This window comes from Solanum dulcamara, chromosome 8 (genome assembly GCF_947179165.1).
Source record: "Solanum dulcamara chromosome 8, daSolDulc1.2, whole genome shotgun sequence".
Taxonomy (NCBI): domain Eukaryota; kingdom Viridiplantae; phylum Streptophyta; class Magnoliopsida; order Solanales; family Solanaceae; genus Solanum; species Solanum dulcamara.
The window spans coordinates 67,273,377-67,345,465 of record NC_077244.1 but is presented as its reverse complement, the minus strand read 5'-3'; the positions used below and the strand labels follow the sequence as shown (position 1 = coordinate 67,345,465).

The window sequence follows — 72,089 nt, the reverse complement described above, 5'->3', positions numbered from 1 at the left end:
ATATATATATATATATCTTAAAATAATTATTTACTTTAAAGTTAATAGACTATTTGTTGAGATGATCATAAAGAAGTCATTCTGTGGAACAGTTGTCATTTTGTTATAACAGAATGATCGCTAATTGGCTAGGTGGTTAGCAAGTTAGTTAATTAGCTGTTGTATACATAGCAGTCATTAGAATAGATATTCTCGTTCTGTAATTACCCTCTTCTATCAATACAAAGAAGCAGTTATTTACTCTTTGTGTTAACTTCGATAATGACCTAAAAGATCTTATATCCATTCATCAATGGTGGATTTTAACATGGTATCAGAGCAGAAGTTAGGTTGATCGGAGTCCTTAATCACAGAGTTCATCTTTGTGTTGAAGTTGTGTTGTTCGATTTCTTCTTCTTCTTCTATCAAAGGCTTTTTCTTTTAAAGCTTTCAAGGATTAGCAATGGTAGAACTGGAGGTTCCAAATCCTATGCATCCTCCGTGTTTTCTACCAACAGACAATCCTGAAAATGTGATAATCTCTATTTAGCTCAGCGGATCAGAGAATTACTCGATTTGGAGCAGGGCAATGAAAATTGCATTGCGAGCTAAGAGAAAATTAAGCTTCCTTGATGAATCGTGCAAGAAGAGTCTGTATAAGGATGATTTAGCAGAAGAATGGGAACGTGTGAATGCAACAATTCTAACATGGATCATGAATATTGTGTCAAAGAAATTGGTGAATGGCACAGTCTATGCAAGTGATGCTCATGCTGTGTGGATAGATCAATAGGAGCGCTTTGATAAGGTGAATGGATCGAGGATCTACAACCTTCATAGAGAAATAGCTACAATCCCTCAAGGTACTTCAGATATCTTTGCTTATCATTCACGATTGCATCTATTATGGGATGAATATTATTCACTAGTTCCAATAATATGTGAATGTGGTGGATCAAAAGATTTTAAGATGCATCTAGAACAACAAAAACTCTTCCAATTCATGAAGGGGTTAAATGAGTCTTACAGTGCTATTATGATTCAAATTTTACTTATGGCACCATCTCCTTCTGTTAGCCAAGCTCATGTTATGCTTGTGCATGAAGAGAGACAAAGAAAAATCTGTGAATCTAGTTCATACACCAGAAATGAGTTGAATGAAAATACAATCCTAATGAGTATTCATAATAATCAGTCAAAAGAAAAAAAGTTTAACAATAACAATAATTATGGTAATACATATGGTTATAGTAGTAGCTATAACAATAATCTATTTTGTGATATCTGCAAAAGGAAAGGCCACAGTCAAGGTATGTGCTATAGAGTGATAGGTTATCCACCAAATTACAAGGGTTAGAAGAAATCATTAATCAAACTTGGTATATAATGTCACGGGAGATAACACTTGAGATAAATCAACAAGGCAAGAAAATATGTCTATACATGATTATATTGGTGAAACGGAATATGTTCAACATAAAAGAGTTTCTGCAGGAGCTTTTAGTAATTATGAGAATGCCTATAGACAGTAATATCATCAAAGAGCTAACCCTACCCATATAGATTGAGGAAGTGAAAATACACAAAGATCACAACATTATTCAAGAGCTGAATCTGATGCTTATGATAGATAGGGAAACAGAGGTCAAAATTACTTCACTGATAAGTAATACAGTCAGATAATGCATATGCTTGATAAAGGCAAGAGATTAGAGTAGGGAGGAAGTATGGCAGGTAATGCTACTGATTAGTTTAATTCTATGAAATTTATAGAGACTCATGGATAATTGACAGTGGAGCAACATATCATATGACCAATAACTTGCATTTACTGCATAGTTTGAATAATATGCATGATTCTATGAAGAGTAATGTGCACTTACCGAATGGTAAGACTGTACCAATTAATTATCAAGGAAGATGCAACATTACATGTGGCTATACTATAGGAAATGTGTTATGTGTGCCTGACTTCAGGTATAATTTGCTGTCAGTGTCTAAGATAATCAAAGAATTGCAGTCCACACCAGTTGAGCCACCTACAGCCTCTTCACATGTTGTTCATCCCACTAACTCTCCTATTTCTGATCCTACTGCGCCACTAGCTCCAACACCCATCGTGTCTCACCCTCAGTTGAGAAAATCTACTAGAGGTACCAAGCCACCTAATTGGCTTTAAAACTGTTCACCCAGCCAAGGGAAATAAGTATGTTCTTATCCTATGTCCAAGTATTTGAGCTTCTCAGCTTTTTTTTTCCTAACTATCTATCTTTCCTAACAGTTGTCTTCTCTTATGTAGAACCTGCCTCTTATGAAGAGGCATTTAAGGATCCTAGATGGATTTTTGCTATGCAATCAGAGATTGATGCTTTAATTCATAACCATACATGGGAAGTTGTTACTGTTTCCAAAGGTAAGATACCTATTAGCTATAGATGGGAGTACAAGATAAAGTATAAGTCTAATAGTGAAGTTGAGAGGTTCAAGGCTAGGCTTGTTTCTAAGGGGTATAGCAAAAAAAAAGGCTTAGATTACCAAGAGACTTTTTTCTCAGTGGTTAAGATGGTTACTGTGAGGGCTGTGATAGCTTTAGCAGCTATGAACCAGTGGCCTCTATTCCAAATGGATGTTTATAATGCCTTCCGCCAAGGTGATCTTGAGGAAGAAGTGTACATGCAATTTCTTCTAGGATTTGGTAGCCTAGGGGGAGGGGGGAATCAGGGGTGCAGACTACTCAAATTCCTTTATGGTCTCAAGTAAGCATCTCGACAGTGAAATTTGAAGCTCACAAATGCCTTATTATCAGCTGGTTTCATGCAGAGTCAACATCATCACTCTTTATTTATTTTAAAAAAGCATGCTAAATAGGTGATCATTCTTGTTTATGTTGATGATTTGCTGATTACTGGAGCTGACAAGGAACTTATACAAGAAGCAAAAGATGTGTTACATACAACTTTTAAGATCAAGGAACTTGGATCACTGAAGTATTTTTTGGGAATAGAGGTATGCAGATCTAAGAAAGGTAGTCTATTGTGCCAAAGGAAGTACACCCTAAAACTCATAGCTGAGTTAGGTATGAGTGGCTACAAACCAACACTTACACCTCTTGAACAGAACAAAAAGATCACAAGCTTAGAATATTTTTTTATTGTGGTCTGCAGGAAGATCCACCATTGCAAGATGTAAAAGGCTATCAAAGGTTGATAGGGAAGTTGCTCTATTTGACATTGACTAGGCCTGACGTTGCAGTATTAAAAATCTGAGCCAATTCATGCAGGGACCTAAGAAGTCTCATTTAGAGGCAACTTATAGAGTGGTCAGATATGTTAAGAGTGAACTAGACCTTGGAATTCTGATGCATACAAAGGGCAAAGCTGTTTTGACAATATTTTGTGATGCTGATTAGGCAAGTTGTCTAAACTCAAGAAAGTTTGCAACTGGTTACATTGTGAAATTTGGACATTCCTTAATATCATGGAAGTCCAAGAAATAGAACACAGTAGCTAGTAGTTCAGCAGAATCAAAATATAGAAGCATGACTCTAAAAATGTCTGAATTGATCTGGTTGTTTGGATTGTTCAAGTGTTTAGGAGTTGAAATTCCTACACCAATTCAGTTGTTTACAGATAGTAAGTCAGCCATGAAAATAGCCAACAATCCCGTGTTCCATGAGAGAACAAAACACATAGAAATTGATTGTCATTTTATAAGAGAAAAGGTGCAACAAGGTTTGATACATCCAAAATATGTTCCAACAATTGAACAAGAGGTAGATTTGTTGACAAAGGGACTTGGAAGCCATCAACACTACCATCTACTGTCCAAGCTAAGAGTGCTAAATGTTTTTTCACCACTTAGCTTGAAGGGGGGTGTTAAGAGGATCATGGCTGATGAGTTGTGTACAACTGTCATTTTGTTGTACAGTTGTCATTCTGTTATAACAGTATGATCACTAGTTGGCTAGGTGGTTAGTAAGTTAGTTAATTAGTTGCTCTATAAATAATAGCCATTAGAGTAGATATTCTCATTCTGTAATCATTCTCTTCTATCAATACAAAGATGCAGTTATTTACTCTCTGTGTTAGCTTTGATAATGACCTAAAAGATCTCATATCCATTCATCAATGGTGGATTTTAACACTATTTTTAGCTGGATTTATATTTCTAACATTAAATAAATTGTGCATAATATTTAACTAAAAAAAATCTAATTTACTTTTAATAATAAATAAAAATAATTTAATAAACTATATTTTATAAGTAGAGTTGATCATCTAAACAACAAAGCCACTATATCTACTATACCTAATTATAATTTTAAAATATCACGTCACATAAATATATTCATAATTTTTATAACAAATCTTTTTTCTCTCTCTCGCTGGCCTCCCTCGTTCTCTCTTCCTTTCTTGCCCTAGTGTGAATTTTTTTTCTAGATCACCCTTTCTCTCTCTCTCTCGTCTTTCCTTGCACTATAATTATTATTTTTTCAATTTTTTACTGCAAAATTGTTATGTACGAAAGTTGCTATCTGTTAGTCGGATTCAATCTTTTATTTCATCGTTGTTAGCTGGGAGCCTCCAGTTTTTCAAAAATGGAGAAAAGAAATACATTAGAAAAGAGAAAGAAGAAGATAGTGTATCAACATTGGTTATATTTTTTTATGTTATTTGTACCAGTAATCGATTTATGAATGAGTGCTTTTTGAGTAGTCGGTCTATATCAATTGTATTTTTATATCTTCAAGGACAGCTTCTAAATCTTTTCTACTTCTTCGATTGTGCTTAAGCAATCCAAACATTGTATAATAGATACAATTATAAAACAACATGTAGCAAAGATGCACTCTATAGATATGTGATGGTATTTAAATTGAAATTGTGATACATAGATACAAATCTTAGATTTAAAATCGTGAAACACAAATACGTATATACATATATCAGATACAATGTATGACACTAAAACTTGAAATTGTGAGAAATAGATACAAGACTTAAATTTGAAGCTCTGAAACACAAATACACATATAAAGTTAAAAATTGAAACATAGATATGCAAATACACATACGTAATAAGCATCCTCTAAACATGTGTATCTTATATATGTCTGATACTAAATGATATATGTGATAAAACAGATGCACGTTGGATAAAAAGAAGTATAAAGTACATATACACAAATTCACTTGTGTATCAAATCTTAGATGATGCTTAAAATTTAAATTATAAAACACAAATATATAGAGGAAGAGGGATGAGAGAATGGAAGAGTCGAGCAAGAGAGGAGATAGATGAGTGAAAAGAAAGATTGTCACTAAATTTAAGCAACTTTTATTGAGGTTGTATCTCAACGAATGAGATATATTACATCCTAAATAAAATTAATGCTAGTAAGTGTTGAAGTCCAACCAGACTACGCTACGGAGGGCGCTCTTTTCTTTTTTTTTGACTTTTTTCAAAGAAAAATAACTATTAAAAATCGATTTATAAGTGGTGTTTTTCAAAGCAATTTATAAAGAAATTACAATAGTAAAAGTTAAAACAAAAATATCAAATGGAGAAAGTGTTATATGGCATTCAAACAAATAGGGTTGTACAAAGCAAATCGATAAACCGCATTAAATTGACAAATCGAACTAAATCAGAAAAAAAATTGACTAGTGGTTTGGTTTAATTTGGTTTGGTGTTTGAAAAAAAAACCCGACCATTATAGGGTTGGTTTGGTTTTAATTAAAAAAAGTCAAACCGAACTCAAACCAACCCGATTATAGATATACTACTTTTAAATTATGTTATACATAAAAATATTTATTAAAATATAATTTATAAATATTTTTTTAAAATTTTTTAAAATTTTTGTTTTCTTTCTTACATTTAGATTTAGATTTGAGAAGCTCATCTAAATAATATAAAAAAAAAAAGCTCATCTTATAAAGTTATATTATAAAGTTAAAACTTCAAACAGTGTTCTGCCTCCATCTTATATGTTGATATTTTGTACTAGAACTCTTTTTAAGAAGCACTGCTATGTGCTTTTTATTAAATACTATAAAAACCCAAAAAAACCCAAAAATCCAAAAAAACCGAGAAAAATTGATATAAAAAAATCCGACTTTTATTGGTTTTGTTTGGTTTATAGATTTAATAACCCGACAAAAATGATTTGATTTAATTTATAAAAAATTCGAACCAACCCGATTCATATACACCCCTACAAACAAAGAATAATAGTAACAACAAAATAATATGCCAATTAAAGTAATTCTTTTAATATTAATCAAATGACAAAAACCTACGAGAATAAAAAAAATCAGATCTCTCGTGTCATATTCAGATAACAAAAATCATATATTGACACGTGTGTAAGCTGATGGTCCTTGTCATCAGCTCTAGATAACAGCCTGTGACACAATCGTTAATTTGTTCTGGAAAATTTCCACTCTGGTTCTTTTTCGTCATTTTAAGCTGGCTTATTTAGCCATTTTATAATCTTTTTAAAATTATTCTAATTACTCTTTGGCCCAATAAACAATTACTCCTTTTATGCTAATAGAATGTGACATTTTTGTTTATCAGTACTAGAATAAAGTATATTACTCAACAAATAAATAAAAAGGCAAAGTACAAATATTTTTTTAAAATGAATTTAAAGACAAAACATTACAAATACATCATGTCAATAATTATCGGAGGAGATCGGGTTTATGCTTAATGCACAAAATAAAATAAAAAATACATGAGATTTTTGTATTTTTTTTTTTAAAAAATCAAATTATAAATGGTCATAAGATACTACAACAATAACAAAAATTCAATGTGATTCCACAAGTTAAATCTGAAAAGAATGATATATACGTAACATTTACTTCCCATTTTTTGTTGGATAGAGAAATTATTCTAGATAGATTTTCGACTTAGAAAAAATGTTTTGCAAAATATAATTGAAAATACAAGAGTAAAAAAATATTACAAAGAACTATCGAAAAAAAAAGAAGAAAAATATCGACAACAAATAATAAAATACTCTCTCACAGAAAAAAAAAAAAAAGATCTCCCAACTACCTACTAATTAACTTTTCACCCTAATCCTCGACCTACATGCTCTCTTATATAGAATCATATTATCGGTGAGTTGAAAGTTATTCATGACGTATTTAATTACCTTCTAATTCTTCCTCTATTTACCTCTATCTCTATTTAGACTTATCATTATCAACCTCCCATACTTTCTCAGTGAGATATGCATCCACCACAAATATTTTTTTTTATTTGAGAGTTTGGTTACGAAATTATTAAAAATAGAAAACCAAAGTACAACAATATGACAAAACACAAGTTTTTTAACAATAGTATTGGAAGCGTTACAAATTAAGTTTAAAAATAACAAAACATTTCGACGGACAACTAATAAGTAGTGTTGTTAAAACATTTCAATTTTAGCAAAGAACATTTTCTAAAATTCTTTAACCCACGAATTTAAGTATCCCACTTTCACGTGTTTACTAAATTCAACAAGTGATTGATATTTCATGATTACTACAATTGATATAAGTATCAAATGCGGATAAATTTTAGGCATTTCATAGTTGGCTGTTTTTTTTTTTTTTTTAATTATTGTTAATTGTTTGGTGATGAAATTTTGGCGTGATAGCGGGGACCCATTTTTGTCGACATCCGTTGGGAAAGCAGCTTTTGTACCGTTGTAACGGTTTAGTGTTTGTACCTCAAAAACGTTGCTCTGAAACAAATGTAAAGTTTCGATAGATTTGATTAATTCAACTTCGATCTATTTTGATTCCCTTGCTGCACATTTGACCATTTCAAACACAATTATTACTGTTAAGAACGTAACGCATCGATTATAAGATTAATTCATATTAATTAATGATGCTCCATCTCTATTATTCTATGTGATGATAGTATATTTGATTGAAATGAGAAGAAAAAAAAATTTAAAAATGGTCAATTATATAAATCGAGTTAGGACGTGAATGAGTAGAAAAGGAAATAATTAGACTACAAAAGTTTATCGACGTGACAAAAAATAAGTGATTGTGAAAGTAATAAGCCTCTAAATGCCCCCAAGCAAGGAGATTTTCGGGGTAATCGTTGCGTGTCCTTCTCATGCTCTGTGACAATGGCAGTACCCCGACTCAAAGGGGTAGTCTTCGTCGGGTATCCTGTTCTGAACAAATTTATTCTGAGCTTCAGTGAGCTTAGAACCTTCTTGTGAGAGTAAGAACCAGAGGAAACATGAAGGCTCAACAAAGAAGATAGAAGAAGAAGCAGAAGCGAGAAGAGAGAGAAGAGAGAGAAGAAGAGGAAAAAATGAAAATATCTTTACATTCTTGTATTGGTATATTTGCACATTGTGTATTATGAGTGTATGTATCCATATACTTATACACTCAATTAACAACCAAACAACAATCCACCAATCAGTTATAACCACCTCAACTAACTAACTGTCTAATTGGCTTTTTTAACAGATCTTGGCCAAATGACCAAACAGTCCCTGGCTTGCTTAACCTCTAACACTCCCCTTCAAGCTAGGTGGGGTAAAAATGTTCAACACCCCTAGCTTGGAAAGAAGATATTCATGCTGAGCTTTAGACAACCCTTTAGTTAGTATATCTGCTGGTTGTTCTTGAGTTGGAAGATAGTGTACTTCAAGTAGGCCTTGTTGCAGCTTCTCTCTAATGAAGTGACAGTCTATTTCTATATGCTTTGTTCTTTCATGATACACTGGATTGGCAGCAATCTGGATTGCAGCTTTGCTATCACTATACACCTGCACTGGCAACTCTACTTCAGCTATCACTTCTTTCAACAATCCTAGCAACCAGGCTAACTCTGACACAGTTGAGGCCATGCTTCTGTATTCAGATTCAGCTGAGCTTCTTGACACTGTGGACTGATTCTTGGCCTTCCATGATATCAGTGACTCTCCAACTTTTATCATGTATCTAGTGACTGATTTTCTGGTTAGGGGGCAAGCAGCCCAATCTGCATCACAATAAGCACTAACCTGGTTGTCTGAGTGGCTTGAGAGTAGTATGCCCTGTCCAGGTTGTCTCTTTAGATACCTGACTACTCTTAGTGCAGCATCTATGTGGGACTTTTTTGGTTGATTCATGAATTGACTCAATGTCTGAGTGCTAAAGGCTATGTCTGGCCTTGTCATGTTGAGATATAGTAGCTTACCTATAAGCCTTTGATATGCTGATTGATTTGTCAGGGGATCATCTGATTCTTCTTGACTCTTGTTCACATCATCATACTGTTTGGATGTCAACTTGACATTTACATCCATTGGAGTGCTTGCTGGTTTGGCTGCTGTCATTCCCATTCCTGATATGAGTTCAAGTGTATACTTCCTCTAGTGCATAAGTATTCCTTCCGCAGATCTTGTAAATTCAATTCCAAGGAAATAATTGAGCTCCCCTAAGTCTTTCATTTTGAAAGCCTTTTGTAGAGCTTCCTTGGTTTCTTCTATTAGCTTCAAGCTGCTGCCAGTGATCAGCATGTCATCTACATACACAAGTACTATTGCAATTCCTTCTGATGACTTGTTAATAAACAAGGAGTAGTCATATTGGCTCTGTGTAAACTTCATTTTCAGGAGGGTTTCAGTGAGTTTTTGATTCCACTGTCTTGGGGCTTGTTTGAGGCCATACAAAGAATTTGTCAGTCTGCACACATTCTCCCCTTGACTGACAAAACCTGGAGGAAGCTGCATATATATTTCATCTGTTAAATCTCCATGCAAGAAGGCATTAAAGACATCCATCTGATGGATGTGCCAGTGTTGGGCTGCAGCAATAGACAGAACAGTTCTCACAGTTACCATTTTAACCACTGGAGAAAAGGTTTCTGTGTAATCAATGCCTTCCTGCTGGCTATACCCCTTTGCAACTAGTCTGGCTTTGAATCTGTCTATCTCCCCTGTGGATTTATACTTGACTTTATATACCCACCTGCACCCAATAGCTCTCTTGCCAGCAGGTAGAGGTGTAACCTCCCAGGTATGATTACTCTCCAGAGCCTGAATCTTTGCTTGCATGGCCTCAATCCATCTTGGATTTTTTATTGCTTCAGCATTGGTGGAAGGTTCAGTCACAGTGGATATAGTTGCAATGTAGCATTGATTAGAGGGGGACAGATGAGAATAAGTGACATAATTAGAGATAGGATAAGGAACATCTTTAAGTGTATTAAAGGAGACAAAATCCTTCAGCCAAGCAGGAGGATTGTTTGGGTCTTGTAGACTGTCTAGTAGGTGGTGGAATCACTGCAACAGGAGGCACCTCAGGAACAATCAGATCATCCTGCAGCTGCACTTCAGGGAAGGGCTGAGTGGCCTCAATATGCTCAACATCTACAGATATATAAGTCTGATCATCACCTGGTGATATTGCAGCCTGGTCAGAACCTGGTGAGATCACATGATCAAGTGTAGAGAGCACTGATCCTTGCAGGGTGTCCAGAAACAGCTGCTGATAAGATGACCTGTTATCTGTGGCAAATGGGAAAATATCTTCTCTAAAGAGAACATCCCTACTCACAAAGAATGACCTGTTAGACAAATCAAATAAGATGTATCCTTTATGCACTTCAGAGTATTCCATGTGGACAGCAGACCTTGATCTAGACATAGGTTTGTCATGTTCAGTAAGATTTTTTGCAAAGACCAAGCAGCCAATTGTCCTCAAGTGAGACAATCCTGGTTTGGCACCATAGAGTCTTTCATAAGGGGATTTGAATCCAAGAACACTGCTAGGAAGTCTGTTAATAAGATAAGTGGCAGCCAGTACACAGTGACCCCAGAACTTAATGAGAATTTTACCTTGAAATCTTAGTGCTCTTGTTACTTCAAGTAAATGTCTATGTTTCCTTTCAGCAACACCATTTTGTTGAGGGGTGTAAGGGCAGGATTTTTGATGTATGATACCTAATTCTTTAAACAGGTCAACACAAACTGAGTTAACAAACTCTGTACCATTATCAGTCCTTATAGCTTTGACAGTTTTCCCAAACTGATTCTTAACATACTTCAGAAACAATGGAAGTGACACACAAATATCTGATTTCTGTTTAAGCAAGAATAACCAAGTCATCCTTGAGAAATCATCAACTACTGTAAGAAAATATTTGTTGCCATCAAAGGTAGCTGTTTTGTAAGGACCCCAAAGGTCAACATTGTTACATTCCGTATTTTTGCATTTTGGATTATTCGTAAGCTAACGATTATAAATTCAAGGACTTTTAATTTTGAATTTTAAAAGGACATGATTTGTTGTAGATGCCAAGTTATATGAATAATTTATGTGTAGTAAAATACATCTCAAGAAGGACCCTTAAGCCAAATCAAAATAGAAGCCATCAAATATGTTTTTCTTAAAGTCACGTTTCGGGTAAGCTGACTTTGGAAGGCCATAACCTCTTTATAATTTGGGAATTTGGGAAAACTCTCAAAATGAAAGTTGTAGGTAATTGAAATATCTTTCCAACCATAGGTCGTGGGACAAAATGTGATATCGGAGTAATAAGATATAGACATTTTAAGTCTGACAGGCCAAACTAAATAGTGAATTCGGCCCAACCCAATTCTAATTCGGGTCAGGCCCAATACCCACGAAATTAATCTAATTCTTATCTCTTCCTTCATACTTTAGACTAAGAAAATATTCAGAAAAATTTCCAGAGAGAGAGAAAGGGGAAGTTCTTGAGAGAAAAACCAAATCCGACCAAAATTAAAGCCCCGAATCTCAAAGCTCTTGAAGAGAAAATTGTTGTACGTTGCATTGGCTTCAATTTGAGCTAGATATCATCCAATAAGGAGAAGATTTTATGTGGTGCTGCAAATTTAAGGTAATATTAAAGTCTCATTTTCATTGTTAAAAAGTTTAGTTAGAGTTTTAACGGATTAGAACGGAGAAAATAGTGTTATAAACTAGTTTGGTGATTTGTTGAGATTTATAGGTTAAAGGATTGTTTTAGGTAGATTAAATGGATGAAATTAGCTTAGTGATGATGTATAATAATGGTTGATATTGTTTTGATGTTGTTGATGAGTTGTTGTTCTTGAATTTGGAGGAAAAAGGTGTATGAAGATTGTGAATGTTCAAACCCGTTTTTGGAATTGAGTAGCTGGTAGTAATTCGGGAATATCTCATTGTGTAGACCTTCGATTTTAGATATTAAACATGTTTTGGAAATATAATACAAGTACCTACAACTCTTATGTTTATGTCTTAGTCTATATCTGCTGTTATTATGTCAAAAACTGAGAATGAATCATAAGACAAATTCTGTCCAGATTCTGGATTGAAAAATCCTTCATGTATAGCTGTTCGTATTTTGATGATATCTCTTTGTAGAAAATGATTTTTGAGTTGATTTTTTTTGAATTGGAAACTTAAGACAGAGATCTAAATGTTTCATGAAGGTCATAACGTCCAGTTTTGCCGTTTGTATTTTCAAAATTTAGATACAACGTGAGATATTTGACTTTCCGAATTTACTGCTTTGGTAACATGAGTCGGGTGGAAATATTCTAGGCTTATTGTCATTAATAAATCTTATTTTGTGTCAATATTTTGGATTGTTGATGTTGATTGGTGATTATATGGCTGGTTTGAAAGTGGGAAAAGTGAGTGGTATAGGGGAGGTACTGTCCAATTTTTTTTAGAAATAACCTACTAACGATAGACTACGTTTTTCTTGTCCATAGCTTAACCATAGTGCTTAACATTTTAATATAGGTTGAGACAATATTGGACAGCATATACGTATAAACGCTAAAGGTATGTAAAGTTAACATTTTCTTCTTTTGACATGATCCATATGAAACGAACGAATGACGTATGCTTAAATTCCAAAGAAACTCTTATTCGTAGATATACTCGGATGGCTACCGTTCTTGATTTTCAAAATTTATATTGTTATGTCTTGACTCATGTGTATGATTCCAGCCATCCTAGTTGGTATAACTCATGTTGTGGTATAATTCATAATTTTAGTATAATCCATAATTGGTGTGATTCATAATTACTATTGTCTTGGTTTTCAAATGATGGACTGTTTTGCTTATTCTATTAAGTCTCCGATAATGATTAAATTTCACAAGGTTGCTAATGATACCTTATTCGTGCATATTGTTATGGTATTATTCACCGAGTCCTACGATAGGCCGGGTATGTTATCATGTATGGATTCCACTACATTATTCACCGAGTCCCTTACTAGAGGGCCGAGTACGTGATATGATAATATGATATTATGATGATATGACGATATGATTATGGCATCGAGTCCCATAATAGGCCGGGTACGGTATCAGTGTACACTACTCTATTCACCGAGTCCCTTGCTAGAGGGTCGGGTATGGTATATATATACATATAACGATATATTGATATAATTATGACACCGAGTTCCCTAACGGGCCGGGTATGATATATGATGATGATATGCATGTATTCATTTCATAAGACACAGGTACAGTGATTAGCTCCTGAATCTTTATTGCAGATGTGATCTCTTTTACGGTATTTTATGCTTTATATACTCGGTACATAGTTCGTACTGACCTCCTTTCTTCGGGGGGCTGCATTTCATGCCCGCAGGTACATATACTCATTTTGGAGAGCCGCCAACTTAGGATTCTACTCAACGAGTTTGAAGTGCTCCATTATATCGGAGCCCAAACTTTGGGTACTAATCCTTATAATGTATATATTTGTGTATTTAGGGGTACGACGGGGCCCTGTCCCGTCATATGCTATTGTTAATCCTCTTAGAGGTCTGTAGACATATGAGTGGGTTGTATATAGATGTTGTCCGGTGTACTAGTATGACTTATGTTTTTAGACGTTTACATTCAGAATGGAAGCCTTGTCGGCTTACATATTATGTTATCTTATTTTTGACAATTAAGACTCTCCAAGAAATAGGTGATTTTGGTATATATATAAGTAACAGTTTGAGACGACGTGCTACCCATATAAATCTTATATCATGTTTAATTGTCGATTGACTATAGATAATAGGTGTGTATATGCGGGTCCAATTCGGACACTAGTCACGGGGTTAGATCGTGACAAACATGTAACAAAGCAAAACAGTCACTACTTTTGATACTACTAGAAGGAATTATAGTCCTGGTTTGCTTAGCCATTGGACAAACAAGACATTGAGAAATTTGACACATAGTGTGTTTAGTCATAGTAAACATTTTAGCAAGCACTGTTGAAGAGACATGTCCAAGCCTTTGATGCCATAACTCCACTTCTGCAGTTGAATCCTTGTCTGTGAGATGAGTTGAATTAACAACAAGAGCAGACTCTTTACTGGTGCCTTGAGATAATTGTCTCCACAACAGATATAAGCCCCCTTCTTCTTTACCAACCTCCTTCACCTTCCCAGTGTAAAGCTCCTGGAAAACACAAAAATGAAAGGAAGAAGGACACTGAGCATCCTAATTCCTTTGTTAGTTTGCTGACTGACATCAGATTATATTTGAACTCTGGAATGTGAAACACATTAGTGATAAGACTTTTAGTTGATAGGCTACATGAACCAATGTGTGTTACTTGTGTAGTACTACCATTTGGTAAGGACACCTCCTTAGGAATATCTAGCTTTAACATAGACTCATTTTCCAGCATATTCAAATTTGATACCATATGGTTTGTTGCACCTGTGTCTATAATCCAGACATCACTATTTTCAGTGACAAACAGGTCTTTACCTGCAGTATTTGCCTTATTGTCATCAGATGTAGTAACTCTTGCTTGTGACTGTTGACTTAGCATTTTTAAAATTTGATCATACTGCTCTTTTGTGAATGTGCAGCCTTAGAGTAATTATTTGACATCCTTTTCAGCTTGTCTAGTAGTGATGGCAGATTGATACTCCACAGATGTGCTGGCCTCAACTGATTTGTCATGCACATTGGTGTTCAAACCATAAGAGAAATTAGCATGAGATGGATGCTGACTGGAACTGGAGGCACTTTGTATCTTCCTCTTTGACTTAAAGTCTGGTGGATATCCAACAACTTTGTAACAGTATTCCTTAGTGTGACCTCTACACTTGCAAAAGTCACATACGAACAGTGTATTTTTCTTGAACTTATGATTTGCACCTGAGTTAATCACACCTCTAGAATACATTGCTGCTGACTCTAAGATGGATGCATTTAGGCCTAAGGTATTGATGCCTGTAATAACAGACTTTTGACTTTCATCTCATACTACCATGGCATAGGCCTGATTAACAGTTGGTAGTGGATCTATCATGAGTATCTGGCTCCTAGTCTGATGATACAAATCATTTAGCCCCATTAAGAATTGATATAACTTTTGTCTGTTCATGTGAACAACAAAGCCTCTGGATTTCTCACAGTTACAACAAGGTGAAGGTACTAGCACCTCAAATTTATCCCACAGAGCTTTTAGCTTTGTGTAATATACAGAAACTGAAGTTGTCCCCTGCTGCAGAGTTGTGATTTCTTTGTGTAGACTGTAAGTCCTTGAACCATCTACTCTATCAAATCTCTCTTGTAGGTCACTCCACACATCCATTGCGCTTGAAGCAAACGCAATTCCACTCAGTAGACTTTTTGACACTGAGTTCATCAGCCACGATAAAACGATAGCATTTACCCTCTCCCATTGACTCCACAGTTCCTCGCCATACATCTCTTTTCTGCATGTGCCATCAACTAGCCCTAATTTGTTCTTTCCTAGTAGAGCTAGTTTGACCGACCGATTCCATAAAGTGTAGTTCTCCACACCAATCAATTGAAACGAAATAATACTAATTCCACTTATATCTGTAGGGCTTAAGAACAGTGGATGGTTGTAATCAATACCTTGCCCAGACATGGACTGATTCAGCTGGACTCGTTGACCTAGGGTTTCTTCACCCGTCATTTTCAACCTTTCTTCCTGTTTTTTGTAGTTGTATGAATGATCTTAACTTCGATCTGTAGATCGACCAAAGATTTTGATGAATCTATGAATCTAACTGATTCTTTGACTCCGAAAATTGAACACCTACCACAATGAACCACTGTGATACTTGCTCTGATACCATGAACAAATTTATTCTGAGCTTCAGTGAGCTTAGAACCTTCTTGTGAGAGTAAGAACCAGAGGAAACATGAAGGCTCAACAAAGAAGATAGAAGAAGAAGCAGAAGCGAGAAGAGAGAGAAGAGAGAGAAGAAGAGGAAAAAATGAAAATATCTTTACATTCTTGTATTGGTATATTTGCACATTGTGTATTATGAGTGTATGTATCCATATACTTATACACTCAATTAACAACCAAACAACAATCCACCAATCAGTTATAACCACCTCAACTAACTAACTGCCTAATTAGCTTTTTTAACAGATCTTGGCCAAATGACCAAACAGTCCCTAGCTTGCTTAACCTCTAACATGTTCCGATAAAAATATCTTTATTATTAAGATTTAAGGATGAATTGAAAATGATTGGATTAAAATATTTCTTAATTAATATCAAGGAGTTTAATTCTTTTCCGGACCAATTAAACAAATTGTATCATATAAAATAGAATGACCATATGCAATATCTTAACATAGTTAATATCGAGGAGCTTAGTAACATTTATAATTATCGTTAATTTAAAGTTTTAAACCATATTAGGCTGTCAAAATAGAAAGCTTTAATTTGCATCACATGTGTTCCCCAAATCCATTAATTAAGAACTAATTCATAACTTATAATTTACAAGATAATAAGAACTGAATCAAAAGATAAATAATACAGTAAGAAAAATAGTATTAGTATCTTACGTGCCTTTGTTGTTGTAAAACAAAGCAAAAAAAATGTCATTAAAATGTATAAACTTTTGTCTTACTATACCAAATCAAGATCTATAAATTAAACCAACAATATTTACTTTTGATTGAGTGACGATTTTGGAACTAAGCCTAAGGACACAATTAAAATTGTCCTTAGCGTAATTAATTGGTTCCCACTTTTGCTAGCTAATGTCCTTAAGAATGTGCACCTACTAGATTGTTTTTGTTGGATATGTCGATAGTGATTTGTTTTTTTAGGATATAGTGTTTGTAATATATGAGATTGACAAATCCAATTACTTATTTCCTCAACTCTTACCTATTTTCACTATAAACACTTCTGTATATGAATTTATTTTGCTTAATTACATTTCGGTATGAATTTAAATTATATATATTTGACAGTGTAAAAGAAAGTTACGCTATTAGAGTAATTTGACGTGTTATAATATGTTATAACTGCTGCTTGTTTTTTCCCGAGCTACGAAACAACATTTTCCATAGACAATTAGCTTTGGTTAGACTCTTAAATTAATCATTCTGAATTTAATAATAAGACCATTATTAATCAGCAATAGACTTTTGATTATTAATAAATTACTCTAGCAACTAAACATACAATAATAATAACAACAACAACATACCAATTAGTGTAATCCACAAGTGGAGTTTAGGTTTATTTCTATTTTGTGCAGTAAAGTTATTTTGATTGACCTCGATTTAAATAAAGTATATTAAAATCAAGTAAAATATTATTAATCAATATGGATGTGCTGAATTCAACCAAGATTATCCTCTATGTTATTCAAATTTATTGTATGATTGCTGAGTTTTACCATAACGTTTAGGTAAAGTTCTTAAATTAATTTGATGAGAATTTTCTTTTAACATTAAAAGCAACTGTCTGCACGAGTTTTTGGCTAAAATCATCCCTAAATTATGAACTAAATAAAAACATCCCTATACTATTTCAAAGATTGCAAGATCCATCCTCTGTTAATTGCGATCAAGAAACTAACGACACCAACTAAAAAAAAAAACGTATCAGGTCCGTGGCTTTTTTCATCCCAGTCCCGATTGTCTTTCACCTCCAGTATCCAACAAGTAGGAGGCTTTAAAAACTTACCTTTTTAGTTCTAGAACAACCTAAACTTTTTTGACGAAATTTTTAATCATATGCTGTCATTTGCAAATTTTCTCTTCTTGTTCTTATAGTGCTTTAATTGTTTAATGTATTTGATTTATGTTTTTGTCATTTTTTGTTACTCTGAGAGAAATTATTTTGTTTCCTAAGAACAATTAGAAGTAATCAAGATTTTCTAAGTCAGTGTTAAATCTGTAGAATCTATTAGGGAATCTCCATCCGCATCTGAATTGGCTAAATCTAGTATAGTGGGTCTTGTTCCGATTATGTCCATTACATGTTTGTTGAAATGTCAGAAAGATTTGCAATTTTTCTTATTTTCTTTTCTGATTGTGGGTTTGGATAGTTTCAATGTTGCACTCATTTAACAATACATAAAGAAGTATCTAGATGCTAGATAGATTAAAATAAAATCAAAGTAGGATTAATCTAGAGAGGCACCATTCTCATCTGCATTGGTATCATAATATTTTAAATATTATATCGGTTCTAAATTCTGAATTCGCATAATTTTTTATTTGAAGTTGAGAGAAAGATGAAGTATTGATTTTTTTTATACTTTCTGGGAGTGGTACCGTAAACCTAGGACTAATAACAGTTATCATTCTTTAGTGTTAGGGTGAATTTGGTATTCTCTAATGTTCAGATCAAAAGAAATTGCAAGTTTTTGAAGCCTTATTTAGGGGTAAAGCCACGTGCTTGGATTTTTTGTTTTTGTGCCGTGAGATTTTTAACAGAGACGGATGGAAGGAGAAATCTCGTAATTTTTTAAATAGTACAGGGATAATTTTTGTTCAGTGAAATAATACAAGGATGTATCTTATGTTTAGGCCATAGTTTAAGAATGATTCTAGCCCAAAACTCGTCTGCACCTACAAAGTCACCAATTAGTAAACACGAGCATGAGTAGATGCTGTATAAGTTATGATATTTTTAATTTCTACACTAAAATGTGTTAATAATTTCCATCTACTATAAAAGCAATGTTTTTCTATTTGCATTGCAACCTAGGACCATTTTGCACACATCTATCAATTTTCTAGCTAGGGTTGCAATAATAGTAGCTTTCTATATGACTTTAAGAGGAAATTAAAATTGACATATGAAATTGGCAACAAAGAAATAAAAAGGAGCACAGAACATTAATTTAGTGGTTAAGGGTAGGAACTTGACACCTATCGTTTTCCTCTAATTGTTTACTCTTCTGGTCCACATTATATGATATTTTAGCTTTTATGTTTAATTTAAAATAATTAATTTATTACATAATTAAAATGTAGTTTTTATATGAACATAATCCGTCAGGAGTTGGGTGTCGAGGTAGTTGGGAGTTAGGGTTGGGGTCGGGTCTAAGTTCGAGTACCATGTTAGGGTCGGGGTCTTGGGTCAGATCCCGAATCGGGCTTGGGTCTACTTCTTGGCTCTAGCTAGTTTGAGTCCAAGATCGGAGCCAAGAGTCAAATTCTGAATCAAGTTGAGGTCGAGTGTCAGGTTCCAAGGTGATATCATGAATATAAAGTGAAGGATACAGACCAAGAATCGAACAACTATTTGTTATGCCAATTGCTAGTGCATCTAAGGTTCCGACGCCCTGGTCAGCTAGAGAGGCATAGCCTAATATGTAATAAGATTCCAATAGATTTCATTCAAAAATGATACCTCCATGGGAATCAACAAGAAAATGAGTAATTGTTAAGCTTCCATTTGGTGAGTAAACCAAAAGGAATGAAAAGACCTTTCTCGGTCAGCACATTATATATGCTCCGCCCAATAAATGAGTGTTGTTGCAATCGGTGAATCACAAGATCCGTGGATCAGTAATTAAATAATTTACCACATAATAATTTGTTGACTTTGTGAAAATTCAAAATTAGAGAAATTTACAATGCATATATTAATTAGTTAAAAGTTAAATATATTTAACCAGAGATTTCAAGAACTAACTAAAATCGAGAATATTTCCTTATGTGTTAACCCTGGATCGAATATTTGTCATTGTACTTTGGATTAACTTGACATACCAATAATTTTGTCTACTACAACTAAAACAATAAACTTCTTGGAATTAAGGAATAGGCCCACTTATAATTTTTGGTACAATAACCCCACTTGTATGGGTAACGGAGAGCACAAAGAATTATTGGACTGCTAACAAGTCCCCAAAAGAAATTTTCAAACTCACTATGATAACATCTTTGGATAGAAACTTTCTTTAAATTGTCTGGCAAAATATTGTTCCTTTTAATTTTGTAACGTTATATTTGAATCATGCTAAATAATTCAATTTCGAAAGTGACTGAAATTTTGAATGAAGGGTTTACTCGAATTGTTCCATCACAACGTATATGTTGTTTTTTTTCCCAAAACAATTTATGTTACTATTTTTTTTTAGATATAAAGACAAATTCTATTATTTTTTTAGGTCATTGAGACGTTCCATCCAAATTCTAGGCATCTAGCTATTATTTTTTTCAAAATAGGAAAGCTTTCGTATAGTAGAGTATCTTTTAAAATTATTGGTGTTTAAAGTTGAACTAAGATATATACTACTTTCTCCTGTGATCTATCCACTTTAATTGTCGTGCTTATTAATGAAATTAGCCAATTCAGAATAGTTGTCATTTTACCCTTAATAAACGTAAAGAAAGATTAATATAATGAAAAGAGAATAATATTGAATTGAAATCAAAGCGTAAATAAAGATAATTTAATTAAATTACTTTTATCGTTAATATTTTCTTAAAAACATATAAAAAAAATATGACAAGTCAAATATTTCGAAGGGATGATGTGTCAAGGAACGAAAGAGGGAATTGAAACAAAATCGACTTTGTTTCTATCAACAAATTAAACAATAAATTTAGTTCATAGAATTAAGTGGTTGAGAACCTTTTGTTCCAAGGACCAGCTAATCAAATCATTAAACCACAACCACAGTGCTCAATGTTTGGCCATGTGTTATGTTCAAAATGAAATTAACAATCACACAAAAAACTATATACAGACCACACCCTTGCTGGCAAAATTAGAAAGATAAGTTCATCTTTTTCATAAAAGAATAATACTCCGGGTATCAAATTATCTATCGTGATTTCTTAAAATGCTTATCTTAAATTATTTGTTATTTTAGAAGTTTACGTAATTTTTTTCTCTCTCTCTTTTATTCTTAGTAATAATTGTTTTAAAAAAATACAAACACCTTAATAGAGTAAATATTTAATGAAGAAAGATTATATCTTAAGACATAAATGAGGATAAAATAGTAAAAAAATCCTTTTATTTAATTTTTTCTTAAGTGATGTGTAAAAGATAAACACGACAGATAATTTGAGACAAAAATAGTATGCATATGAAAATTATTTTTCTTTCTTTATATTTTGCAATATATATGAGAAAGTTGTAAATAAACAAATATATGTCAATTATTTTTTATTATTATTTTAAATTAGAACAATTTGTAATGATTTGAGTGTTAGGAATGAGTTCATGAGAGGGCCTATAAATTATAAATGTTTCCACTAGCACTTATTTGGTGGGCAAGATTAGTATGAATTCTCTGCTATAATGAGTTCACAATCTGTCATGTCAAATATACAAAAAAAATTTATCAACTAGTACTTACCTTTTATGTCATTTCAAATATTATGAACATATTTTCAATTATATTTTCAGGTCCATGGGTAACTGAATTCAATTTTTATGACATGAATTAGCCAACTTGCCTTCAAATGATAATATTGTTTCTATCGCCACCGCTTAGTTAGGAAAATATAACATCTAATAGTTAAGATGTCTTTTAATATATAAAATGGTGATACATCATGTAGAAAAAAAAAATTGATGATTAAAGTGTGAAACTTGCAAAAAAATAATAATTCAGATGTGTTTTTGACCATTATCTCTTTTCTTTTCTATTAGTTTTGCATTATTTTGCATGTGAAATCATAATTTTGTATGTTTTGATATATAAGTTCAGCCTTTTTTTAGACTTGAAGATAAGCTAGTCCTCGACTTTAGACGTGTATGTCTGAAATTTTAAATTTAGATAAGTGATTTTCAACTTTAGTCGTATAGGTTTGAATTTGACTTTTAATTGGCTAAATATTTAAATACTTTATAGCAATGGCTATATCTTAAATAGCGTCCTCCCTATGCACCTGCCCCCATTTGGGCCTAATATTGGGCCATGTTTGATCCGTTCAATTAGCCCCCAAAAGTGGAATTGAAATGTTTTTTGTATCACATAAACACAACTTTGTTGATTGCCTAAGAGAAAAATTTGTCATGATCACAAGAACCAAACTTCTAAAATCTGTTTGGCCAAACTTATAAAATTAATTTATTTTAAAAAGTATTTTTTAAAAAAATATTTTTCAAAATCTTAATCAAGCACCTCGTTTTTTAAGAATAAGCACTTGTTAAAAAAAAACAATACACCTTTGAAAAAATATACACTTAATCAAATAGACTATTAGTGAAAATGAGAAAAATAGGCTAGTCTCCTTTTTCTTTTTTGAAATATTATAACGAAATTTAGTTGGATAATACTACAATCTGTATCATAACCTTCTCTACACATCACTAATTTTCTCTTATTTATGTACAAATTCTCAAACAAAGGAACCATTCTTCGAAAAAGACAACGAAATGAACGGATAAGGAATAATCATCTCCAATATATATATATATCCGCATTCAAGAAAAAGGTTAAAATTTGCCTCTAAAGGATCGATATTACCTTTGTGTAATACTATTCATATATGCCTTTTTGTATAACCATGTAGATCTTTAAAATTTGATATTGAAATGCTCTTCGATTAGAATATTTGACTTTTGTATTTCACATTATTTTATTAATTTCATTTTTTTTGTTGAAATAGATAGATAGATATATATAAGAGAAATTGTTTATTTAAATTTTTGTGTTTACCTCTAATATATTATTTTGATATATGATTAAGTCAAGTTAATATATTATATATGTTTCATATTTAATCAAACAGAATCCGTGTCACGATTAACAAACAAATGCAATGATTGTTACATTTTATTTATTTATTACTAATGTTGTATAAATTAAATTGAAGCAGTGCAAACGGAAGAAGAAAAAAAAGAGCCTACACGTCAAAATTAGTATAAATAAATATTTATTTTACAATACTAACCAGTAACCGACCATACTTTCGTTTACTTTTAGAGGCTCATGAGTCATGACTTTAGCCAAGTAGGTGATTATGAATTTCAGTTTTTGTTTTCAATACTCTAATTTAGACTTGAATCATTATTTTCTATTACTAACTAATACGTTGGCTATATATTTAGGTAAATCATACAGCTCAATAAAATTATTTTCTCGATTAATATGATTTATGATTCACTCGACGATCAATTAGAATCGGATGCCAATTACGTACGTCTCACTAGCTAATATCCCTATGGTTGATGGAAAGATATAAAGAAACTTCTCCATGTGTTTGGTACTTTGGTTAATAATAATATACAAGTCTAATTTATTCTTGAAAAGCTAGCAATAATGCCTGTTTTAAGAAAGGAGAATAGGTAGAGTACACGTTAACTAACAAACTTGTAAGTGAAGAGTCAAAAGTACATATATAAAACTAATACTCCACATTACACAATGTTATTTATTTAGTACTCGTTGACTTGTTCCCAACGGCTGCCGGATCAAAATCTACTAAACAAATTTGGGAAAATTATATGGATAAACAAATATATACTAGTTAATTAGCTAATATAGTTATAGTTTGAACTAATTATGCCTCGCGATAAATATTTAGTTGTAATTACAGTTTAAGTTTTATATAATTCGCGCGATTATACAGTTGAGTTTTGTATAATTCGAGCGATTTATACAAATGCTGTGCGCGAATAGAATTGTATAGCGAAATATACAAACGCTACAAATTGTATAGAGAATTATACAAACGTTGTGCATGAATTGTATAGTGAAATATACAAACGTTATACAAAAAATACGAATTATATAGCGAATTATACAAACGTATACAAAAGCTACGCGAATTATATAAATGATGCTATAACTATAGCTACGAATTGTAATTAATAAACTATAGCTATGAAGCATAATTAAGGTATTTTTGAGTGGCTATATGCGAAAATTTCCCTATAAATATTCCTTCCGTCTCAAATTAATTGTTATATTCTCTAGAGTTAATTTAATTAATTTAAGAAGCAAAATGGAATTAGATTTAGAGCCTATTTGGTATTGTTGTTGGAAAGCTAAAAACACTTATTTTGAGAAAAAAATATTTTCTTTTGAAAAATTAAGGTATTTGGCAAATCGGTAAAATTATTTTTAAATGAAAGCATGTTTTTCTTCTGTTGGAAGAAGTTAAAAATTTCTTCTTATTATTAAAAAAAGGAGAAGCGAAAGCAGAACATTTTTTTTCCAAAAACAATATATCCCTTCCATATATACGTATTTACTAAGACATCTCATATCTCATAAGTTTGGTTAAATTTAATTTAAGAATTTTATTTTATATAATAAAATTTTTATTTTATTTTGCGTTTATATATTATTATTATTATTTTATGTTTGATACTTTTACTTATATTTAAATCATCATGTTAATATTATATCAATATTTAATTTTTTTATTTATCTATGTACAATATTAATTAATAAATTGACTATGTACATTTTAATTTAGTATAAATAAAAATCTGATTAATTTTTTTTTATAATAAATATTTAAATAGTTTCTATCTATAAAATAATCTTAATATTAAAAGTTCATGGATACTTGCCTATAAGCAATTTGATTCTTAAAAGCATTTTTTAAAATAAAAAAATAACCAAACACATTCTGCTTATCAAAAACACATTTTAAATGAATTATTCAAATACAAATTATTATTATTTTCAAAAGAAATTTTTTGAAAATCTATTTTAAAAAAGTAATTTTAGTAATAAGCAATTTTTAGCAGCAATATCAAACAAGCTCTTAGTCAATGTTATATAATTAATTTATATATTCAAAAATATACAAAAAATACTAACAACCTTTTTTATGCCAATTTGATAAAATATTTTAAAATATTGAAAAAATTAACATAGTTTAACTCTTAAAAAAAAATGGGGATGGTGGGACGGAGGAGTGGTGATTTGTATTAAATCAAATAAGCTTAGGACATATGGCCTCAAGTGTTTGGTTCAATTGATTTTTTTCAAGGGAATATGCCTTTCGTTTTTAAAAGATTTTTTTTTTTTATGATTTTTTTTTTTTAAGAGATACGAATATCTTTCTGATGCATAAAATAATGGAGGGAAAGGAACAAAAAATCGAAGGGAAGGTGGGAAAAACCTAAAAGGCTTCCCTTGCTATAAACTAAGTACTAAAAACGCTTCCCTTTTTTTTTTAATGACAAAGAGATTTTTGATTGTTATCGTTTAAGAACGTAGAGGGTAAGTTTTGCTCTAATGTAATAACTCACATAAGAGTGTTAAACTGCATTAGACAAATTTGGTATAACGAGTTTGACTGAAAAAACTTGCAAGGAATTTTGAACCTGAGACTCCAATTCATATTTAAGAGATTCCTCGCTCAATCAGCTCGGCATTCTTTATGGGAAAAAAAATCTTCTCCCTAGGTACAAACTAGTTGCTATAATTGAACGCAAAAAGTTAAATCATAGTTATTTTCCTGTAATAGTTGAGCTAAGCTAAGGGAATGAATTGTCGAAATTTAGTTTATTATCAGTGATAATTTATCAATAAAGAAATTGTTTTTCTTATACTGAGAGTGAGAATTAACTTCATTAATATACAGAGTTACTGTTGCTCTTCGTTATCTTATATATGTACTTATTTTCTTCGAATTAAAGTGTAAAACGGCTCTACGTACAATTTAACTCATAAATAAAGAAATTAAAACTTCTTAACTTACAAATATTTGAAAATAACATTTCATCTTTTAAAGATTTGAAGAACTACTTGTAAAAATACCATGCCCATTAGTCATTATTATTCAAGTGACTATATCTCTGTGACATTTAGTACTCCTATAAAGAACTGAATCAGAATCAAGCCAAATCACAAGAAAGATGACAGAAATAATGAATTTGGAATAAAACCCTTCATTTTTGCTCATCTAGTTTAAAAAATCAAGACATAATTTATCACTTAATTCATAATTTGCCCTTATTATTAACTATATTCATTTTTCAATATATTGATTCACCAAAATAATGAATTTATAGTATATTCAAAAGGCGATGTAGTAAAATTATCATTCTATTTATTTTCTCTTAAGGGTGTCAAGTTAATACTGAATAAGTAAATATGAACGGAGTATATAATTCTACTCTATCTTAAGTGAGCATTTGGCCCCAAGTAGTTTTTGGGAAAAATTTAAAAAATATTTGAAAACTTGTGTTTGTCCATACAATTTGTCATTACTTGGCAAATATATTTGGCAAAATCCCAAGTTCCCAAGTTCTAAAAAAACTAAAAGTTGGGAACTTGGAAAGTTTTAAAAATTTAAAAATAACCCAAAACTTTTATATTTTATAAAAACACCAATCATTTATTAATTTCAGCTAAATATTTATCTACCAACTTACTCCATTAATATGATCAATCAATACCATTAATCTCTCTTAAATTGAACTTATCTATAAAAATGTCCACCGACCCTCTTTAATGAAACTTCTCTCAATGAGCTAACAATCATATTTCTATTTAAGGAGTGCATCATTTGCAAGATTACAGGGGAAGTGAAAGAGAGCTTAAGAATGACAAAGAGTTATTTAACTATAGACATGCCTCTTTGTGTAATGTAATTGAAAGAACATTTGGTGCGTCAAAAAGTAGATTTAGAATACTACGACAAGACATGAATAACTATGACTTAGACATGCATGTGAAAATAGTAGTTGCTTGTGCCGTATTACACAATTTTTTGCATGAAAATCAAAGTAGTGATGGAATATTCACTGAATATGAAAGTGATGATATGATCGTTAATGAAAATGATGAACAATCGACTGAGAGTAACAATATTGCTTCGTCTTTTCAGTCATCTGATCTAGAAATAAAAGCTTGCCGAGAAGAGATTATTCGTAACATGTGGGAAGATTTTATAAAAGAATAGTTTGCTATTACCTCTTCCAGAAAAGAATAGTTTGAGTGACAAGATTGGGAGAAAAGAATAATTTATTCTTAATTCGATTAATTTATTGTTCTTGCCTATATTATTATTTTGTTGTTGTTGATTGTTATTAATTGTGTTATAAGATATTTTTTTAACGGAACATGTTCATTATAAAATGATAATATAAACTTATGAGTATTTTTAATAATTTTTAGAACTTACAGGTACAAAAATAATATTTTTTGAAATTTCAGCAAAACTTGAAAAAATTTATGGTCAAACGCATGATAAAACTTCACCAAAATTTCTTCCAAGAATAACTTGCCAAAAATATTTGGAAACTTGGGCAACGGCACCTAAAGAAAGAGCTTAGTTCGCAGCAATAACTGATGAAGAGAAATATGCAAGATAAAAAGTAAAAAATTGGCTCTTTTGTGGCTCATTTTCTTAATTGTAGGCCTAGTTAACTTGTTTACTAACTAAATGATTGTCCACCCGCCAACACTCTTTCAATACATTTAAAAACTTGAAGTCTTATTGTAAGCAGACGCAAGTATTTTTTTTTTTTAATCATTCTGCACATCACTAGTACTATAAATATATTTCCAATGCCATGCAAATATAAAACAACCTAATATATTCAGTAATTGTTCATTCACAATTAACTTAATCTAATGGCTTTGATCTCAAGCTTGTGCATCTTTGTTTTGGTAACACATTTTGCCACCCCAATTTTGTGCCATGAAAGACCTCATCAAGCTGCCCTTTTCGTATTCGGCGATTCAGTTTTTGATCCTGGAAATAATAATTACATCAACACCATTCCTAGCTTCCAAGCAAATTATTTGCCGTATGGAGAATCATTCTTCAAGTACCCTACTGGAAGGCCCTCCAATGGACGCCTCATTCCTGATTTTATAGGTAAATTTATTCGCGTTTTGGTCAATTCCTTGAAAAGTATTTAATTGTGGGAGGTAGTAAATGTCAGTATATACGCAAATTAACCTGAACACCTCATTTAATTTATTTTGCTATATGGAGAAACATGAGATGATGAGACTTTTAGATTATTTTTTTTGGTTGTATTTGCAGCTGAATATGCTAATTTGCCATTAATTCCACCATATTTTCAAATTGGGATGGAACATTTCATTCATGGGGTGAATTTCGCTTCAGCCGGTTCTGGTTGTTTGGCTGAAAGCAATCGTGGCTTTGTAAGTGACGATATTTCCCTTGACTAATTATAGTTAGATCAATATTTCTTTTTTAATGTTGATTTCCATTTGACAGATTATAGATCTTAAAACACAGATGAAAAATTTCAGAAATGTGACACAACTGTTGAAGAAGAAAGTGGGGGAAACAGAGTCCAAACAGATCCTCTCCAATGCTGTATATATTTTTAGCACTGGCAGTAATGATTTATTCACTTTAATAGCAAATTCGACTTTTCCATATTCCGATACAGAATATCTACAGATGATTATGGGCAATTTGACTTCTGTTTTAAAGGTAATCAACTTAATTCGATTAAGTTATCACTAGTAGTTTTTATCTATTGAAGAAATAAATCAGATATTGTTACTTCCATTTTCTACGTTGAGTTTTGGCTAGAGAGTAGTTAGACCTAGACGTGTCAAATGGACAAGTTAGGCTAATTTTTCCTAATTTTTTTTAAAGAGATAAGCGTCAAAAACACACCTAAACTATCACATTTTTTTAAGTTGTATACCTAAATAGTTTAGGTATGAAATTCAAAAAAGATAATAGTTCAGGTGTGTTTTTTACACTTATTTCTTTTTTTAAATGAATGCAACAGAGAATTTACGAGGAAGGAGGGAGAAAGTTTGTGATGTTTAATTTGGGTCCCTTAGGTTGTATCCCTTCTATGAGGTTTTTCAACCTTCAAATAGGAGTTACAAATGGAAGTTGCATGGAGGAGGCCACAAACTTAGCAAAATTGTTTAATTCAGCTCTCCCAGAAATGTTCGAACAACTAGAGAAGCAACTGCCTGGATTTAAGTATACAATCTTCAACTTCTTCAAAGTATTTACAGATAGCATTGATAATCCAACAAAATATGGTATGTTCTATCTCTTCAAATTCAAAATCAAGTATTTTTATGTTCCATTAGATATTTTGCACAGTTGATTCATGTAATCTACTGTAAGTACTCATTTATCTACTCATTTATCTTTAACCATAGGTATCAGGTTCGAGCATTGGATATGAATGTTGATGCAATGTGCATAACAAAATGAAATTACACAAACTACATATGTAGAGAAAACAGAGAGTAGTATGTTTAGTTGTTATATAAAGAATGTTTCAATTTACTTGTGATTTTGTTTTGTTTAGGTTTTAAGATATCAGAGACTGCTTGTTGTGGAACGGGTCCATTTCGAGGAATTTTTAGTTGTGGAGGGAAGAGGCAGGTAAAAGAGTACGAGTTATGTGAAAATGTGAAAGATTACTTGTTTTTCGACTCTAGTCATCCCACTGAGCTGGCCTACCAACAATACACCAAATTACTGTGGAATGGAACTCCAGATATTGTAGCACCTTACAACCTAAAATCCTTTTTTGAACTTTCAACATAACCTCATGGTGGAATTGTATTGTTATGTAAAACTTGATGTTAAGGAGCTTGATATCTACTGTTTTTTCTGATCTCCTGTTTGATTTATTTAAAAATAGCCAGTCCTTAGTTGGAACATGCAATGTACATTTTCAGTTGCATATGCAATTGGACAAAGATTTGTCTGTTCGATTAGGGATTTGACAGTGAGATAAAATAAAATTTTCATTCTTTTTCTGTTGAGTTACTTTTATTTGGATGGTTGTAGTGTCCGGAATGAGAAATTATTAAGGTAATTTGACATGAATGTTTTATTAAGATGTTCATTTTTGTAAGGAGTAACTCAACTTATATATATATGCTTAAAGCCAAAAATTTGAAACCAAATCGACCCAATCTGAACTTATTAAGATTAAATTTTAATTTTAATTTCTTCAATCCAAAAATAAAAAATTCAAATCGAAGTTCTCATATCCAATCCAAACTGCCTGAACGCCTACCCCTACCTGCGAATTCCCTCTTATACAAACGTTTTAAATAAAAAATGGGACAGTTTCTGAAGCTTGAGCAATTATTGTCAATAAAAAAATGACCTTTTGTTAGTACATTTGTGCATTTTAATATTGTTTTATTGTTAATTTGGCTCATATTAAGTGCTGCATATTGAAGTATCTTTTTTTAAAAAACCTCAGCATAATTCGCCGCCGTTATAATCTTTGCCACAATCTTTGTCCTTTAAGTGAGCACTTGTGCGCATCGGGTAAATCCCCACTTTGTGATAGCCTACAAACCACACAGAAAATGTAAACTGCATTAAGTAAACCCTATGCGACACACTCGATTCAGAAGACATTAAAGAAAAATCAATCCCCAGTTATCCGTGTGGATGACCATCCTCCAAGCTACTCTTCATATTGCCTCAAACCTAGTGTACCATGAAAGAACTAAACATATTGAAGTTGACTGTCACTTTATTTGTGAGAAGATTCAAGAAAACTTGATTTCTACTAGCTACATGAGGACAGGAGGACAACTAGTAAATTTTCTTACAAAGGTGGTGAATGAAATTCGAGTTGATTACCTTTGCGATAAGTTGAGCATGATTAATATCTATGCTCCAACTTGAGGAAAAGTGTTACAAAATATATATATATAGACATCATTTTTAGTAATATACGTCGACATAATTAGCTAGCAGATAGAATTATAGAAATTCCTCTTTATTTTCTTTCATAAATTAGCATCTAATATATTGTATTTATATCTTGCTTACCAAATATACACCGAATTGATGTGGAATGGAACTCCAGATGTCGTAGCACCTCACAATTCCTCTATTGGAACAATAAACAATATTGTGAAACATGATGTTAAAGAGCTTGATCTCTAGTAATTTTTCTGTCCTTGTTGTATGTAACACCCCAATTTATTTTTAAGAATTTATTTATTTATTTGTTTTAAGTTATGTTTTTTTTGGATGATCTGACTTCAGGAGAACATAACCCTATCAAAATTGAAAATTTGGGAAAACTCATAAAATGAAAGTTGTAGATAATTGAAATACCTTTCCAACCATAGGTCATGGGCTTATATATGACATCGGAATAAAAAGTTATGGTCATTGTAAGGCTGAAAGGTCAAGATGGATAGAAAATTTGGCCCAACCCGATTTCAAATCGGGTCAGCCCATATTTCTTACCATGTAAGAGATAAGTTCAGCCTTATCTCTTTCATTTCATTCTTTATACTTCCAGAACACCATAGACATATAGAGAGATAGAGAGAGAGAGAATTAAAAGCCATTTTTGACCCAAATTCGAGTCCCGATTTCCGAAGCTCGTGAAGAGAAAAACGTTGCACGTTGTGTTGTCTTCATTTTGAGCTAAAAATCAGAGAAGAAGGAGTGTATTAAGGTGGTTGACTTATACTTCAAGGTAAGATTTAGTTGTTGTTTTTCCTTATTATCAAGCTTGTTTAGAGATTTAACGGATTAGAAGGGAGAAAATAGTGTTATAAACTTGTTTGTTGCTTTGTTGGAATTTATGGATTAGGAGATGTTTTGGTTGGATTAAATGGATGGAATTAGTTAAGTTATGAAGTAGAATGATTGTTTATATTATTGTTGATGTTCTTGATAAGTTGTTGTTGTCGAAATTGGGGGAATAAACTTTGGTTGCAAACCCGTTTTTGGTTGGGACTGCTGTTAGTAATTGTAGTATAACTCCTTGTGTAAAACTTAGTTTTGAGTGATTCAAGATGTTTTGGAAAGATATTTCATAGGGCTATAACTTTTATTTAGGATCCAAAATCCAGTTTTGCTTTTATTGACTCGAAAAAGGGTGATGAAGTACAGGGGAGGTGCTGCCCAGATTTTGGTCTAAAAATCCTACATGGACTGCTGTGGGTATTTTGAGCATATCTTGTTGTACATAATTTCTGTAGGGGTGATTCAAAGTTGTATATGACCCTAAGACATATAGCTATAACTTTCTTTGAGGACACAAAGCCTAATTATCCCATTTACCCCTTCGAAACTGAGCAGCAATACAAGACAATAGTGCTGCCCAGAATTTCCGTTTTGATACTTTGGGTTGATTTTCAGTGATTTTATGTTTAGTTTCGATATGCTGGAACTTTTAAACTTAAGTAGATGTTTGATTGTGTATTTAAGGTGTATATTCTCTTATACAAGCTAAGAGGAATTGTTTGACGAAGTGGATTTTGGTTGATCTATGACATAGAGAAATTGAACTCCGCGAGTGGTGGTAGAACTTGTTGTATGCTAAAACGCCAAGGTTCGTGTATAAACTTGAACTTGAAATATTTTATTTTTCAGAAATTTAAAGTATTTTATTGGGTTGTTTCCTTACTCCTTGTTTTGTATTTTGGTATGACTATTATCTCAAGTATTGCAAAACTTTCGTTGAATCGCCCACTTGTACGAATTGCTTGATCATTTTGCATTCTTGTTGGGAATTTGTCCTTCTTGTTACGGTGACTTGTCATCGATATTGGCATGCCTCTCGATTCAGATCTTGCCCATCTTGACTTTGGATTTGCATTTCGTCTTGACGATGGATTTTCGTCCATTTTTGAGTACGAGTAAAAAGCCACTTTCAACATGGTCTTTGATCTTCTTGATATTGGGTGACGACCCTTCTTGATATGGACACTTCTTGATTTTGGGGCTTCGGTCCATCTTGATATTGATTGTGCTTAGTGTGAAGGCATGACGTACATATGGGGTGAAATTGATTATTTGACTACTCTTTTGAATTGAATTATAAGCATTCTTGGTACTTAAGCCTTTGAATATTAGTATTGGTATTTTGAAACTCTCTAAGATTTGTATTTGATACTTGATATACTTGTTCACTTGGACTTAATGCTACCTTATTGAACCGCTTATGATGAAAAGGGAAATTTAGAATTTTTAATGGCTCTAAGTCCAAAGGTTATACACCACTAAGCTTTATGCTTAGCGATAGTTGTTTCCTATCGTAGGTGATATGCGAGGCGGGATATGAAGATGGCCATGTGGAGTAGACTTTTTGGGAGCTCTTTTGAAGATCACATATGCATATACATCTAGTTTTTGTATATTATTTTGGGGACTTGTACATGATACATGTGTGGCACTTATTTACGAAAATTTGAAGGCTTGTAACTTAAACCAAGTGACTAATTTTGTTATTTTAGAGTGTGTTTTTAACTCAAGTAATGCAATGTACTAGGTTATATTTTGACTTGTTATTATGCACGAAGGAAGATAATATTTTTATGATAATTACTTATTTGAAGTTTTGTGTATTTTATGGACCTACAGTATTGTTGAATTGAAAATCATTTTTTTTAAATAAAACTCATATATCTTATTTCAATAAGTTTTTTTTTAGGGTAAAATAATAGAAATAATTAGTTTTTGTTTCGTAAGTGGTATTCTCCTAAAAGGGGATGCTACATTGTATACTACACTACATGAAAAATAATGGTCCAGGTAAAAAAAAGAAAAGAAGGGGAAACATTATTGCACATCGTCATAGCATCAAAACAATACTCTCTCTTTCATATCATATGAATATCTTATTAAAAATAGGGCAAAAGGCCTAATTTATCCTTGAACTTTATGATATGGAGCTGATATATCCTTCGTTTAAAAACTAACCCATATATACTGCTGCCGTTATTAAAATGACACACATATATCCCTACCGTTACAAATTAAAAATAGCTCACATATACCCCTTTCATCTTAAGAAAGTGAAAAAAATATTTTTTTGATTTTTAATTTTAAAAAAATTCATGTATGGGTATATATCTTTTTTGAGAAAGTAAAAAAATTAAAAATTAAAATTTATATATCCATACATGTAAAACAAAAAAAAATTAGCAAAGTTTAGGGGTATATATAATCTTTTTCACACATAATTTTTTTTTGACTTCTTTAATTATTATTATTTGAGTTTCTAATTCTTATTTTATTTTTATTTTGTCATTCTTTGGTGTAAATATAAGAGAAATAAAAAAAGTGTGAATGGAAAAAAGAGAAAAAAATTTAAAACTATTTTGCAGCTATATTGTAATTTAAAACTATTTTTTTTGATGCTATATTGTAATTTAGTTTTTGTATCTATAAAAAAAAATTGGGGCATGTATAATAAATTTTACAATAAAAGTAGTGAGAAAAATAAATTTGACCATCTAAATAATAAATTCAAATTAGTCGTTGAATCAAAAAAATAAATTATGTGTGAGAAAGATCAAATATACCCCTATATGTATTTTTTTTTAAATAAAAAACTTTAAAAAATAATTTTTTCACTTCCGTTAGAAGAAAAAGATATATGTATGGGTATATATATTTTTTCAAAAATAATTTATTTGTGAAAAAGATTATATATATAGGTTAGTAAAAAATATATTTCTAATTTAGTAAAAAATAATTTGTAACGGTGGGGTATATATGTATCATTTCAATAACGGCAGGGGTATATATGAGTTAGTTTTTAAACGGAGGGTATATCAACTCCATATCATAAAATTCAGGGGTAAATCAGACCCTTTGCCCTTAAAAATATTTGTCTCATATTACTTGATCACTAACTAAATCAGGATAGAATTAATTAAATTTTTCGTATTTTACCCCTACAATTAACATGCTTTGAAAGTTTAAATAAATTTTGAAGATCCAAAGATTTTCTTTTTCAAGAGGCTAATTAATATGAGCAAAGAGGAAAATAATAAAGTTGATCAATATATTAATAATTTCTTAATCACCGTGTAAAATAGAAAGTGCACATCTAATATGAGACGGAGGGAGTATTTATTAGGAAAAATGGTCATATATGTCCCTCAAATTTGTGAAAATGTCTAAATATACCCTTCGTTTGAACTTTGAAGTTTGGATCATCCATGCCCTCGTCGTCTTACTTTTGGCATATATATATACTCTTGTAAACGTTAGTTGCTTTGTTGGAAATAACCAGCCCCTTTTCCATTTTAAAAAAAATAATAATTAAAATTGTGACATGACATTTATATTAAATATTGAATTCACCTTTTTTAATATTCAAAAATATCCGATCCACAAATTATATCCAACCCAAAAATCATTCCTTTCAACCCATTATCAAAGCCCTAATCGGGTCATCGACTGTGCTACGACCATTATCAACTATGTCTCAATATTTTGGGTCGAATATAATTTACGGGTCGAATATTAAACAGGATGAATTTAATATTTAATATAAATATTATGTGACAATTAAAAGGGGTGTGGCAATTTCAATTGCTATTTAAAAAAAAGGAAAAAAACTGGTTATTTCTAGTAAAGTAACTAATGTTTACAGGAATATATATAAAAATTAGACGACGAGAATATGATTAAGCTAAATTTCAAATAAGGATATATTTAGACGTTTTTGCAAAATTTCAGAGCATATATGCCCTTTTTCCTTATTTACTTTTTATTCATTTTGTCTCCATGTGAATGGATTTGTCTCTATCTTCTCTCTTTCTTATTCTAGCTGCTGACAAAACGCCAGGCAATTCCTTTGAAAAATCTAGAAAGATATACTATAAAAATGACATATTCCCCAAACTTTTTTTTAAACTATGAATGGGACAGTCCCCGACTCAATTATAGTTTGAAATGAAATATTAAAGTATTATTATCAAATCATTAAAAACATATTAAAAAAAATATAAAATATTTTTATTACCCACTCCACTATTTTTTCTCACCATACTCCTCCTTCCCCCTTCAATTTTTTTTTTAATTTTTATTTTCTATATTTCTTTTATAAAAAAATTTTAAAAAAATTCTTACTTCATCTTCCCCATCCTCTTCAAATAATAATTTAGATATTATTTTTATATATTTTTTTTAAAAAAAAAATTCTATCACGCCACATCTAACCCTCCGTTTCTATTTTTTTTTCTCATTTTGTATTAGATACATATACATGAGTGAGAAAAATATTTTAATTTTTTTAAAAAATAACTTTTTAAAAAACTAATTTCGTTTATTTTTAAAAAATAATTTTGTTTTTTTAAAAATAATTTCTTTTTTTAGGATAGAAATAATTTAATTTTATTTTTTAACTAATATTAATAGTTTATTTAATTTTTATCAATATAAAATATTTTAACCATCAGGCAAAAAAAATTCAAAAAATAGAGAGAGTAGAGAGTGTGTATTATACACCACTGAGATATATTTTTCAAACTCAAAAGTAATAATTTAGACATGAAATTTACGCTCTCAATAATTTAAATTTGAAACTCAAAAAAAAATAAAAAATATTTTTTACACTTACCTCATTATAAAAAGTTAGACATTTTGTTTGAGGACTAAAAGAAAAAGTGTGGTACAAAGGGAGTACAAGATATAATTAGTTTTTCTTCAAGTTTGTTCAACTACTCCAATGGTTTTGAACTCAAGCTTGTTTAGATTCTTCATATTCATTTTGGTAGCTTGTTTTACTCACCCAATTTTGTGTATTAGCAGCCATGGAAGAACTCAAGCTGCCCTCTTCGTGTTCGGTGATTCACTGTTCGATCCTGGAAATAATAATTACATCAACACTACTACTGAGTACCAAGCAAATTGGTGTCCATATGGAGAATCATTCTTCAACTACCCTACTGGCAGATTCTCTGATGGACGTCTCATCCCTGATTTTATAGGTAAATTTTACGGCCTTTGGACAATTATTTGAGAAGTGTTCGGAATAGGGGCAGAGCTAGAGTTTTAGTCTCAGGACAATATTTATTTAGTATTTCTATTGAAAGAATCCACTAACTTGCTTGTTTGCATGAACCTATTTTAAATAATTTATAAGTTGAAAATTATTTATAAATTTTTATAAAAATAGGTGCATCCAACTTATATTTTTATTACTTATAAACTATTTTTAACTTGTAAGCAGTAAATTTATTCAAATAAATTCAATTATTTATTGATATTTATTTTAAGCACTAAATACTTTAAATTGATCGGCTAAACACTAAAAAAAAAAAAAAAAATTAAAAATAGCTCATAAGTAACTTATCCAAAGGTTCTCAGTAAACTGCCTTTTATAGTATCCAGAACCCATAAACTCGAAATTTTTGATCTGCCTATAGTTTTGAGGAAGATTTTTGAAGATTCTCCGAGTGTTTTAATCGAAAATAACTTAGGAGTATTTGATCAACTATGTTATGCAAAAAAAGAAATTAAGTGACTTTCCATAAATGGAAAAGGGAGATCCCCTCTTCAGATAGATTCTATAGTAATCTTAAAAACTTCGATTGCAATGGGCCTTCAAGAATTATTTTGCTATAGAGGCATGCGAATTTGATTCTTTTGTTGTATTTGCAGCTGAATATGCTAATTTGCCGTTGATTCCTTCGTATTTTGAAATTGGCAAGCAACATTTTGTTCATGGTGTAAACTTTGCATCAGGCGGTGCTGGTTGTTTGGTCGAAACTCATCGTGGTTTTGTAAGTGACGTTTCCTTTGAATTAGTTTAATGTAATACATGTTTGAATTCGATTGTTAAATCTATATAGAGTGGAAGTTTTTGATATAACTGATAATAGATACTCCCTATGTTTTAATTTGTTTGTTTGGTTTTGATTTGACACAAAATTTGAGAAAGTTAAAATACTTTTGAATCTTATGTCTTAAACTAAAGATACGTAGAATATATTAAAATGTCCTTTACTTTTGTAGTTTTAAACATGTTAGGTAGAAAGTTAAAATTAAAGAATTGACAAAAAAAGAGAAATTTTTTTAGATATGACAAACTTTTTAAGCATAATTACTCTATATGGGTATAGTTTTCCTAATTACCTATAATGACAAATATAAATTTTTCCATTATACAAATGTTGTAGCGAATTATACAATCGCTATATCCACAAATTATTTGTATACCGAAATATAAAACACTGGTATACATATGTATTTGTATATCTGATAAGCAAGATTGAGAGAGAGGAGGAGAGAGGCAAGCGAGATCGAGAGATGGAGGCAAGAGGCGAGCGAGAGGCAAATTGTATATGTATATCTGTCGAATTGTATATGTATATTTGTTAAAAAAATTGTATATATATAACCGGTATACATATTTATTTGTATATCTGGTAAGCGAGATTGAGAAAAAGGAGAAGAGAGGTGAGCGAGATCGAGAGAGGGAGGAGAGAGGCGAGCGAGATCGAGATAGGGAGATTGTATATGTATATCTATCGAATTGTATATATATATATTTGTTAGAAAAATTGTATAATGGTAACTAATATATATATATATATTGTATATCTGGCAGCGAGATTTGCCATACCAAGTAAATATGTTTGCTGCAAGTCGTAATTATTTTAAACTATACTCATACCGCGTAATATAGTAGTAAGGTTTGTCATACCACATAATTCCCCCCCCCCCCCCCCCCCAAAAAAAAAAATGGAATGAGACATTCTTTTTCAAACAGACCAAAAAGAAAAGCATGACAAACAAATTGAAACGGGGATTAACTAGTTTGATGGGAAGATTGTATTACCAAGACTTGTTTATGTATATCTGAAGTATTGATTCCATTTGACAGGTTATAGATCTTAAAACACAGTTGAAATATTTCAAAAAAGTCGTAAAAATGTTGAAGAAGAAGGTGGGGGCAACAGAGTCCAAACAGATCCTCTCCAATGCTGTATATATTTTTAGCACTGGTGGTAATGATTACTTGGCTCCTTTGTCAACAAATTCTTCGTATCCTAAGAGAGAATATCTACAGATGATTATGGGCAATTTGACATCTGTTCTGAAGGTAATGAACTTATTGATTCAAACTAATTTTCTTGTATTTCTTTGGAGTTAGTTTAACCATTTTTATCTATTTAAGACTTGTAGTATTTGCTTCACTAAATGATGTTTGGAGTTTCATGCATTTTGTGTTTAATACATTGAGGAGTATGTATCTTAGACTTGTAATAATATCTGACGAGTTATGAGCGTTTTCATTTTCTCGCCCATTTTGAAAAGAGTATATATTAATGCAAATCATATATTGGTACTCTTTTTCTGTTAAATAATGACAAATTAAAACTTCAGTGTATAAATTCTTCTGTTTGTCGAATTTGAGTATGTTTTTAATTCATGTTCTACGTTGAGTTTTGGCTAGAGAGTAGCTAGACTAATTCTTTGTACTTTCTTAAACTAATGCAACAGGGAATTTACAAGGAAGGAGGGAAAAAATTTGCGATGCTTAATATGGTTCCAATAGGTCGTCTCCCTAATATTATAGCTCTTAATGGCAATTCCGTAGAGAAGATCACAAACTTGGTGAAAATGCATAATTCAGTTCTTCCAGAAATACTCAAACGGTTGGAGAAGCAATTGCCTGGATTTAAGTATACATTATTCAACTTGTTCAAAGTATTTTCAGAAAGCCTTGATAATCCAACAAAATATGGTAATGTTTTATCTCATCAAACTCAACGTCTAGTCTCATTATGTTCGAGCACTGTTGATTTATGTTAACATAGCTAATATGGCAATAAGTACTATAGGTGGTTTTTTTATCTATCTTTTCCATCCTGTGCATGAACTGTGTCTAAAAATGTATGTTCCTGTTCACGGAATAGAACGTAGGGGTTAAATCTTAAGAGTTAAAGAGTAATAAGATTAATCACATGTTGGTGCAATGCTCGTATCATAATGCAAATATATTGACAATGTAAAGAAAATATGAAGTAAAATGTTTAATTATCATGTAAAGAATGTTTCCATAGTCTTAATTTACTTACACTTTTGCTTTGTATAGGCTTTAAGACATCAATGAAGGCTTGTTGTGGGGCTGGTCCATTTCGAGGGATTTATAGTTGTGGAGGGAAGAGGCAGGTAAAAGAGTACGAGTTATGTAAAAATGTGAAAGATAACTTGTTTTTCGACTCTTTTCATCCCTCTGAGCTGGCCTACAAACAATATGCTGAAGTACTGTGGAATGGAACTCCAAACGTCGTTGCACCGTACAACCTTAAATCCTTCTTTGAACTTTCAACATAACCTGATGGTGGCATTGCTGAAACTGTCTTATTATTTCATATTAAAGGAAATAAGAAGAAAAGAATGTGAAACTTGATGCTAAAATATCAAGATCTCTACTTCTTTTTCTCCTCTTTTGTGTTCGAATTCTGAAGAGTATTATCTTCAGATTTGATGATATGACTTCATATACAAGACCTTATGATTGAATAAAGTTGAAAAATTAGTTAGAATCATGCAATGTATATTTCAATTATATATATGTCATTGAGATGGATTGGTAAAAGAATGTCCTTTTGATTAAGGAAGTCATATTGAGATTAATAAAACTTCCCCTCTTTGTCTGTATCTCTCTCTTTGTTCTTCTAGTCATCTTTGTTTCTCTGCAGTCAGCCTTTGCACCTGCATGATTGGACTTTGAAATGAGGAATGTGACTAGAGATGGTAATCATAATCAGTCCGTTTTGCTCTCGGCCTTCCGGTCAAAAAAATGTCGATGAAGATGTGTAGGTGCACTATTCCGTGGTAGGAATTGTAACTTCCCATAAGTTTCCCATTTGTCACTCAACGAAGGAACCTTGCTTATTTCTTTTTAGAGGATCAACGAATTGAATGATGTTTCTGTTACTATTTTTGCCTCGCAGAAACAAAGCCTATCGCCATGCCAACCATCAAATACGAGATTTGGCCCTTCTCAAAGATTTGATGGAATAGCTTAACCCACCCAAGAGCGCTTATGTCAAAGATTTTTGTTCACCCAAGAGCGCTTATGTGGACCAACCACTGATCTCTTGGTTGAGGTTGTGTGACTGCCTTTCAATCGAACACAGTTGAGGAAGTCGATCACGTATGCTACAGCCTACAGGTGTAGGAGGAATTCTGGTCAGGAAAAGCTAAGGTACCACTTAAGCATAGCATGATGGCACTTAAGCTTTGATGCAAGAACCTTTTCTCCTGTTCAGTGGACAAACAAATATCATCTTCTTGGCGAAGGGTTTCTCTGTTATTTTTTTGGCGTTGCAATTAATTTGACATGTTTTCTAGTGTAATATTTGATCTAACTCTGGTAACAGATGTTTTTATTCTAATGAATCAAGTATTATACTGAAATTTAAATTGGAGTTCCACATTGGTGTATTTTACTAGAATAAGTAGTTTTCAAAGTTGAGTTTATGGTGCACTTGGGTGTTCAATTAATTCAATCACCAAAGATATTCCATGTGACAAGTTGTAACAACATTGCTCTTGTTCAAATGGTGTTGCAAGCACCAAATTATTTCAAGATGATAGAATTCTGAAATTACAATCACAACACTCGGAAACATCCGCATACACTTAGTTTTCGAACAATTATATGATCAACAAACAACTGCATAACTGATAACTCTATCTCACAATAGTGACACAAACACCTCAGCCTGCAGTGCATGTATATCTATTGCTTCTACCAGCACAAGGTGTTCTTCGACAAGAATATCACTACACTACAGCACAGACAAGTACAACACCTTTGTTTTACACTGTTGCACCATTGACTTCTCCATGCTAAAGGTATCCTACACAAGTACATCATACATCTTAGAGAGAACTTGACTTATTGTATATATAATATCTTGAAAAATACAAGTACGCTGTGAATGCGATGGTACTTAGAATAGCAAGAACCCAATAGAAGTAATCCAGATGTGCCCGATTCAAGTTGTCCGAAAACCAACTGGTCTGACCATCTTTCCCAGTGATGTTCTCAGTAACAGAGATAAGGAAACTGCTCAAGAAGCTCCCTATGCCAAAAATGCTGAGGTAGAGAGAAAGACCTATACTTTTCAAGTCGACTGGCACCTGATCGTAGAAGAACTCCTGCAGACCAACCATGGTGAATACATCGGAAATACCAAAGAGTATATACTGTGGTATTAACCAACAAATGCTCATGGGAACTGTTTCCTTTGGCATGTCGACCAGCCCATATTCTAAAGCAGTTTGGAGACGTTTCTTCTCAATTATGGCAGCAATCACCATTGAAAGTATAGACAAGAAAATGCCAGTTCCAATTCTTTGGAGCATTGTTATGCCTGTTGGTTTCCCAGTTATGGCTCTTGTAACAGGAACCAAAATACGGTCATATATAGGAATAAAAACAACAACAGAGAGGCTAATGAAAGATTGTAATGATGCAGCTGGTACTTCAAAATTTGAACCAAGAGATCTGTCCAAAGTTGCACCTTGCTTGGTGAATAAAGTGAATGACTGTGAAAACACAATAGCATATACCAAACATGTTGTCCATATTGGAATCAACCTAAGAATAGCCTTAGTCTCCTCAACCTCACTGATGCTACAAATTTTACCATTTTCCTTGGAACCATTGGGTGCAAGCAACGCTTTGTTGAGGAACCTGTGTTTAATAATGATATATATCAATAAAATGAGATGTCTTTTAATACACTTGATTAAAAAACAAACTTTTTTATGCAACAACAGCATCATACCCAGTGAAATCCCACAAGTGGGATATGGAAGGGTGGTGTGTACTCAACCTTAACCTTACGTGAAGGTAGAGAGGAGAATGGCTTATACAGAAATATTTTATTTAAATGGCTAACACTATCCCATGAATAATAAATCGGAGTGTCCTTACATGCATTGGGCTTTTACATTCAATAGCAAGCTGATTATTATGCAGTTGTTAACTCTTTAAAGCCAATTCCTATATCCTTTTAACTCTTAACGAATCAAACCCCAGAAGAGTCCATTCCAGAAACACTTCTGGTGTACTAACCTATTGCAGAACTGTTGTATTTTTCCTTTAAATTATCAGAAGCAGCAGAAAAATCAACAATTCTAATTCATCCAATTATAAAAATCAAGTAAAATACACTCACTTGAATTGTTCAGAACCTTCATGAAGCAGAATACCCTGAACTTCTTGTTCCACTGATATAGCTGAAGTGGTTGTTTTCCAATTCCTAGCTGCATTAATGAACACATTACCAATTCTAAGAAGTGGGTTCTTTTCATCACAGCTTTGGCGAAACCGATAAGTGAAGCTTCCAAGCAAGAAAATAATAAGTGCGAGACCCATGATAATGCAGGGAATTCCAAATCCCAGACCCCAGCTAAGGTTATCTTGAATGTAGTTCAATATCCAGAGGGTCATTAACATCCCACCACACATTCCAAAATACCACCAATTGAAGAAAGAGCTTTTAGCTTTACTTTCCTCTGGGTCTTGAGCATCAAATTGGTCCGCTCCAAAAGCTTGTACACAAGGCTTGTGCCCTCCCTGTCCAATAGCTACTAAATACAAAGAAAAGAAGAAGAAAATAATTTGGAACTTGGGAGGAGAACATGTTGCAGTATCTTGGCAGTCAGAATGACTCGAAGGGAGGGCAGTTGAAAGCGTCAAAAAGCCAAGTCCCTGCAAGTTCAACAAATGAAAAATGTTTTACTTCTAATTCTTTTTTTGCTAAAGCAGAGAGAAGACAGTACTTTCAGTCAATAATGAAAGGCATACTTGTTCATAAATCATGCCATCATCATGGCTTTCTCCTTAGAAAATTTCACCTAGACAATTTTCTTATTCCTAAGCAAATCAAGCATTACAATAGAGACTTTGGTTTTTTATCATTCTCGCTATGGTGAAGAGAGGCTGGGAAAGTACAGAAGGAGACATACTTTAAGTGCTCATTTGGTTTCAAGTATTAGGGGTGAAAATACCAGCATAAAATTCAGCATAATCAATAAAATATTTGGTTATATTTTTTTATACTTGGATGAAATTCAGGATAACTACACACTCTGTTTGGTCGTCATTTTTGTTGCTAACATAAATAATACATGCATAAGTTATGCAAGAATCCATGTATTATATTATGTATTATTTTATGCAGGATAGAAGTGGAACAAGAATACAGGGATTAGTAATGCATGAAATAAAGAAACTAAAATGACCAAAATAACTCACGTTTTACAATCTACATTATTGATCCTTGCATTACTAATCCTCACATTACAATCCTTGCATTACTAATCCCTCTAAACCAAACGACCCCTTCGACAAGAACATTGTGGCTCAAGTGGAAGCAACAACCTGTGTCTATTCACTCTAACAGATATGCTGGTTCTAAAGAGCAACTTTAGAATATCAAATTCAGATTTCAGAGCTTCTTCTACTCAGAAATGCTGCCATCTGAAAGCTTTTAATAGTCACAATCAAACTTTTGTAGGTCTGTTTCACATTTGTAGGTCAAACTTTTGATAAGGTAATACAGTAATACCTTATCAAAAAACAGGTATAATAGTGCCCCATAATAGTATGAAGTCTGCACTGTTTTTAATTTGATAGTTGTAGTGTCTGGGCTAGCTTGTGCACACCTCAACTATTCTACACGGTACTGCAACCTCCCACCATCACAGGTATCGGGCACTTTGTCCACCAAAGCTTAAGAAGATGGATAAAATAGCCAAGTATTTTTTGTCAAAGCTGCGATTTGTACACTGGTCTTCAAGGTTTGCATCCACCTCATTGACCATCAGGCCACTACCTTGGATGATGAAGTCCACACTTTTATGCTACTTGTGCTATATGCTATGTACTTCCCCAATTTATTCATCTTCACAGTAGCTATTACTTGCTTTCATGGAATTTCTAGCTATCCAACAATGGGAGATAAGACTAAGCTACGGGCTGCAGCAGTAGAAGACCTTAACTGAGGACTTTACTCTTTCAAGGCTTACACTTGCAGCGGTAGAAGACCCTAACTGAGGACTTTACTCTTTCAAGTAACCTGCAGGATAGTATAAGGTTGCCTTCCTAATAATACAGTATAAACGAAGATGCACGGGAACCACTCCACATACAAGCTTGCAACACCTAGCACAAATAATTCTTGCATTCATTCATATACTCCTCAATAATCAACATCAATAAATGATATTTGGCACATTACACAACTTGTTATTAATGTCTCAAAAGAAAGCAGGACAATTTACTAAAGCCGGGTCATCATTAACCCATGAATCAAAACAACCTAATAGCACTGAACTTGCTACCTAGTACAAATTCATACGTGACTATTAAGTTAAATGTCAACAATAATCAACTACCATATGCAATCAGGACTTAGGCCTTAAAAGCTCAATCTTTCAACTAGTCCTTTTTTATCCTGATATACTAAGAACATTTTTTTATGTCAAACCAAGTTCAAAGAGGCATAGGCGTAGCGGCAGAGCCAGAATTTTCATTAAGGGGACTCAAAATATAAAGTAAACATATGAAGAAGTCAATTGGATTCAACATCTATTATATATACAAAAATAGTATAAACCTAAGATATATAGTGCAATTTTTTGTACCCCTTGCACCCATGTGGCTCCACCCCTGCATAGGCGTATTAATCACATACACAGCCCGTGTTGGCAAACCCACTACTTTCACCTCACCTATGAATGTATGTGTGTGTGTAAGCTTTGTGTACACTCATTGTCACAACTCAAAAGAGAGGAATGGGTTCAGTACTCTACAACCACCGACTTAAAATTATGATCCGCCTCAGCAAAGAGGATCAAAGCTTATCAGCAAAGCACTTCCACAACCTATTGTACTCTAAGTGAGGAAAACAAAGTACAAGCATGTCAAAACAAAAACCTGAACTGGTTACTAACCAGGATGTAGAGCACAGAGGAGATGATAATGGTCCGATACCGACCCAGATATGAGTCAGCGATAAATGCACCCAAAAGTGGAAGAAGCGATGCTGTTCCACTCCAAACATTTACATTCTCAGCTGCCGTTGCAACTGACTGGCCTAGTGGCCCCGTTAGGTAGCTTATTAGGTTCGAACCTATCCCATAATATGCAAATCTCTCTGCAATCTCCACGCCTATAAGACGAAAGAAAATAATCAAGTTTCAAAATCAGCGAATTTGTGATAAGAACATTTTTTAAGACAACCCAGCTGCTAAAATTGGAGATAGATTTGCAAATCAGCGACAACTATTATCACAACAAAAATAACGTCTCAATCCCCAATTAGCTGAGGGTAATTTTTAAGACAACCCAGCTGCTAAAATTGCAGAAAGAAATTAAAAATACATAAAGTAGCGGGCAAAAATCAGTTGTTAAAACAACAAGCAGCTAAAAATGCCGAAAGATTTGAAAAATCAACAACAGTAGAGGTTAAAAAAATCAAATTCTGAGATAACCCAGTGGCTAAAATTGCAGAAAATTTTGAATATCATTAGAATAGTTGGAAAAAAAATCACTTTTCTAAAAAGACAACCCAGCTTCCAGAAAGATCTAATATCAATGACAATACTGGAAAAAAAAAACTGTTTTTTAAGACATCCCAGCAGCTAAAATTGCAGAAAGATTTGAATATAATTGACATAGCGGAAAAAAGATCCAATTTTGAAGACGACACATATGCCAAAATTGTAGTAATATTCCAAAATCATATACAAGTATTACCTATGATGAAAGATGCGGATCTCCACCCACCGGATTTGGATCGGGTCACCGGACGACCCTTATAGTCAACGGAGCCTTCAACGACGTCGCCCAGAAGTGGGGTCTCAGCGTCGGAGATGTTGACTCCGTTGGCCATGGTGATGACCAAGATTCGACACCACAGATTGAGTTGAAGTTGGGTGATTCCATCAGAAATATGATTTGGCGTTCAATATAAACTGTTATCGTTTAGCTTGTCAGTACAGTAATATTTTTAGTTTTTAGCAGATTACTTGCGTTCCATTTTATGGCGTTATAGTTGGAGGGTGAAAAAAATATTTATTAATGATAAAAAAAAATAAGATTAATAAATACAAGAGCGAGTCGATAAAAATAATAAGCATCTTTCAAAAAACTCTTACAGTAATTTCTTCAGATTACCATCAACCACATCACTTGCAAATAGGTTAAGTAATCAGCTTGTAAGCAACTTTCTTAGATTTACAATCAAGCTGTAAGTAGCTCAAACAAGCAGTTTTTGAAAAGTTTTGTAGTTGTTTTCTAAAAGACTTGCAACAACTTCTTTTTTCTATAAATAAAATGTCAATTCAATTTATTTCTACATTAATTTAAAATTGAATAAAATATCAATCACTATATATATACACACTTTTAATCTAATTTATTTACTTTATAGTATTTATTTCATAACAATATTTTACATTTGGAAGCAAATATTTTAGGATAACAAACATTATAAATGTTTTATTTTTAACAATTATTTTTTCTAAATTTTTTTTTGTTATAACAAATACTTTACATGATTTTATTGATCAGTAACAATTTAAATAAGAAAATAGTTCTACAAAAACCACATACGTCTAATGACAAATTTTCTATATTATTTTATTGATAATTTTCTATATTATATATACTTTCTCTAACTCAATTTCGATGACACTTTTTTTAATTAGTTTTGAGAAATAATAAAATATTTTTATATTTTTAATAATTATTTAACATTCTAACCTATGGTTGCAAAGTTGTGGCCATCTAAGTGGGATTGGGACAAACTATGCTTTGAAAAACTTATATAAGCAGAGTTTGTTACCAAGAGGAAAAAGACCCTAAAAATAAATAGCAAAATCAAAAGTTCAGAGAATCTTTTCCAGACTTTCAAAATGGCATTGTGTGTGTATATAATATAGAATACACAAAGGTTAAAAGAATCTACAAAGGGTCTTTAAAGTTATCCATGTAACATCTAGCTTCATGAAATCTGATTGTCAAATGTATCCAAAGATACAATGCTAGATCTGGTCCATGTAAATTTATAGCTCCATCTAATAATCATTCACAGTATGCGATCAATATTGTCATGAACTCTATAAAGTGTAACCTCTCTTGTGCATTGTCATGCACTTAATCACATTTGATATTTCTGAAAATCCTCCTGACGAACAAATTAGAGCCAAGATACCCTACAGCACCTGGAGTTTCCAAGAACATCAACCAAGAAACAGTGAACGAGTTAAAGAGTTAAAGGAAAGAGTATTTACAGATGGATGTATCATGATCTGAATATACGGATCTAGCATAATGCAAATGAAACTAAGAGCGCTTACCACATAGTATACCGACACCAAGGCAGAACATAAGAGTGTAGCCAAAGTAAAAGCTGGTCTGGAAGAGACCAGACATTCTAGTCTTTGCATGATAGTAATATATAGCATATAGGTAGACATATAGAGAAGTGGAGGCAGCCGAGAAGAATGAAGTCCATTGCCAATGATAGTTCTCCGCATTCAGCAAATAGTATGTTCCCACGATTGTCACACAAACAGTGACAATGATCAGAACAATGAACACAAGGAGCATGAATCCATACACATAGTAATGCACCTGTCAAGAATATTGTCAAGGTGGTTAGTGGAATTACAAATTGAAAAGATTTTCAGCCAAATAATAGCTACACTGCATAAATATAAGTAGATGAACTCTGCTGAATCTCCAGCAAATATTACCCACATCTATGCACAACTGACAAGAAAGTAGTAATTGACAGTGACATGTAAAACAGTCCTCATCTGAATTGGACTACATATAATGTTTTGAGTTAATTGGAAGACAATATCTGGCTTCCAACCTCATAGAACAAACAACTGAAAGAGTTGAGATAACTTATCCATACATGTTGATTTATTCTTTTTTGAGAAAAAATGTACTTGACAGAAAGTCAATCAGCATCTTAGACTACCAACAAGATTGTGCAACTGGCAGATGTTATACAAAGCTGACTCAATTGACAAAAAATTAAATGGTCAAATTTATTTCATGAGAATGCCAGGTTACCAACCTATAAGCAGGGGTGATTCCAAAATGTCCATCATGTGACGCTTGGACTTTATTAGGATTCTAGGACATTAAACACCCTAGATGCCTTAAATATGTCTTTGCTCTCACTAAAACTGACATTTTCAAGCCAATATCATTGCCTTTTCAGTTTTTCCTCTGGAAAAGAGCCAAGTTAGAAACAAGAAACTTTTCACGTATGGACCCCAAATTACTAAAGAAGGAGAAATTAGAAGAAGGTGAGGATAAAGCATCTATTTCTAAAGAATAAACTAAATGCTTACTCATAATGCATCTATGGACACTTGTTCATGCTTGGTAAAATGAGTCTAAAATATTGCTACGAAGATGCCAGGAACAAACAGCGTAATAAGTATCTCAATAAATGTTTTTATAGAAACCAAAAAGAGTAATTACCATGTAGGTCCATAAGGAGGAGAAGACAAAATACATCTCAATAAAAATGCTTGCAAAGGGCAGAAGACCCCCCACCAGAGAAATTACAGATGGTCTAAGGTACCATTTCTTCTCAGGGATAGGACGAGGGATATTCTTAACACGGCACGGATTGTTTGGCGTACCACTCCAGTTTCTTCCGACAACAGTACCAAGAAGGGACAGGGGCAACGAGATAAAAGCCCAGATAACAAAAACAACTACAATTGTGCCAAGGGGAATAGCAGCTATGGATCCATAATATGTAGCAATGGTGTTTAGAATGAGCCCTATCCCAAAGCACGAAAAGGGGAAAAGTGATGCTGTAAGGACCATCGACTTTATCCAATTTTCACCTGAAAAGATTCACAAAAAAAAATAATCTTCAATTGATAAATGATCCATCTGCTACACAGGCAAATTTGATTATGATAACCTACTTCTACACAAGGAAACAACTAATGAGACATCAAGGAGAGGAGCACATACCAGCGTTACGAGAGTACAGTCCACCACTCACATATCCCGAGATGAATGATGTAAGAGCATAACATACAATAAAGGTTGTAATAACTGCTCCTCTCCTAAGCCACATAATTTACAACAGATATATAATTACTGAAGCATTTAAAAAGAATGAAAAGCATTACAAATGCTGCAGTGCTGATCATATAATCAGAATATAGGACACACCTGGCCAGTTTGACACAATTGGGAATCCATGTAGTAGTTAGTATTCAAATAATTAATTACAAAGAACACATAGTGGGAATGATGCAGATCAGTTGGTTGTTGGGTGCAGAAACCTGATGGGTCAATGAACAGAATTTCACATTTGGTATGTATAATGAGTTGCATAGGTTGCAAACATACCTCATGTACATCTTTCCAAAGTAGGCAGATATAATGACAAGGAGAACAAGAGTTGCAAGCTGAGCACCAGTTCCAACAACTGCTGAAAGCAGAGCCAGATTTTGTGGAGGTCGGAAGACATCACCATGGACAAGTTTCCAACCAGACTCTTCAATTACATCCCTTTTCTACACAAGAATTCAATCAACCAAACAACAAAAATTAGTAATTTTCCGATAAGGATATGCCGTTGGACATAGGTTCATGCAAATACTTGATAAATTGGAAGAAAAAGCTTTACCAGAGTCTCCATATCGTCATTTTCACGAGCATATTTTGCGTAATCATTGCGAAGAGTGCGCATCAAAATCATAGACACTAACCCAGTGAGGAAAATTACCATCATGATAGAATTCAAAATAGAGAACCAATGAATCTGCAAAAGGAGTAAGGCATTTTAGGAGTTGGGTCACAGGAGAACCTTTTACAAGGGGATTTAAAAAGGTAAAAAGAATGTCTCTAGTGAGAGTCAAACCCGCAACAATAGGATACACATTAAGCTCTTTGGCCACTGAGCTGCAGTTCATATTGTGTTAAGGGTACTCAAAACTTCATATTTATACATAAATAAACAAATTGACCTTATATATGCAATATAATTTTCCAACGAGAACCAGAAAGATAACTGAGTTTTACTGTTTTAGATAACACATTTTGCCCTGTAGAAAGCCAAAAGGAAGTTGGTGAATGGCAGTTATTTGCAGAAACACTTTTTAGGGCCCAAAGTATCTCCTATAACAACAACTACTTCTACTCCTCAATCTCGCTTAAGTCCTTAAAAGTTTAGAATATAAGGAAACAAAGATTTCTCCACTAGACACAATTTCAGTTCAGAAAGTAGCTACTTCTTGTGGTCTAGACTAGACCCCATTAGATCCACAGGTTGACAGAGCATAAAACTTCAGTAACTTTATTTTTTCTTCCATGAAAAAGTCATTATGCAAGTAAGCAAGTGCATGGTACGGATTATCAATGGTACGACATGCTAGCATATCATCAATAAACAGTGTCAATGAATTCTAAATGTTGATAAAGCATAACTATACTCCCATTAAAAGCTTCCACTTAAGTATTTAATATAGTAGGATAGTATATTGGTATATACCTCGTTCTCAAAAAAGTAGAAGTTCAGGTAAATATTGAAACGTTGGTCATAACTAATGTTTGTCGGGAACCATCTAACAGAATATGTCATGTCCAAGACCCTTCCTTCCTCCAATGGCTTTGTGATCTCTTGAGTAAGGTTGATAGAAATGATCTAATGGAGTGAGAATATACTCAGATTATCAACAGTAAATTGCATATCATTGATATGCCACAAGGCATAGAACAAAAAAGTAAAAACAAAATGGCTACCTGGTCCCTATTGTACTGAATTTGAATCATCTTGTGCGTGTACACTACATGCTTGTTATCTCCAACTCTGTCAGGATACACTTCGCCTACGAAACCTGAATTTCCCTTATACCAAGTCAATTTTCACTTATGTTATAACTGTAAATGGTAATTAGAAACATTTAGAGACAAACTAGTTAAGAACATACCCCATAGTGGCAAATCATCTGAAGCCAGGAAGGAAGGAATCACAAGTCATGACCCAAAAAAGGAGGTTACAAAAGGGAGAAAAGTGTAGAAATTAGTACACTTTAAATAGCATATATATGTGTAACTATTGAAAAGAATTGACAGTATCATAGAGATGTCATGAAACACTGTACCCATAAAAAATTCAAACCAATATGAGTTGTCAATTGCATACTTAAACTGTTCTATTTTTGATGCATCCAATTTAAGTTTACAAATTGATCTTTTCTCCACATCACCTGTTGAAAGAAAATAGATAATAGTAAAAAGAAGCGTTTCAAAGCATAAAAACTACATTGTGAAAAGTTAAAGAACAGACTCTTAAACTTTATGTCAATTCGGCTATCAATAAGATCATTTCCTCCAAGAACCTCGCCAAGGCCACCCCGCTTATGATCACCATCAGCAGGACGACAATATGGAAGGCTATAATAACTGTAGGTCTCTTGTGGATTAACATATGGTCCAGCTTTGTTTACCCATAGAGTGACAGAATCATTTTCTTGATACTGCAGCAAACAGCAGAAAGTCATGCATCAATTAGATAATTCATAAACAAGCTTCTTGCAAGTTTTTAGATGCACAATTAATCTTGGTGTTTAGACAAACTTAATAATGACTCATTATGTTCTAGAAATCACACCAAGATTCATCACGGTGAGTGTAGGAAGTGGTAAAACAAGGTATATGGGTAGGAAGACGAGAGTTAAATAGACGTTTCGCCATAGATTCCAAATATTTTTCACTTTTATCCGGAATTTATGGAGTTGGAGTTGAAGATGAAAATGAAGTTGTGTTTGGTTATACTTTTCATAAAGAATATTTGGAATAATATTTATGCTTGAATGTATTACTAATTTCAAAAGTGAAAAGTGAGTTGGAAAACAAGTAATAAGTTGTTTTCCAAATTTGAAATACAACTTCAAGTTGGATTTGAAATTTTCAAGGCCAGAAGGACAATTGCACTCATGCACTATGCAGGAACCAATAGCTCTATAATGCATAAGCCAAAGCAAGTTGAAGATCCACAAAGTACAGCTTGAGTAGTATCTTTATTAGCCGGAAGAAATTAGTCCTCCACTAGCATAATTTGAAGAATGAACAAGAAAAGTTGTTACTACTATATTTAGGTAGGACAGATGAATGTGGTCCAAAATATACCATTATTGGGGGGAAATCAATATCTTTCAATGTTGAATCAAGATCAACTAGGACAGCAATTAAGCCTAACTCTTCTTTGGTGTTATGGTATAATAGCCGAACACCAAAAAAAGACCTCAATCACACACAAGTTAAGAGTTGACTACATGAATCTATTCATTATGCTCCGTTTAGACCCGTGTCATTCAAATAGTCAATGAATTTTGTATTAAGAAGCGAACCCAGAAAGGAAAATCCATTAAATTTGAAAAGCTATCTACTTATAAAGCTTCAAGATTGTACCTTTGCAAGAGTTGGCCATACTAAGAAAACAGAACAGATAATGAAAATGGGGAGGAGTTCGAAGGCGTAGAGCATTGCTCTGAGATGAACACTGTCTGAAAAAACACCACAAAACAGCAAGGAAACCTCGTAATTGTTTGAACTACCTAGTGTGTGTGTTTGTGTTTACTGAGTTTGCTATGAGAAGAGTGAGACCAAACTATGGCAAGTTGGCAACTCTTTTGTCTAATGGATCGGAATTTTGTGACCGAAGACTTTGACTTTTGAGTCCTCAACAACTTGACATGTAGCCTATTCGGTGTTTTTATTTTATATTAAAAAACTAGTTTTGGTGAGGATTAAATCTCCCAATAAACATACGTTTTGGTCTAATTGTTTATTGGAGTATTGAAAAGCAAAAATATAATTTATTGAGAGGGAACACAAGTTTATTTTTATTTTAAGTTAATATTCAAAAGTACATTTAAGTTATTCTCGAATTATTCATTATTTCATTTAGTTCTATTAATTATCAATTTCTTTGTATTAAAACACATTTTGATACTAAGTTGACCTACAAAAATTTTTTATCTATCGAAAATAAATACTTAGATAATTTAGTATTGAAATGTATTTTAATATAAAGAGTAGTTTAGATTGTCTTTTTTTAATAGCAACTCTTTGTCACTATTTCTTGAGGATATTTCAAGCGGTTATGAGAAGTCAAAAGTCAAAGTCTTGGGCGATAAAAAATTCCGATCCATAGACAAAGTACAATGGAAAAAGAATTGGTACACTTTGCTCTCACTTTCTCATAGCAATTAGCAAACACTACAGCAACACAAACAGAAACTGTTGACTAGTTTGTCTCTAAATGTTTCTCATTGCCATGTACAGTTATAACAAAAGTGAAAACTCACTTGGTATAAGGGAAATTCAGGTTTTAGTGGGCTATCTGCATCCTGACAGAAATGAGATTCCGAGCATGTAGTATTCACACACATGAGCCTTGATATATCAGTACAATAGAGACCAGCTGGCCATTTGTTTTTACTTCTTAATGCCTTGTATGCAACTTAATGTTGATAATCTAACTATACTCTCACTCCATTTGATCATTTATCTGTCTCTGCTTGCAGCACTTGTTGGGACTGATTCAACCCAAAAAACTAGTTCATGAGAAGAGAATTGTTCAAGCCCATATGAGGAAACCACTAGCCCATTCCCCAACTAACGTGGTGTTGAGTTTTAAAGGTGTGAATGAGAAATGAAAGGTTGTGACCTTTTCGAATGGTTACAAGACTTTTTCAAGGGGTTGTGACCGTTTCAAAAGTTTGTGACTTTTCAAATGGCTGTGACTATTCAAAAAAAAACATTGTGACTTTTGAAGAGTTGCGACTTTTCTGAAAAATTGTGACTTTTGTGAAGGGTTGTGACTTTTCCGATAAGCCACAATAAGCACATGTTCACATTACCCTTTGTTGTCTATAAATAGAGGATTTTTCTCTCACTTTTAAACATTGAATTTCTCCCTCTTCTCCATATTATTTCTTACAAACAAAGTTGAGTCTTCGTGTGATTTTATTGCTGGCTTTTGAGTTCGCTGAAATTATTGAAGTTTGAGGTACCGCTACTTTTTTAATAGTTTATCCGTTTTATCTTGGGAGGAAATAATCGATAACCTTGAGTATAGTGAGGGAATTAAATTCCTTAAGAACACAGTGAATTCTGTGAACTCGGATACTATTTTTTTTTATTTTCATCTTTATAGTTTCTAGTTTACTAACCTTAATACAGGAGTAATAACACGTGGGATTTTTTACCTACTCTAACATCTATAAATCTTTTCAAGTGAAAACTGGATAAAGTCGATGGTCCTTACAGCATCATTTTCCCCCTTTTTGTTGTTTGGGATAGGGTTCATTCTAAACACCATTGCCATATATAGCTGATGGCACTTTTGTTATCTGGGCTTTTATCGCGTTGCCCCTGTCCCTCCTTGGTATTGTTGTTGGAAGAAACTGGAGTGGTACGCCAAACATGCAAGATAGTCAAAACGCGTTTTGAACGCGTAGTCAACAAAACGCGTTTTGAACGCGTAGTCAAAAAAGGAACAAAACGCATTTTGAACGCGTAGTCAAAAAGAGAGGTTCAATACGCGGATTTTACGCGTTTTTAGTTTCCTATAAATAGAAGATCGCTTGCCCTCATTTATCCCATCCCAGAAAGAGAGAGTAAGAATACAAAGAGAGTTATACACCAAGATAAATATTGTAGTCTTGAGTGTCCTCTTTAGTAGTTGTTCCTTTTACAAGAGAGAAGTGTAAATTGTTGTTTTTTCCTTGTATTTGAGAGTTGTGTACTCCATATTAAAATAGTAAAATCCTTCTACCCCGTGGTTTTTCTCCTCTATCAGTTAGAGGGGTTTCCACGTAAAATTCTCGTGTTCAATATTTTCATATTTATTGTCATATCAAACTTTAGTTGTGGTGGTTCCTCCCCCCAACAATGGTATCAGAGCCCTCGGTTATTCTGTCTATTTTATATGAAAGTACTATTCGTGAATAGTAAATTTTGGTGAATAGTAAATTTGGTGAATAGTACTATTCACGTGAATAGTAAATTTCAGTGACGGTACAGTTTGTCACGATTGTTCGCAAAAATATTCAGAAACGATCCAGAAGGTTGTGAAGCAAATAACAATGTCGAGTACAATAAAGTTTGACGTTGAAAAATTCAATGGGACTAATTTCTCATTGTGGAAAATGAAAATAAAAGCGATATTGAGAAAATACAATTGCTTAGCTGCAATTGAAGGCACACCCACAGACTTTGTTGATGACAGCAAGTGGAACGACATAGACAGCAACGCAGTTGCTGATCTACACTTGGCACTAGCTGATCAAGTGTTGTCTAGTGTGGCGGAAAAGCAGACGGCGAAGGAAATATGGGATACTCTTACGGGGTTGTATGAGGCCAAGTCTTTACATAATAAAATCTTCTTAAAAAGAAGATTGTATACTCTTCGAATGGCAGAGTCCATGACAGTTACTGAACACATCAATACTTTGAATACTCTATTTTCGCAACTTACAACAATGGGTTGCAAAATAGAGGGGACTGAACGTGCAGAGCTTCTACTTCAAATTCTGCCTAACTCATATGATCAACTCATCATCAACCTGACGAACAATACAGACAGTCTAGTTTTCGATAAAATTGCAGCCGCTGTCTTGGAAGAAGAAAATAGGCGCAAAAATAAGGAAGACAGACAAGCAAGTTCGCAGCAAGCTGAAACTTTGATGATGGTGAGAGGAAGACCAACGGAACGTGGCCCCAGTGGGAGTCACAATCATGGCAGATCTCAATCAAGAAGTAAGAAGAATATCAAGTGCTACAACTGTGGCAAGAAAGGGCACTTCAAGAAAGATTGTCGGTTTAAGAAGAAGAGTGAACACCCTGAGCCATCAAATGCTCAAGGGAATGTTGCATGTACCTCGGATGATGGCGATATTTTATGTAGTGAGGCAATATCAAATAATGAAGGCAGAAAACATTTTTCTGATGTCTGGATCATGGACACAAGAGCAACATGGCACATGACTTCTCGAAGAGAATGGTTCCATCAATATAATCCTATCTCAGGAGGGTCTGTGTTCATGGGAAACGTGTTACATTCCGTATTTTTGCATTTTGGATTATTCGTAAGCTAACGATTATAAATTCAAGGACTTTTAATTTTGAATTTTAAAATGACATGATTCGTTGTAGATGCCAAGTTATATGAATAATTTATGTGTAGTAAAATACATCTCAAGAAGGACCCTTAAGCCAAATCAAAATAGAAGCCATCAAATATGTTTTTCTTAAAGTCACGTTTCGGGTAAGCTGACTTTGGGAGGCCATAACCTCTTTATAATTTGAGAATTTGGGAAAACTCTCAACATGAAAGTTGTAGATAATTGAAATATCTTTCCAACCATAGGTCGTGGGACGAAATGTGATATCGGAGTAATAAGATATAGACGTTTTAAGTCTGACAGGCCAAACTAAATAGTGAATTCGGCCCAACCCAATTCTAATTCGGGTCAGGCCCAATACCTACGAAATTAGATCTGATTTTTTGTAACTATTCCTTCAAACTTTAGACCAACATAATTCTGGAAATTTCCAGAGAGAGAGAGAGAAAGGGAGTTCTTGAGAGAAATCCCAAATCCGACCAAAATTCAAGTCCCGAAATCCGAAGCTCATGAAGAGAAAATTGTTGTACGTCGCGTTGGCTTCAATTTGAGCTAGAAATCAGCCAATAAGGAGAAGATTTTATGTGGTGCTGCAAATTTAAGGTAATATTAAAGTCTCTTTTTCATTGTTAACAAGTTTAGTTAGAGTTTTAACGGATTAGAACGGAGAAAATAGTGTTATAAACTAGTTTGGTGATTTGTTGAGAGTTATGGGTTAAAGGGTTGTTTTAGGTAGATTAAATAGATGGAATTATCTTAGTGATGATGTATAATAATGGTTGATATTGTTTTGATGTTGTTGATGAGTTGTTGTTCTTGAATTTGGAGGAAAAAGGTGTATGAAGATTGTGAATGTTCAAACCCGTTTTTGGAATTGAGTAGCTGGTAGTAATTCTGGAATATCTCATTGTGTAGATCTTCGATTTTAGATATTAAACATGTTTTGGAAAGCTAATACACGTACCTACAACTCTTATGTTTATGTATTAGTCTATATCTGCTGTTATTATGTCGAAAACTGAGCATGAATCATAAGACAAATTCTGTCCAGATTCTGGATTGAAAATTCCTTCATGTATAGCTGTTCGTATTTTGATGATATCTCTTTGTAGAAAATGAATTTTGAGTTGATTTCTTTTGCATTGGAAACTTAAGACAGAGATATAAATGTTTCATGAAGGTTATAAAGTCCAGTTTTGCCGTTTTCATTTTCAAAATTTAGATACAACGTGAGGTACTTGACTTTCCGAATTTACTGCTTTGGTAACATGAATAATAAATCTTATTTTGTGTCAATATTTTGGATTGTTGATGTTGGTTGATGATTATATGGCTGGTTTGAAAGTGGGAAAAGTGAGCGGTATAGGGGAGGTGCTGTCCAATTTTTTTTTTGAAATAACCTACTAACGATAGACTACGTTTTATTCTTGTCCATAGCTTAATCATAGTGCTTAACGTTTTAATATAGGTTGAGACAATATTGGACAACATATACGTATAAACGCTAAAGGTATGTAAAGTTAACATCTTCTTCTTTTGGCATGATCCATATGAAACGAACGAATGACATATGCTTAAATTCCAAAGAAACTCGTATTCGTAGATATACTCGGATGGCTACCATTCTTGATTTTCAAAATTTATATTGTTATGTCTTGACTCATGTGTATGATTCCAGCCATCCTAGTTGGTATAACTCATGTTGTGGTATAATTCATATTTTAGTATAATCCATAATTGATGTGATTCATAATGACTATTGTCTTGGTTTTCAAATGATGGACTATTTTGCTTATTCTATTAAGTCTCCGATAATGATCAAATTTCGCAAGGTTGCTAATGATACCTTATTCGTGCATATTGTTATGGTATTATTCACCGAGTCCTACGATAGGCCGGGTATGTTATCATGTATGGATTCCACTACATTATTCACCGAGTCCCTTACTAGAGGGCCGGGTACGTGATATGATAATATGATATTATGATGATATGACGATATGATTATGGCACCGAGTCCCATAATGGGCCGGGTACGGTATCAGTGTACACTACTCTATTCACCGAGTCCCTTGCTAGAGGGTCGGGTATGGTATATATATACATATGACGATATATTGATATAATTGTGACACCGAGTCCCATAACGGGCTAGGTACGATATATGATGATATGCATGTCTTCATTTTATAAGACACAGGTACAGTGATTTATTGATTATGATACTTGACTCCTGAATCTTTATTTCAGATGTGATCTTCTTTACGGTATTTTATGCTTTATATACTCAGTACATAGTTCGTACTGACCCCCTTTTGTTCGGGGGGCTGCATTTCATGCCTGCAGGCACAAATACTCATTTTGGAGAGCCGCCAACTTAGAATTCTACTCAACGAGTTTGAAGTGCTCCATTGTCTCGGAGCCCAAATTTTGGGTACTAATCCTTATAATGTATATATTTGTGTATTTAGGGGTACGACGGGGCCCTGTCCCGTCATATGCTATTGTTAATTCTCTTAGAGGTCTGTAGACATATGAGTGGGTTGTATATAGATGTTGTCCGGTGTACTAGTATGACTTATGTTTTTGGACGTTTACATTCAGAATGGAAGCCTTGTCGGCTTACATATTATGTTATCTTATTTTTGACAATTAAGACTCCCCAAGAAATAGGTGATTTTAGTATATATATAAGTAACAGTTTGAGACAACGTGCTACCCATATAAATCCTTTATCATGCTTAATTGCCGATTGACTATAGATAATATGTGTGTATATGAGGGTCCAATTTGGACACTAGTCACGGGGCTAGGTCATGACAAAACGATCATGCTTTGGATGTTATTGGTATTGGGTCCATCAAAATAAAGATGTATGATGGTACAGTTCGCACCATCCAGGAGGTACGACATGTAAAAGATTTGAAGAAGAATCTATTGTCTTTAGGACAACTAGATGATAACGGATGTTCATATAAGACTCATGGTGGAGTCATGAGAATATCCAAAGGAGTGCTTGTAGTGATGAAAGCGGAAAAACTTGCGGCAAACCTATATGTGCTTAAAGGTGAAACACACCAAGAAGGAGAAGTATCAACTGCGTCAGCAAGTTCATTTGAAGAATCAACGATGATGTGGCATCGTAAACTTGGCCATATGTCGGAACGAGGTTTGAAGATTCTTGCTGAGCAAAAACTTCTTCTAGGGCTCAAAAAGGTTTCACTACCCTTTTGTGAGCATTGTGTTACCAGTAAGCAAAATAGACTGAAGCTTAGCAGTTCCTCTGCTAAAAGCAAGGAAATACTAGATCTGGTTCACTCTGATGTTTGGCAAGCACCGGTGGAGTCTCTAGGAGGAGCAAAATATTTCGTGTCATTTATTGACAATTACTCCAGGAGAAGTTGGGTGTATTCAATCAAGAGGAAGGCATATGTTTTTTCAATTTTCAAAGAATTCAAAGCGCGGGTGGAACTTGAATCTGAGAAAAAGATCAAGTGTTTGAGGACAGATAATAGAGGAGAATACACTGGTGATGAATTTAATAACTTCTGTAAACAAGAAGGTATTAAACGGCAGTTCACGGTGGCATATACTCCACAAGAAAATGGAGTAGCAGAGCGGATGAACAGAACCTTGTTGGAACGGACAAGAGCTATGTTGGCAACTATAGGGTTGGAAAAATCATTCTGGGCAGAAGCAGTCAAAACCGCTTGTTATGTGATCAATCGGTTACCATCAACCGCAATTGATCTGAAAACGCCAATAGAGATGTGGACAGGAAAACCAGCTGATTATTCTCGCTTACATATATTCGGAAGTCCTGCTTATGTTATGTACAACACCCAAGAAAAATTGAAGTTGGATCCAAAATCCAGGAAATGCATTTTCTTAGGGTATACTGATGGAGTCAAGGGGTATCGCTTGTGGGATCCCATAGCCCGCAAGGTGGTAATCAGCAGGGATATTGTATTTGTTGAAAACAAGATACAAGCAAAAGAATGTAGCACTTTAAAAGAAAAATCAGAGACTACTACAGTTGAAGTTGAAGAAATAGAAGAAGTTCCAGTTTCTTCTGAAGCATCACCAGAGCACGAAGAACAAGAGGAGGCTGAGATCGAAACTCCAGAAGTTCGACGGTCAACTAGGGAGAGAAGAGAACCAGCTTGGCACTCAGATTATTCTATGGAGAGTAATATTGCATACTGTCTACTAACAGAAGATGGAGAGCCTTCAACTTTTCACGAGGCTATGAAAGGCCAAGAATCATCTCTGTGGGTGGAAGCAATGCAAGAAGAAATTGAAGCTCTCCATAAAAATAAAATATGGGATCTTGTTCAATTACCACAAGGAAGGAAGGCCATTGGAAATAAATGGGTCTACAAGATCAAACGCAATGGTAATGATCAAGTGGAGAAGTATCGTACAAGATTGGTGGTGAAAGAATTCGCTCAGAAAGAAGGTATAGACTTCAATGAGATATTTTCTCTGGTGGTTCGACTCACAACAATTCGAGTGGTCCTAGCGATGTGTGCTACATTTGACTTATACTTAGAGCAGTTAGATGTCAAAACTGCATTTCTTCATGGAGAACTTGAAGAAGAACTTTATATGCTCCAACCAGAAGGTTTTGAAGAACAGGGAAAAGAGAACTTGGTTTGCAGGTTGAACAAATCTCTATACGGTCTCAAACAGGCGCCGAGATGTTGGTATAAGAGATTTGATTCCTTCATTATAAGCCTTGGATACAACAGACATAGTTCAGATCCTTGTGTTTATTACAAGAGATTTGGTGATAAAGATTTTGTTATTTTGCTGTTGTATGTTGACGACATGTTGGTAGCAGGCCCCAACAAATATCGTCTTACAAATTTAAAGGCACAATTGGCTAGGGAGTTTGAAATGAAGGACTTGGAACCAGCAAACAAGATTCTAGGGATGCAAATTCACCGAGACAAAAATAATAGGAAGATTTGGCTTTCTCAAAAGAACTACTTGAAGAAAATCTTGAGACGCTTCAAGATGCAAAACTGTAAGTCAATTTCTACCCCACTTCCTATTAATTTCAAGTTATCCTCAAGTATGAGTCCTAGCAATAAGGCAAAGAGGATGGAGATGTCTCGAGTACCGTATGCATCAGCAGTGGGAAGTTTAATGTTCGCCATGGTATGTACAAGACCTGACATTGCACAAGCAGTGGGAGTGGTTAGTCGATACATGGCTAATTCTGGTAGAGAGAATTGGAATACTATTAAGAGGATCCTGAGATACATCAAGGGTACCTCAGATGTTACAATGTGTTATGGAGGATCAGACTTTACTGTTAAAGGTTATGTTGATTCAGATTATGCAGGTGATCTTGATAAAAGCAAGTCCACCACAGGTTATGTGTTTACTCTTGCTGGAGGAGCTGTAAGCTGGGTTTCAAAACTGCAGTCTATCGTGGCTACATCTACGACGGAAGCAGAATATGTAGCAGCTACACAAGCTAGTAAAGAGGCAATATGGATGCAGATGTTATTGGAGGAGCTCGGGCACAAACAAGAGAAGATTGCTCTGTTTTGTGACAGTCAGAGCGCTTTGTATCTTGCAAAGAATTCGGCATTTCATTCAAGGACAAAGCACATACAAGTTCAGTATCACTTTGTCTGTGAGAAGGTGGAAGAAGGCAGTGTGGATATTCAGAAAATTCACACTAATGACAACCTAGCAGATATGTTAACGAAACCGATCAATAGTAACAAGTTCATATGGTGTCGATCTTCTATTGGTCTAGCAGAAACGTAACATTGCAGTAATTGGGTAGAAAGGATGGTGTGAAGACTTAATTGATTCTCAATTAAATCTTCAAGTGGGAGAATGCAAGATAGTCAAAACGCGTTTTGAACGCGTAGTCAACAAAACGCGTTTTGAACGCGTAGTCAAAAAAGGAACAAAACGCGTTTTGAACGCGTAGTCAAAAAGAGAGGTTCAATACGCGGATTTTACACGTTTCTAGTTTCCTATAAATAGAAGACCTCTTGCCCTCATTTATCCCATCCCAGAAAGAGAGAGTAAGAATACAAAGAGAGTTATATACCAAGATAAATATTGTAGTCTTGAGTGTCCTCTTTAGTAGTTGTTCCTTTTACAAGAGAGAAGTGTAAATTGTTATTTTCTCCTTGTATTTGAGAGTTGTGTACTCCATATTAAAATAGTAAAATCCTTCTACCCCGTGGTTTTTCTCCTCTATCAGTTAGAGGGGTTTCCACGTAAAATTCTCGTGTTCAATATTTTCATATTTATTGTCATATCAAACTTTAGTTGTGGTGCTTCCTCCCCCAAACAAAACAGTCCATGCTTTGTTAAGAATATCCCTCATCCGATCATTGAGAAGAAATGATACCTGAGACCATCTGTTAAATCTCTGGTAGGAGGTCTTCTGCCCTTTGCAAGCATTTTTATTGATCGTGTATTTCATCTTCTCTTCCTTCTGGACCTACATGGTGGTAATTACTCTTTTTGGTATCTAGAAAAACATATCTTGAGATACTTCTTACGTGCTGTTTGTTCTTGACATTTTTCTAGCAATGTTTTAGACTCATTTGTGATTCCACTAACCACATTTGACAATATTCTTGACAGGTGCACTACTATGTGTATGGATTCATACTCCTTGTGTTCATTGTTCTGATCATTGCCACTGTTTGTGTGACAATCATGGGAACATACTATTTGCTGAACGCGCAATGTACTTCATTCTTCTTGGCTGCCTCCACTGCTCTATATGTCTACTTATATGCAAGTATTATGCAAAGACTAACTACGATGTCTGGTCTCTTCCAGACCAGTTTTTACTTTGTCTATCTACACTTATGTTCTGCCTCAGTGTCGGTATCCTATGTGGTAAGCTCTCTTAGTTTCATTTGCATTGTCATTCTTTCTCTCCTTTAACTCTTTTCCCTGTCATTAACTCGATGAATTGTTTCTTGGTTGATGTTTTGGAAACTCCAGGTGTTGTAAGGTATCTCAGCTCTGATCTGTTTATCAAGAGGATTTTCAGAAATATCAAATGTGATTAAGTACATGACAATGCACAAGACAGGTTCCTCTTTATAAAGTTCATGTCAATATTGATCACAAACTGTGAATGAACATTAGATAGAGCTATAAATTTATAAAGACAAGAACTAGCATTGTATCTTTGGATGCATTGATAATCAAATTTCATAAAGGGCCAAATATGCCCTGTATTATCGCGTTCAATTATATCGACCCAATTCCCCTCCCAACTTAAATAAACTTACTAATAAAATAAAACAAGTTCCTCTGTTTTTGGGGTGATCTTTAATTTTTGTTACTATTGCTCATTTAATGAAAATTTATTGGTTAGAGTATCATTAATTATAATCTAAATTTGTTGGGACAACTAATGTAGTAGGCAAAAAAATTTCGAGAATGTATTTCCTTAAGCATTACTTTTGGTTCGCAAGGCAGACTTTTGGAGAACTTTTGTCTTAATGCATAACTTTTGTCACTAAACTTATTCCTTGAGCTCTAAAGGGTAAAAATTAAAATAAATATCACCCAAAAATAAGGGTATTTGTGCGAATGGGGTCATTTGATAGTTGATGTAGTAGTGAATTATTCATATATTAAATCTTACATAAGTAATAGTATCACATTTAGTAGTTGATTGGGAGATAAGTTATTTATGCATAAAATTAATATAGTGTTTGATTTGTAATTTAGAAATTCATCTACCTAATATACGTACAAGTTATCAGGAGATATATTATTATTTTATTAAAATAAATATAAAATAATTAATATATAAATAATTAAATCCTCCGTAGAGTTGTCAAAATGGGTTTGACTTGCGAGGTTGACCCAACCCAACCCTTGAATTAAGTGGGTTGGGCTAAATTGTTTTAGGGAAAATTACCCTTTTACACATATTAATATGCTATATTTACTTTTATTCCCTACTACACCAAAAAATTTCCAAAATCCCTCTTTTTCCTTTCTCTCTCTCTCCCTAACTGATACATCCGTCTCCTCCTTCATCCTCGCCCTAATTTGCTCTAGTTAATTTGATCCTCTTCAACCGTTAATCAATTTCAAGATTTCAACTAAGGTATATTTTAATCTTTCCTTATATGGAATTTCACTTCATCCTCATTCAATCTGATTTCTCCTAAAATTTGTATCTTTTGATTTCTTCTGTAAATCTTTGAAAAATCTTCTAAAATTTTTATCATTTGCTTTCTTCTGTAAATCTTTCTATTTTTGTTTCTCATACCTTCAATGATACATATGGAATCCGTTCATGGTCTCAAACAGTCCAATAAAAATCAAGGAATTCTTGTTTCACCTGGTTCTGATTCGTCTTGGGAAGGTTACGACGAGGTTAGATCCAAACATCATAACGATCCAGCAGTGATGAATAAGCTACGTGAGAAATTGAAGTCGAAAGCTATAGTTAAACATGCACCCAAAGAAATAGACAACAAGATTGAAGGGGTTACAACACGCCCTAATCTCCCAAAGGTATGAGTTCAATTAAGTGTTTTTTTTAGAATGAAAATTTTGTGAAGGTTTTAATAATTCTCATTTATGTATCAGATACATAATGTCTTTTTCAAATGCAATTTTTTGAAGATTTACTATTTCTGATACATCATGTTTAAGTGTCAGTTTCTGTTGTTTCAAGTTTTAATGATTCTGATACATATCATTTATGTATCAGATACATAATGTCTTTTTCAAATGCAATTTTTTGAAGATTTACTATTTCTGATACATCATGTTTAAGTGTCAGTTTCTGTTGTTTCAAATTTTAATGATTCTGATACATATCATTTATGTATCAGATACATAATGTCTTTTTCAAATGCAATTTTTTGGAGATTTACTATTTCTGATACATCATGTTTAAATGTCAGTTTCTGTTGTTTCAAGTTTTAATGATTCTGATACATATCATTTATGTATCAGATACATAATGTCTTTTTCAAATGCAATTTTTTTGGAGATTTACTATTTCTGATACATCATGTTTAAGCGTCAATTTCTGTTATTTCAAGTTTTAATGATTCTGATACATATCATTTATGTATCAGATACATAATGTCTTTTTCAAATACAATTTTTTAGAGATTTACTATTTATAATACATCATGTTTAAGTGTCATTTTCTATTATTTCAAGTTTTAATGATTCTGATACATCTACATTTATGTATCAGAATATAATATATAACTGCTTCTGATACATCTTCTGTATGTATCAGAATCTCATCTCATGCATCAGATATTTTAATGCATATGATACATCGTATTTATGTATATAGTTCAAGTTGTATTTAACCATTTTCATGTCAATGCAGGAAATGAAATACGTCATCAAGAAGATCCCATCCCACCCATTGAGATTCGGAACTATAAGAGTCAATCATACCTTATCTCAATCTTCTATCCATAAATAGCTGATGTGCATTAACTATTCTATAGCTAAAGTTATGTATCAGATATATAACTTATGTATCAGCAAAAGTGAAAAAATAATTGAAATCAACTTCGGTTTGAATTGATGCTTTGTTTTTTCCATTCGAGACGATGCTCTGTTTTTTGGCTTGAATTGAACATCACAGTTGCTTTTTTAAACAAATTAATCCCATTAATTAGATCAGTGATTCAATTAAATAACCAATCAAAACTTACATTAAAATACTAACCATAAATAGCTGATATGCATTAAGTATTCTACATCTAAAGTTGATGTATCAGATACATAACTTATGTATCACCAAAACTGGAAAAAAAAATTGAAATCGAATTTGATTTGAATTTATGCTCTATTTTTTGGCTTGAATCTTCACGTACACAACCGTTATTTTTTTAACCAAATTAATCTCATTAATTAGATCAGTAATTGATTTAAAGAACCAATCATACCTTATATTAAGATACTATCCATAAATAGATGATCTTCATTAATTACTCTATAGATAATTGATGTATCAGATACATCACTAATGTATCAGAAAAGTTGAAAAAAAGGGGATATCGGGTAATTTTGGTACAATGAGGGATGTATAGTAATTAGACTTTTCCATTATGGGATTTAGGTAAAGTTTACATTTTTTTAACTCATTTAGAAACAAGATTTTTTAGCCCAACCTCATGAAACCCGCCAGCCTCAGAGGCTCAACCCGCCAACCTCAGAGGCCAACCCGCGATTCGTGGATCATGAATTTTAAAAATATTTATTATACATATTTTAAATAAAATTTTATTTGTTAAAAAAATGTCAAGAAATATTTTTAAAAATTAAAATCAACTCCAACTCCTACACAACTTTTACATTTTAGTGTCTTTAGCCCATTAGATTTTCTTAATCAGTCACGGCCCACTAGTGAGTAACCAATTAATCTATTAGATTTTCTATCTACTTTTATTTTATATGTAAGCATATAACTGAATAAGAAAAGATTTTTCCTTTACTCTATATTATCATTTTTCTACTTCTCAACTTCTCCGTATAATTGTATTCCTTATATGTTTTCTTGATTTGGATATTTCAAGAACTTAGCAAAGCATATAATTTTATCTGATTTCTATTATGTTATAATCATTGTTGTGCCATTTTATCTAGTTATGATAACTATTTCTGTTAAGTGGTGAAAGATTTTTTCATCAGACAATTATTCTGGAGTCGACATATTTGTGTCATTTTTGCATTTCAACTTTTGTCCTTTTCACTTTATAGCCGCTAATGATTCTTACACTACGAACTTAATTAGTTCTAATGAAATGCCTCTAACTAGATTTGCTTAGTTCAACAAAGATTTGTTAAGTTTTTGGACTACCTTGCTTTGTTGGAAATCTTTTAAACTAGCTAGTTATTTTTGGGAGGAATAGTGAAAAGCAACTAGTCAATTAGAATTATTATAATTAAGACTCTAATATTATCGATCTTTCGATTGAAGGGCCAGTCCGTCCCAACCAGCAATCCGCTTAGAATTGGGTTGGACTGATATTTTCAGGTCTTTTGGTTAAAAGAATCAGCCCGTTCTAGCCCATTTAAGTCGCTGACTCTTTAGGATTGGGTTGGACTAGCCCATTTTGGCAGTTCTAATCCTCCATAACTAACTTCTACCTAAGATAATATATAATTTTTTGTATAACTAATTCATATATTATTAATACCTGCATAATTCTAACCAACTATTCAATAACTCAGTTTATCAAATCTTCTCTGTCAGGAAAGTTTCATTTTCGTAATTTAACTTTTCTATTTCAAGAAGTTTCAAAATATTTGATACAATTTTATATTGATAAAACTTCCAAAATCCAAAATTATTAAACTATTCACGCTTTAACTTAATCTGATTTGATATTTCTTTTTTTCTTTTCAGTTCACTAGTTTAATATTAATAGAGTATTATTTTTAGAGATAACAAAAACACATTTGAACTATTCTTTTTTTGTTGAGTTTCATATTTAAACTATCACTTATTAGTTTGAGAAACACATCTCTCTCTTTTATTCCACTCTCATCATGATGCTATACTATACTCTCTTTCATTTAAATTTTTTTGTCACATCACACTCCACATATATAAAATATTTCGCCTAAAAAAAATTAAATAAATTATTAGAATTAGTTAAAATTAAAGATTAAAGTATTACTATCTCCCTCCAAAACAAAATTCTAAAATAAAATATAAAATATTTTTCTTACCTCACTCTACCACTTTCTTTCACCATACCCCCTCTCCCCCATTTTTTGTTTAATTTTTATTTATTAAATTTCTTTTATAAAACTTTTAAAAAAAAAATCTTACTTCATCTCCCCCTCCTCCTCAAATAATAATTTAGATATTTTTTTTTAAAAAAAGGTCTACCCAGCCCCATCTAATCCTCTGCTTTCAATTTTTTTCTTGTTTTGTGTTAAATATATACATATGATTTTAGAAAAATATTTTTTATTTCCCGCAGGACTTTTTCTTAAAATAAAAAAAACTGTTATATTCGGTACGCAAGTAGAAAAAATTATTTTTTTTTAATAATATATGTACGTATTTAACACAAAACGAGAAAAATATATTAAAAAATATATAAATTAAGAGCGGAATCTCCGTACCCTGCGCATAGCGGGAGTTTTAGTGTACTGCGCTTTTCTTTTTATAAATTAAGAGCGGAAGGTTAGATGGCGGGGGGTATAATTTTTTTTTTTTTAGGAAGAAGTGGGGGAAGAGGTGAAATATGATTTTTTAAAAAAGATTTTATAAAAGAAATTTAAAAAATAAAAGGACGAAAATTGTGTGTTTTGTGTGTGCGGGAGGGGGGGAGGTGGTGAAGTGCATTAGCAAAATATTTTATTTAATTTTTAATTAATATCAATATTTTATTTATTTTTTATCAAAGTGAAATATTTTATCCATGTGAAATGTCGTGTGATAAGATTTTTTTTAAAAAATAGAGTGAGTAAAGAGGGTGTATTATACACACCACTTAAAGTGTATTTGTTAAATTAATAAATGATAATTTAAATATAAAACTTACACTTTTAATAATTTAAATATAAAATTCAAAAAAAAATAATTTAAATGTATTTTTTTGATACTTATCCCTTATTTTTTATCATCAGTAATATACTACATAAGTCAAATTAATAGTTTAAAGTGGATATTAACGAGACCTGATCGAATAAAACAAATGGAGATAATGAAGAACAACATGAAAGGATGGCGTAAAATACTCACATCCACTAAAACATTTCTTTTTATATTACTCTTAAGGCCTTTTTTAATTTGTGGTCAGGGTGAAGTGCTTCAAATTTTAGCCACAATTTTCGATGAGTTATACAGCTAGAAAATTGACAAAAAAGAAAAGGTTGAAATAATTTTGGTGAAGATAAATTTCCACGCGCGCTCTGTTCACGCGATCCCATTAATTTGGAATCTATACTCTTCCTTTGCCACAAAATTCAGATAAGCCATTTGTTATTTATGTTGTGTCATTATCCTGATAATGATGCTTAGACTTCCTTCGGTTTAACTAAATTATTATTATTAAAAGTATTCAATAAGCATTACAGCCTTCGGTGATATAGTTTGAATTTTGAGAGTTAATTTTATTTATTTCGAAAGTGAAATCAAGCATATAATTTTTAAATTCTTGTAAAAAAGTTTACATACTTAGAAAATATATTGAAAATATTATATTCATCTATATTAAAAATACATGTTCACTTTTATTTATTCAATTTGAAAAATCAAGAAATAATTTGTCATTTTAAATTTATATACCCTTATTATTGAGTACTTTCACTTTTCAATTTGTTTTTAAAAATATTGAATTTATTATATTTAAAAGAATGATATAGTAAAAATGTCATTGTATTTATTATTCCTTAAAGAATGTGTAAAGTTAATATTAGACAAATAAAAAAGAACGGAGCAGTATAAGTCATAAGAGTTTATAATTTAAAATATTTAAAGAGTATATGAATAAATCACGGTCAATTTTTTTTTTGGATTTTTAGTAATTCGATTTAATGTCAGTGGCACAATAGAACGACTTCTCAGTCCATTTCATCCTTTTAGTCAAGTCAGATGCTAATAAATTATATATCTGCTCTCATTTTAACAAGATCAAGAATTTTTTTTATTTATCCTGAAATTAAATTTGTCATGTACTTTCGAAATTCAAATTATATCATATAAACTGAAATAGCAAAAGTCAATGCTAAAATTAATAATAGCTTGTTTGATTAAATGTTTAAGAAGTTAATATAATTAATTTGGAGTTAATGTATTTGGTTAAACTTTTATAGAAAAAAATAAAAGTATTATTGATTGGTAATCAAACTTGTTTTCAATAAAAAGAAATATTCTAAAAGCACTTTTAGAGTCTTGCATAAACACAAATGCTGCTCTAATAATAAAAATATTATTTTTTGAAAATTAACTAGTTAAATACAAACTGTTATTTTTCAAGAATACTTTTTAAAATAGCAATTTTGACTTAAAAATGCTTTCAAATAGGTAAATTCTGAAAAGCTTGGCCAATATGCTATAGCTTTCTAAAGTTGATTTAAGAAATAAACAACTATATTTTTGAATTGAAGTACTAAAACTAATAATAAATAATTAGTCATTATTGAAAATAAATCACTCAACTCTTATTCAAAAATTTTCTACATATTTTAACTGCTTCATTTTGAACTAGTCAAGCAGTCATTGAATGTAGATCGAAACTCTTTCACTCCTTTACAATAGCTCCTACACTCAAATATGTTTGTTTTATAAGCTATTTATAAAAAAATAATATAAATTTTAAAGTATTTTTACATAAAAAAAATGAACGACAAAATAGAATAAAAATAATTCAAATTTTTTCTTTAAAAAAACATTTCAAAAATTATAACAGAGAATTAAATCATAAATAGATTGGTTAAATAAAAAGTACTTATAGGTCGTAGAAATTTTAAGTTAAAATTGATCAACTTAGGAGTATGGTCTATACATAAGTTCGTTTGGTATGTGAAATAAAGTGAAATATTCTAAAATTAAACTTGGAATTAATTTGATTAAATAAGAATTATAATTTCAAAATTACTTTTTGACAAGATTAAATAACATTTTTGTTTTTTTGCTTAGAAGATAAAAAGGATTAATGATTGGTTTATACTTATAACTTCTAAGTCAAAAGTCATAAGTTAAATTTTTTTTAATTTATTTTTACTTAAAAATATGGAATACTTATAAATATTTTTTAATTTTATTCAAACATTACAAAATTACATAGATTAAAGATATCTAAAATAAGTCAATTCCAAAGCCCTTTCCCACCTTTTGTTAGAAAAAAAAAAAAGTTCCCCTCTTTGGTTGGCCGTGCTTTCACGCGCTCCTTTGCGGGTTGGCTTTGGTTGCACAATGTAGACCTCAAATGACGTTGCATCGCCGCAAATCAACAGAACACACTACACACCATACTTTTTCTAAACA

The 72,089-nt window shown here is 32.6% G+C and overlaps 4 protein-coding genes, 1 long non-coding RNA gene and 1 pseudogene across 7 annotated transcripts; 4 read left to right on the top strand and 2 right to left on the bottom strand.

The window, feature by feature from the left end:
- The first annotated feature begins 27,761 nt into the window (after positions 1 to 27,761).
- Positions 27,762 to 29,887, top strand: LOC129900587 (GDSL lipase-like). Its single transcript, XM_055975595.1, has 5 exons — positions 27,762 to 28,024; positions 28,196 to 28,317; positions 28,394 to 28,615; positions 28,923 to 29,187; positions 29,463 to 29,887. The coding sequence occupies exons 1-5, from the start codon at positions 27,778 to 27,780 to the stop codon at positions 29,702 to 29,704; spliced, it is 1,098 nt and encodes a 365-aa protein (XP_055831570.1). The 5' UTR covers positions 27,762 to 27,777; the 3' UTR covers positions 29,705 to 29,887.
- A 1,553-nt stretch (positions 29,888 to 31,440) lies between these two features.
- On the top strand, positions 31,441 to 33,460 carry LOC129899869 (uncharacterized). Its single transcript, XR_008769579.1, has 3 exons — positions 31,441 to 31,616; positions 32,354 to 32,477; positions 33,187 to 33,460. It is a non-coding gene; the product is annotated as an uncharacterized LOC129899869 (long non-coding RNA).
- A 3,071-nt stretch (positions 33,461 to 36,531) lies between these two features.
- On the top strand, positions 36,532 to 41,325 carry LOC129898607 (GDSL lipase-like). Of its 2 annotated transcripts, none has more exons than XM_055973203.1 (5): positions 36,532 to 36,870; positions 37,544 to 37,665; positions 38,769 to 38,987; positions 39,389 to 39,632; positions 40,849 to 41,325. In XM_055973203.1, the coding sequence occupies exons 1-5, from the start codon at positions 36,609 to 36,611 to the stop codon at positions 40,908 to 40,910; spliced, it is 909 nt and encodes a 302-aa protein (XP_055829178.1). In that variant the 5' UTR covers positions 36,532 to 36,608; the 3' UTR covers positions 40,911 to 41,325. The 2 variants fall into 2 exon arrangements, with proteins under 2 accessions (XP_055829178.1, XP_055829177.1); XM_055973202.1 differs by lacking the exon at positions 40,849 to 41,325 and adding an exon at positions 39,984 to 40,552 and having other exon boundaries at positions 36,534 to 36,870.
- A 124-nt stretch (positions 41,326 to 41,449) lies between these two features.
- LOC129898606 (protein NRT1/ PTR FAMILY 5.10-like) lies at positions 41,450 to 46,911 on the bottom strand. The gene is made up of 4 exons (XM_055973201.1): positions 46,674 to 46,911; positions 45,869 to 46,086; positions 43,087 to 43,622; positions 41,450 to 42,599 (listed from the first exon to the last, which is right to left on the bottom strand). Exons 1-4 carry the CDS (start codon positions 46,807 to 46,809, stop codon positions 41,783 to 41,785), a joined length of 1,707 nt encoding a protein of 568 aa, XP_055829176.1. The 5' UTR covers positions 46,810 to 46,911; the 3' UTR covers positions 41,450 to 41,782.
- A 915-nt stretch (positions 46,912 to 47,826) lies between these two features.
- Positions 47,827 to 53,580, bottom strand: LOC129899530 (transmembrane 9 superfamily member 1-like). 2 transcript variants are annotated; one of them, XM_055974531.1, is made up of 12 exons: positions 53,379 to 53,580; positions 52,255 to 52,444; positions 52,070 to 52,174; positions 51,896 to 51,913; positions 51,708 to 51,802; positions 51,457 to 51,609; positions 50,593 to 50,727; positions 50,313 to 50,479; positions 49,929 to 50,023; positions 49,422 to 49,795; positions 48,278 to 48,554; positions 47,827 to 48,142 (listed from the first exon to the last, which is right to left on the bottom strand). In XM_055974531.1, the coding sequence occupies exons 1-12, from the start codon at positions 53,451 to 53,453 to the stop codon at positions 48,075 to 48,077; spliced, it is 1,752 nt and encodes a 583-aa protein (XP_055830506.1). In that variant the 5' UTR covers positions 53,454 to 53,580; the 3' UTR covers positions 47,827 to 48,074. The 2 variants fall into 2 exon arrangements, with proteins under 2 accessions (XP_055830506.1, XP_055830507.1); XM_055974532.1 differs by lacking the exon at positions 53,379 to 53,580 and having other exon boundaries at positions 51,708 to 51,812; positions 52,255 to 52,365.
- Positions 53,581 to 54,231: 651 nt separating this feature from the next.
- Positions 54,232 to 66,616, top strand: LOC129900096 (transmembrane 9 superfamily member 1-like; annotated as a pseudogene).
- The last annotated feature ends 5,473 nt before the right edge of the window (positions 66,617 to 72,089 follow it).

Coding starts and splice junctions, on each gene's coding strand:
- LOC129900587 (XM_055975595.1), top strand. CDS start 27,778: ATGGCTTTGATCTCAAGCTTGTGCATCTTTGTTTTGGTAACACATTTT. Junction 28,318..28,393: donor CTGAAAGCAATCGTGGCTTT/GTAAGTGACGAT, acceptor TCCATTTGACAG/ATTATAGATCTTAAAACACA. Junction 29,188..29,462: donor TGATAATCCAACAAAATATG/GTATGTTCTATC, acceptor TGTTTTGTTTAG/GTTTTAAGATATCAGAGACT.
- LOC129898607 (XM_055973202.1), top strand. CDS start 36,609: ATGGTTTTGAACTCAAGCTTGTTTAGATTCTTCATATTCATTTTGGTA. Junction 36,871..37,543: donor TCTCATCCCTGATTTTATAG/GTAAATTTTACG, acceptor TTGTATTTGCAG/CTGAATATGCTAATTTGCCG. Junction 37,666..38,768: donor TCGAAACTCATCGTGGTTTT/GTAAGTGACGTT, acceptor TCCATTTGACAG/GTTATAGATCTTAAAACACA.
- LOC129898606 (XM_055973201.1), bottom strand. CDS start 46,809: ATGGCCAACGGAGTCAACATCTCCGACGCTGAGACCCCACTTCTGGGC. Junction 46,087..46,673: donor ATCCGCATCTTTCATCATAG/GTAATACTTGTA, acceptor TTCGTCTTATAG/GCGTGGAGATTGCAGAGAGA. Junction 43,623..45,868: donor CCTCTGTGCTCTACATCCTG/GTTAGTAACCAG, acceptor TTGAACTTGCAG/GGACTTGGCTTTTTGACGCT.
- LOC129899530 (XM_055974531.1), bottom strand. CDS start 53,453: ATGCTCTACGCCTTCGAACTCCTCCCCATTTTCATTATCTGTTCTGTT. Junction 52,445..53,378: donor TATGGCCAACTCTTGCAAAG/GTACAATCTTGA, acceptor TGTTTGCTGCAG/TATCAAGAAAATGATTCTGT. Junction 48,555..49,421: donor CCTCCTTATGGACCTACATG/GTAATTACTCTT, acceptor TATTCTTGACAG/GTGCATTACTATGTGTATGG.